General features: G+C 35.4%; 1 protein-coding gene and 1 long non-coding RNA gene across 2 annotated transcripts; one reads left to right on the plus strand and one right to left on the minus strand.

Moving 5' to 3' along the window:
- Positions 1-5868: 5868 nt before the first annotated feature.
- On the minus strand, positions 5869-8485 carry LOC111888438 (uncharacterized). Its single transcript, XR_002849193.2, has 4 exons — positions 7855-8485; positions 7623-7770; positions 7107-7258; positions 5869-6166 (listed from the first exon to the last, which is right to left on the minus strand). It is a non-coding gene; the product is annotated as an uncharacterized LOC111888438 (long non-coding RNA).
- Positions 8486-12366: 3881 nt separating this feature from the next.
- LOC111908987 (uncharacterized) lies at positions 12367-46559 on the plus strand. Its single transcript, XM_052769102.1, has 9 exons — positions 12367-12429; positions 12704-12844; positions 12928-13101; positions 13210-13325; positions 45177-45302; positions 45451-45461; positions 45808-45911; positions 46117-46248; positions 46368-46559. The coding sequence occupies exons 1-9, from the start codon at positions 12367-12369 to the stop codon at positions 46557-46559; spliced, it is 1059 nt and encodes a 352-aa protein (XP_052625062.1).
- The last annotated feature ends 8037 nt before the right edge of the window (positions 46560-54596 follow it).

The following is a 54596-nucleotide window of genomic DNA, read 5'->3' on the forward strand; positions in this document are numbered from 1 at the left end:
ACACATACGGTGCGACCCATCCTTCTTCCTCACAAACAGGATCGGCGCTCCCCAAGGCGAACTGCTCGGCCGAATGAAACCCTTGTCTAGCAGCTCCTGCAGCTGCGTAGACAACTCCTGCATCTCAGGGGGAGCTAGACGGTACGGTGCCTTGGCTATCGGAGCCGCACCAGGAATCAGGTCGATCCTAAACTCAACCTGCCTCTCAGGAGGTATTCCCGGTAAATCCTCGGGAAATACATCCGGGAAGTCTCGCACTACCGGAACATCATCAACTGTCGTCTTTCCCTTCTCTCGGGCATCCAAGACATAAGCTACATAACCAGCACAACCCTGCTGAAAATAGCGTCTCGCTCTCACGGCGGAACAAAAGGTTGGTCCGCGCTGTGACCTCTCGCCCTGAATCACTAACTCTCCCCCACTGGGAGTACGAACCTTCACTAGCTGCAGCTCACAATCAATCACCGCCCCATTGGGACTCAACCAATCCATGCCTACTATAACCTTATTCCCTCGCAGGGGAATAGGAACCAGGTCCACCGAAAACTGCTCGTCGAACAACTGAAGAGAACACCCTCTATGCACTCTGGCGACCCTCACGGTCCTGTCATCTGCTATCTCAACCTCTAGTGGACAATCCAGCTCCCCTGGAGCTCTACTAAATCTCTTGCTAAGCGCAAGCGATACAAACGATCGGGTAGCCCCCGAATCAAATAATACCATAGAAGAAATGTCGTTCACATGACAAAACAAACATGTTTTCATTCAAAGACATGAGTCTTTGAGTCATTCATATCTGAATCATTTAGAGGTTGTCATACAGCCACTAACAAAAAGTAAATAAAAAATGGTTAAAAAGTTCAATCTCACACACAATCATATAATACTAGCTACTATTTAAATATGAAAATTCTATCTTCAAATGTAATTATTGTTTGTATTGCTAAGTGCTCGCTAGTTTTGTTTTGAATAAAATGATTGGAGGTATTTAGAGATTAATGTAATCAAACACATATTTAGCATGGTTTACTTCAATGTTGTTGTAGTCTGTTTTTGTTTAGTGCACTCTTTGAAACTCGATCCACCATTAAGGGAACTTCTTAGGATAGACCCTAAACCATATGTACTAATGTACATGATTTACTCACTCACAAATTTAACTGTATAAATTATTACATATATGAACACTATTAGAAAATAATTTTAATCCAACCTTTTAAAAGCACTTTTTCAAATTAGTTTCCTTTGATAGTAGGCTACCTTTACAACATAAACATTTCATAAAACAATAACAAAATTAGTTGAAAATGGTAACTATGAAAGGTAATTGTCTAAAGTGACAAACTTTTTTTACTTAAAATTTCTTAAATATTATTGAAAACAAATACATTTTTGAGAAATGTTATATTTGTTAAAAGCAAAATACAACAATATTTTTTTAATTATAGAAAGAAAATTTCCTCAACCCATTACGGAGCTCGACTAATCAGCCCTAAGTTGATCGCTTCATTGGATTTGAATAAAGTACAAAAATGGTTAACAGAGAGATTACGATCCTCCAACTCTATATTAAATGGTACAAAGACTTTTTTCGAAGGCACCCACTAATACGTTGAGAGAAAGAGTATAAAGATCAAATAAGGGGTGGAATAACATATATTTGAAGCCACACAATCTTATCATAACATACAAAGTCGTCTTCTTTCTCTTCTTTCTGAGGTGCAATTTAAAACTAGTTGTTTTATACACATCTTTTTTGTAAATTCATGCCAACATATATTTATATTTATATAGGTGTTGTTTTTGTTTTTTAAAAGGTAAAAATCATGTAATTTTTCCACATCTATAGAGGAATATATGGACCAAAGTTTGTAATCTGCACAAAAAAAAAAAAGATTGTTTGTTTTTAAAGTGTGAATGCATCATCACAAAGTCATGTGCCGGTGTTAGCCTCTTGAAATAATGCAATATCCCTTAATTTCATCAAAAATCATGTATGTATGTTAGCCTGTTGAAATAGTGCAACAAATGTTGCTGATGGAGTCGTAAAGCTTATTGTTTCGAGTATATATATATACACATACTAGGCGAATGCCCGTGCGTTGCGCATAAATACCTATATAGTTGAAGTCTTTACAAATATATGTTTTTTTTTTAAATATAGCAATATCGTTGTTGTTAAATTTGATATAATAATTTTTATACTAAATTGATATAATATATTGATTATTTTGAATTATATGATAATATATACATCTGTTATAACCGCATAAACTCAATCATTTGAATGACTTCTATCCGCGAGTTACACATGAATAAAATAAAATATAATATATGGTTTAATGTCATTTATAGTTGTTGTTATTGTTAATTAATTTTTTAAAATTTATTTGCTTAGTGTTTTGATTTCTATCATTATAATTATTTAAAACATCAAACATTGTTTTTATATTTTAAAAGTAACAATATAATCATTTATATAGAGTTATTTTTAACTATTGTTATTGTAAGTTATTTAAAGTACTTATTTGAAAACTTTTAACGATTATAAAAATATCTTCAGGAAATATTTTAGTTAAATTGAGATCACAATTTAGTTTTTGCATTTATCACTATAATTTATCACTTTTAACTATTTACAAAATATTCTTTGGTTTTTTAAGTGGAACTGAAATTTATATTTAAGTTGACATTGTAATGTTATATTTAAATTAACAATTTAAGTATTTTGCCCAAACTGTTCAAAATTTATAGTTTCAAACTGATAATGTTTTACATCCAATAATATATTAAAACTAATAAATTAAGTATACTATGTTAAAAGTTAAAAAACATAACTTTATAAGTAGAAGTAAATATATTATTTTAATATTGAAATTTAGTTTATATATGAATACACTTTTAATATGATATTTATTTAACCTTATTAACCAACTTATAAAAATGCATACAAAGTTTTTTTGAATTTTTTTATCAAAAAATCCTAAAAAACATAAAAATGCATAAAAATAATACCAAGACATCACAAAAAAAAATTTTGAATTTTTTTATCAAAAAACCGCAGCATTTTTTACAATTTCGCTGAAAAAAAAAATAAAAAAATCATTTATTTTTTGTAAAAAAAAAACAATTTTACAAATTTTTTTTCAGCGATTTTGACCTAAAAGCTGCTGTTTTTTTGATAAAAAAAATTCAAAAAAAAGTTTTGTGATCTCTAAGTATTTTTTTTTATGCATTTTAATGATTTTTAGGGTTTTTTGTTTTCCATAGAACGTAAACCTATATATATATATATATATATATATATATATATATATATATATATATATATATATATATATATATATATATATATATATATATATATATATATATATATATATATTGTTTCATTCCATAATAGAATGAAATAAAATATACAATATAACTCTGTGTTTTTGTTGATTCTCTATTATTAATAATAGAAGAAATATTTCAAAATAATTATAACTTCTATTAATTTTTTTTTTCTGGGTTGACTTAATTTTTCAGAAACATATATGATGTGGATTTTTTAATCAAAAGATTGTAAAATAAATCTAAACAAACCTTCACGTGTCAAAAAAATTGAAAAACATTTGTACAAAGTGCAAACAATATAAAAAGATGCGATTCTTAGTTTTGATTTAGAGACCAACATATAAAATAAAAATGGGTTATATTAGTCTTTGATAATTGATGACGGGCTTCATAGTTCAAATAATAACAAACTCTTGTTTCTCGCTAGCTAGTTTCACCATTACCCGTATTTTGCTGTTTTTTTTCTTTTTGCAATGATAATTTTGTTGATGTGGACGGGATTGTGTTTGCTTTTACTTTTTTAGGGTTTCATTAATATTGATTCTAATGATTATGCACACATAAATAAAATATGGAGGCCTAGGAATAAATTTAAGGAATTTAATTTGGTATTGGAAAGCTCTGAAGGAAATGGTAAGCAAATGACCAAAGAAGAAACACCTGAAACCTCATCTCTAGTACAAATTAAATTAACTTTAAAGTCATAATATGCATATAATGTTCAATTTAAAAGAAATCAATCATTGGTAATCAAAAGTCACATCTTGCAACCAAGTACCATGATTGATTTCTTGTTCATTGCCATATATATGTAACTCCAAAGACCTTTTTAATTTGCACTAGACCAGCTATTTAGATACTTCCACATTTGCGCTTTTATTACCATTTCATTCTGACCTTTCCCATACCAAATTAAATTCCCCAAATCCCTCCATCTTTGGCTCATGTATGCAGAATCATAAGAAAAGTAATTAAATCAACATAAAGAAGCCTAAAAGGCGAACAAACCCATAAAACAACAAAATAACAATTACAAAAAGAAAAGGGTGCAAAGATATGGATGGATGTGTGTATACATGAGAGAGAAATATTGGGAGTCGTACATGTTTTTGTATGAAATATCAAACCCCATGTAGTCATCTAAATTAAAGAACATGTTTGGTTTTTATGTCGCTCCAAAAACCTAAAATGAAAAACCTCACCTTTCAAGATTTTTTGGTAGACACAAAAATATATTAATTGTGTTTATATATTATTTGATAGAGAAAATGACAAAATATTGAAGTAATTGGTAGAATAAATGTTTTTTTTATTTAGTTTACAAACTCTAACAAAGAAAACAGATTTGGCGATACAAAATCATTTATGTAGACGTTAGAGATAGAAACGAGTCATCAGTCATGCATGATATGATCAAAGTAATTCGAACTTATATATGAAACTAGTGATCGGCAAATATATAAATCTAAAAGAAATGTTACAAAAACACATATATAGAGTATAAAACCGACTTACAGTAGTACACTGAAGTCCATCAATGAAAATGATGCATCACCTTCTTTCTCCAAAATCCTTTTTAATTAACTAAAAAATCACTCTGCTACCGCTAGATGTGTTGTTGGTTGAATATATAGAGCAAAGCAATGGAATATATATAGATAATAATAAAGGGAATTAATTAAGGGGATATATAGTAAAGGAAACTCTTTTTCCATAAGGATGTAATACAAACATCTAATTAATGTTGATTTTAATTTTATTGAAAAATAATTAGGTTAGAATCTATATATTTTTTCAATCAATATGGAAGTTAATTTATTTTATAAATTATTTGATTATCCACTTTTTTGTGCATATATGTTATTGAGTTACTAAATACTATTAGAAGTTATAATATCACTTCATTTCTTTTAAAGGAATTAAAGAAATTTATATTTCAAAATTTTGCATTTTATTTATTCAATTAATTAGATCAAATCAACTTTTATATTTGTGTATTTCGAAATGAGATTTGTTTTTGCTTGAGAGGGTTAATTAGAACAAAAATTAAAAATACTCAACAGGTAAATTTTTTTGAGCTATTATTCATGGAATGGTGAAATCTTTGAGATTTTGAACATGTATATGTCAACATCATTTTTAAGTTGTTTTGTATAGCAGAGATCTTCTAGCTTTCTCAATTAGTTTTTTCAAGTTTTTAGTTTTTGATTTTATCTAATTTTAGATCTATAAAAGCTAAAAACTATTTTTACAAAATAGTTTTTGTAACACTGTATTTTCGAAAACAATTAACCAGTTATAATTTACGTTATCGATTATTAATTATAAAATTTAGGTAGATCGTAAAATAATATCTAGATATATTTTATAAAATATATTGGATATAACTCGAATTATGACAATACTATATCAAAATAAAGGTAAAAATATATCGATTGTAAATATGCAACTGTATTTTGATTGCACATTATATATTAAAGGTTATGATTGAAAAAGAAAATATTATAAAGTTATTAGTTATTACAAACTAGGGAAGTGTCCCCGCTTTGCGGGGTTAGATTTCAATTCAACCGTTTGTTATGAGATCAAATAAGGAGGCTCAAAATATCAGCACCCCAATACAATTATACAACCACTAATAAGGACACCAGCGCTCAAGCCAGAAATAAAAGTTCAACAACTGAAATTATTCCAAAACAGCAAGAAACTTTCAACGGTAAAATAGATTGGTGAATTGAAAGCACCTACAAAGAATATTTCCTTCTTCTTTATTCTTCCCAGCTGCTTCGACTCTTTCATGAGCATCCATCTCCCATGGACCCTTTTCCTGCCAAATGACCAGGTTACCCTTATATAAATATATGGAATCAACCTTATGGTAAAGTATGAATGATAAGTTGCCTTTTCAAATTGGATCATTACGACTTCAGAAACAAAATTTGAAAATGGATGGTTATTCTAAATGGTCAAAAGAAGAATAGTATTTTAATCACTACATAAAATAGTTAAGTAGTTAAAAACCTAAAATGATAAATAAGAGAGAAAAAGACAAATCATGCTAATCCAGTTATCCACTTCCCAAGATTTTCACAGGTTTTACCTGTGAAAATCAAATTTTACTTGCGAAGAAATTTAAAAAAAAAAATCATGTTTTTTAAAGTTTCGTGTTAGAAATCTTGAAAAACCATTTCCACAGCAAAAGAGCAACAGTTTAGTGGCTAAATTGTTTAAAAAAATAGCACAACAGGTAAACCGATATCAAAACCGCACAACAACAATAAACGGGTTTATTATATACTCAGCAGGGAATATTGGATTAATCACTACAGAAAACAGTTATGAGGCTCAATGGATAAAAAAAAATAATAGTATAGAATAAATCGATAAGAAGAGTAATTCACAATAGGTAGATTGACAAACGGTAAAAGTAAGCTGTGTTTTTTTTCCATTTTGAAATTATATCAAAAAACAAATAGTCCAGAAAATGGTCAAAAAACTATAACGGTTTAATCGTTACAGAAAAAAGAAGTTTCAAGTAACTAAAGCGAAAAAAATAATTGGCTAAACAATCACTGTAGAATGTTGTAATAAGAAAAAGGTTGAAAGTACAATGCTATAATTTGTATATTTTTCACAATACCATGCTTTAGTAACAAAAGCTATAAATGTACTGTGAATTCAGTCACAGAGATGAATGAAAACAAAATGACATAATGCACAAATAAAATAAAAGTACATCGTATTTAATCATTTGAAAGACAACTAACCTTAAAGAGTTGAACAGGGCTGCTACTACCATCCCGCTGGTTCTATAAAAGCTCCCATTGCCAGGACAAAATCCAACATTCAACATGCTAAATAAGCACCCATTCATCATGTCACAGACGCCAGCTCCAATTTCACAGAGCCAATTCATGAACTAAAGAAAGGCAGAAAATATTATAAGTTGACTGATTAGATGTATTTCCACATCACTTGTTAGTTAACAAATTCTTCTTAATATAAAATGGAAAAGAAGAAGTGCAAAAGACTACCTTTAACCTCATCCAAATAATAAATTCACAAACATAAATACCCAGGATAATAAACAAAACGATCAAGTTATCCATATTAATATATGAAAAAAAAATCCTAAATTTGTGAATGGAATTTGATAGAGGGAATAAGAGATACCTGCATTTAACAATGGCACAACCTTTAATTTACCTCATGGCAATAAGAAATTAAAATCAAATGGGAAAACTATACTTTAAGATGGAAATATAATTATGAGCCGTAATGACCTTTAATTATGACACAGCTATAACTTAAGTGACCCTCAGTTGTTGTGCAGGTGATCGAAAAATAGAACATCTTTGGGTGGATCTGATACTTGAAACGGAGGCGGTGGAAGATCCGGCTCACCAGAGACAAACAAATCAATCACAAAATCTGAAAAATAAGCAGCGGGAATCAAAACAGGCGTCAATCGGAAACGTATAGTAAAACAAAAGTAGAATTGAAGAAAAAACGAACCTGTAAAGCGCAATCGGTATCAGTCGAATAAATCGACCTCACCCTCTTCGTCGTCTCTCTCTCTCTCTCTTCGATCGAACCGATCAACCGGTGACCCTTTACGCCGCCACAAAGAAATCCGGTGAAAAAATCGCTCATGCTTACAATCATATCTACGATCTATCAATTACTGGTTTGCGATTTTTCACTGTTTATGGACCTTCGGGTAGACCTGACATGGCATATTTCTTTTTCACCAAAGTAGATTTCTATCTTTCAATCGAAAGTAGATTTCTATCTTTGAAGGGCCTAATCATGGAACTATTGCTAGGGATTTCACCTACATTGATGGGTAAGAATATGAAGGGATAATTTGTTAGACGTCAATGGGAGGCGGAGCAAAGAGAAGCGGTGGGGTGGGAATGCTTGTGAGAAGCAACCGGAGGTTTCTGGAAAGAATGAGAAACTGGAGAAGAAAAGAAGGAAACGATCGGTGGACGAAAGAAATCGAGGCGGTGATGGAAACCCGCCGGTACGGTATTGGATGTTAGAGGCGGTGTAAGACACACGTGGTTGTAGTCGGCGGTTGTATAGATAACATACAAATAAAAATATATGATATGAAAAAGCAAAACAGAAAAAAAAAAAAAAAAAAGAATCTAGCCAATGATGCAACCAATCATAGAGAAGTCCTGTTTATCTGCCCCTTTAGAATTAGTAAGTATATATAATAAAAGAATAATATATATTATTTTGGAATTAAAATGGACACGTAATAATGTAATAATATTAGTCAAAATCAAATGAATATGTTTTTATAAAAGCATATATATATATATATATATATATATATATATATATATATATATATATATATATATATATATATATATATATATATATATATATACACTAGATTATAACCTGTGGAAACCACGGGTTATAAAATTAATTAAACTTTCATAATAAAAATTTATAATTATTAATTAATTATTTCAAATGAATTATTTTAAATAAATTATTAATTAAGAGATATATCAAAATTTTGAATTTATTATAACTTCAAATTTAAAATATAATTAGAAATTGTAAATTTGAATTTTGAAATGAGTTGTCTAATATATCTACATGACACATATATAATATTAATGAGGAGTTGTATTACAATGACACTGGGTAAACGGAGATTAAAACATTCGTTTATTAGAATAATGATATATATATATATATATATATATATATATATATATATATATATATATATATATATATATATATATATATATATATATATATATATATATATATATATATATATGTTCTATTCCATAATAGAATGAAAGAAAATATACAATATAACTTTGTGTTGTTGTTGATTCTCTATTAATGATAATAGCGAAATATTTCAAAATAACAATAACTTCTATTAATTTTTTTTCTGGGTTGACTTAATTTTTCAGAAACAAAAGAAAAAGAACATATATGATGTGGATTTTTTAATCAAAAAATTGCAAAATGAATCTAAACAAACCTTCATGTGTCAAAATTGAAAAACATTTGTGCAAAGTTCAAACAATCCAAAAAATATGATTTTTAGTTTTGATATAGAGACCAACATATAAAATCAAAATGGTTTATATTAGTCTTTGATAATTGATGATGGGCATCATAGTTGAAATAATAACAAGCTCTTGTTTCTCGCTAGCTAGTTTCACTATTACCCGTATTTTGCTGTTTTTTTTTCTTTTTTCAATGGTTCTTTTATTGACGTGTACAGGATTGTGTTCACTTTTTCTTTTGTAGGGTTTCATTAATATTGATCCTAATGATTATGCACACATAAATAAAATATGGAGGCCAAGGAATAAATTTAAGGAATTTAATTTGGTATTGGAAAGCTCTGAAGGAAATGGTAAACAAATGACCAAAGAAGAAACACCTAAAACCTCATCTCTAGCACAAATTAAATCAACTTTAAAGTCACAATATGCATCTAGTGATAAATTTAAAAGAAATCCATCATTGGTAATCAAAAGTCACATCTTGCAACCAAGTACCATGATTGACATCACCATATATATGTGACTCCAAAGACCTTTTTAATTTGCACTAGACCAGATATTTAGATACTTCCTCATTTGCCCTTTTATTACCATTTCATTCAGACCTTTCCCATACCAAGTTAAATTCCTCAAATCCCTACACCTTTGGCTCCTATATGCAGAATCATAAGAAACGTAATTAAATCAACATGAAGAAGCCTAAAAAGCGAACAAACCCATAAAACAACAAAACAACAATTACAAAAAGAAAAGGGTGTAAAGCTATGGATAGATGTGTGTATACATGAGAGAGAAATATTGGGAGTCGTACATGTTTTTGTATGAAGTATCAAACCCCATGTAGTCATTTAAATTATAGAAACCGTTTGGTTTTTGTGTCGCTCCAAGAACCTAAAATGAAAAACCCACTACTAGAAAATAGACCTTTAATGACGCGCTTTTTACGACACGCGCTGATTAATGATACGCAAAAGGACGTGCCCTTAAAATAGTGTCATCTCTTCAAAAAAATTTAGGATTTACGTCACGCATTACTGCGTGCCCTTAATTTAGTGTCTCAAGAAAAAAAATTAAAAACACGGAGGGCGCTTTATCTTAAACACGCGTCGTCTTTACCTGTCGCTTTATAATTTTAATGAAACGCGCTTTTAGTAAACAAGGGGGAAACGAAATCCCCAAAATTTTGAAAACCCGCCTTTTTTTCTATCTTCTATCTATCTTTCATCCTTGCAATCCGCTCTCCTCTCTCTGATACTCTCTCCTCTAGATCTCCCTTCATTCTCTACCTCCCGTCTCTCTGTAAACCCTAAGCCATCGCCACCTCCCTTCTCTCTAGCACGTGCTAGGCCAGGGCTTTAGTAGATACTGGGGAAAATGAAATCCCCAAAATTTTGAAAACCCGCTTCTTTTTTATCCTCCGTTTGTGTGCTTTTCCATGGCGAAGAAAAAAGAACTAAGGTTTGTTTCCCCAATTCAAAATTAACGCTAATTGCTTCTTAAACTGCATGTTATTTTACAGTTTTTTTGGGTGATTTACAGCCGACGAATTCTAACGATTTTCATTTATTGTGCACATGTTTTTGAATTCTAACGATTTTCATTTGTTGTGCAGATGTTGAGCGATTTTATCGACTGTGCGATCCAGGCGTGTATTAGGGTTTCGTTTTTTCCTACCGCTTCCGTGAAATCTCCACTGGGGATCGATCGGCACTTGTTATCTAACAACACACCGACAAACACCACCGAAGATGGCTTCAATTCCTCCGCTTATCGATCCTCTATCTTCTTCCCTACTCTGTTCTACAACCACTTTCGTCCCCGCCACCGCCTTCTTCCACCGTTTGTGTCTAACCTCATCTCCTCCAGTGCTCGCCGCTACGCTTTCTTCTCCTTTCCGCCTTACAGATCCTCGCAGACCATTGCTCATCGTCGCTGCAGCTACCACTTTGATGTCCAATTTCGTTCAGGTACAACTCTTCTCAGTGTAATTTGTGAGTTTAGTTTCAGATAAAGTTCTTTGTAGATCAGTCCGTAATACGTGTTGTTACCCTTTTCGGACATTTGAAAATAGACGTGATCATGAAACAGGAGCTAAATTTGTTGTTACCCTAAGCATCGCCTCGACAGAAATGGAAGAACAAAGTGATTCGCTAAATTTGTTTTTCAGTTCGTATTGATTGCTAATTTTGTCCCAATCCTTCCAATTCGATGTTCCAGATCAGTTTTATATTCGAATTGGTAACTAGTATGGTAAGAATTTTGTCCCAATCCTTCCAATTCGATGTTCTAGATCACCCCTGCTTCTGATTTTTTAGCTTCCTGGTCAGGCCGACTCATAGAATTATTCCCCACAAACCCTTTGACTTCCGAAACATCACCCCCATCCTTGTTCTTTCCCATAACCTTGTTACTTTTCCAACTTTGCCCCTGTTCAATCTTTGAATCATTAGACTTTCCTTTCATTGGCTGAATATTCCCATAATACCACTGCCCATTTTTACCTCCTGTCTTCCCACCTCTATCAAAACTAAATTCCAAATTTTCCTGATTATTCCCATTATACCCCTGATAGCGAATTCCAGCAGAAGCCCCAGAATTTCCAATTTTTGGATAATTCCCTTTTTGCCCCTGCTTGCGGTTTCCAGCAAAAACCCCTGAACCTTCATTTTTCGAGAAATTCCCTTGATGCCCCTGACTCGAAAACTGTTTTTCCCCCCTGTAGCTTCTTTTGAAAAAAAAATTCCATTATTTCCTTTGGTTTTCTTCACCACATCAATGCCTAACTAAATTGGCTATGTTTCTTGTTCTTTTTCTTAACCAAAGTTTATCAACTTTGTGAATATTATTCTGACTTGTTTTGATATTTATTTTTGATATTTTGTTCTTAATGTTGGTTCTAACTTCTATTTTTTTTCTTTTTTTTTTAAACAGTTACAAGGGACCTGAATAGGGGTTTTCTGAATTTGTAGTGATGGCTGCAGACACTGAAGATTTCGAAATGATTTCCCTTATTCCATTCCTTACTAAATATAAGGTATGTTTCTAATATTTTTGTTCCTTCAAAAGAAGAATTGGGGAGAGCATGTGGAGTTAAAAAACCGGTGCTTTCATGTTCGTTGACCAACATTGAAAGAAGTCAACTAAGATCCCAAATCCAGCAACTCAAGGTTTACTTTATTATCTTCTCATAATCCTTAATCTAATTACACACTATCAGATCAATGTTTTTTCTGCAATTTCTTCTTTTACATTGTCTTCTACAAGTTACTGTTTAGCATGATACAACCAAGGATTGTATTATGTTGAAGATTATTCGTGTTCTTCCCCCTGTTGTTCCTAGCCGTCAAGTGAAAGCAAACTCCTCAACATGGGAGGCATCGGGTGAGACATTAAACAACATTGACCATGAAGCAATGGCTGTTGACCCTGCACTTGTATTAACCATCCAGGTTGGCAGTTGTCACTAAAAAGATGATGTTTATTATTGTGGTAAAATGTTTTGGTTTAACTTTACTGAATTATTATTATTCAGGTTATGTTGACTGACTTTGGGGTAGCAAAGCAATTTGATGAAAGCACAAGGTTAAATTCCATGTGTGGGACATTAGAATATATGACACCTGAAATTGTACAAGGAAGGGGCCATGATAAGGCCACTGATTGGTGGAGTGTTGGAATTTTAATGTATGAAATGCTTTCTGGAAAGGTTGGTGTGCTGTTACCCTTAATTACTTTTAATAAATCACTATTAAATTCCCATTACTTTTAGCGTGAGGGTAATAATGTAATTTTGTTCGACATTGTATCTTTGCAGCCTTCGTTTAGAGGTGGAAACAAACAGAAGATTCAGGAGAAAATAGTGAAGGACAAGATAAAGCTTCCAGGATTCTTGTCAAGTGAAGCACATTCGCTTTTGAAAGGGGTAATGTTGTAATTTGTAATACTGTATGCATGTGTTATAGTTGTTGGTTAATATTATATGCATGGGAATACTGCAATTTCTATTTTGAGCTTTTCACCTGATGGAGAGGTACAACCGTTCATGCTATTTTAATACATGATGAAACAGAAACACTAGAAGTTTTTCAATTAATTTTTTTAATATATATATACATACATACATATATATATATATATATATATATATATATATATATATATATATATATATATATATGGCCAGGGGTTGATAGCTTTCTCTTAGCTTGGTTTAATGATAAGATGGTGGTCATTGGGATCCATGTGATCAGAATTTCCCTGGTGCTCCAATATTTTTGCCAGGTAAACCCATCTGGCCAGACCTCTACATTGCCTCCTACAAGGTCTGTTACTTGTTATTATGATTTATGATTCTGAGGGTATTTAGGTCATTTACTTAGAATTTTGCGTTTTCAACTTTACAGCTAGATCACACTTGCTTGGCTAAACGTTATTCTGTATGCTTTCAAACTTGTCTTCTTCCTGAATTCTTTTTCTTTGTAAGTTTAGCCTTATTCTTTTCTTCAATTAAGTGTTGTCTGGAGAGTGTTGTATGAACAACAATAAATCAACATTTTTTTCCTTCTTTTTCTTGTATGAACAATATATAGTCATAGTTTGACTTAATTAGTTGCTTATTTTGTTTATTAGTTGCTTGTTTTCTAGCTTATTATAGTCACTGATTGGTTTCTTGTTATGCTTAAATCTTAACAGCTATCATGGCAACCTTCAACAGTAGTTTTGGACTGGCACCTTCTTGCAAAAGATATCGTGTACGTGTTCTTCTGCTGCTATTGTGGATTCGGGAACATCCTTGCTTACTGGTCGAACTGCATGTATCTCACGTGAAGCTTCTGTTAGAATTATTAATCTTAGAGATTTCAAGTTTTTCATATTTCTTGTATCTAATTAGTTTGTAAATTTCCGTTACAACTTTTATTAATTTGTTTTATCTTTCCACGGAACGATTATTTGTATGACATTATATTTTGTGCAATGGATTGTATTTTTGTATATGATATTTTATTTATTAAGAGACATTAAATGAAAATTTAATTTGAAAATTAATAAATCTATAAATAATATTTTTTTTAAACATATAAAATTATAATACGCAAAATATGTGTCATCTTCATTTATGACATGACCTTTCTTGACAGGGGCTTTTTTGATACGCATTGCGTGTCATTAACACGCGCGTCGTAAGGTTACGACACGCGAATGCGTGTCGTAAATGCGCGTCGTAATTGCGCATCGTAAATGAGCGTCGTAAATGCGCGTCGTCTCTCTTTATGACAGGGCCTTCCTTGACGCGCATTTGCGCGTCGTCTGAGCGTTTTACGACGCGCAATGAACGTCGTAAAAGGCTGTTTTTCTAGTAGTGACCTCACCTTTCAAGATTATTTGGTAGACACAAAAATATATTAATTGTGTCTATATATTATTTGATAGAGAAAATAACAAAATACTGAAGTAATTGGTAGAATAAATGATTTTTTTATTTAATTTACGAACTCTAACAAAGAAAATAGATTTGGGGATACAAAATCAATTATGTAGACGTTATAGATAGAAACGAGCATCAGTCATGCATGATGTGATCAAAGTAATTTGAACTTATATATGAAACTAGTGATTGACAAATATATAAATCTAAAAGAAATGTTACAAAAACACATATATAGAGTATGAAACCGACTTACAGTAGCACACTGAAGTCCATCAATGAAAATGATGCATCACCTTCTTTCTCCAAAATCCTTTTTAATTAACTAAGAATCACTCTTATACTGCTAGATGTGTTGTTGGTTGAATATATAGAGCAAAGTAATGGAATATATATAGATAAAGGGAATTAATTAAGGGGATATATAGTAAAAGAAACTCTTTTTCCATAAGGATGTAATACAAATATCTAATTAATGTTGATTTTAATTTTATTGAAAAACTAGTTAGGTCAGAATTTATATATTTTTTCGATCAATATGGAAGTTAATTTATTTTATAAATTTTCTGGTATAAAAAATTAAAAAAATTTGCTTATCCGTTTTTTTTTTTTGTGCATATATGCTATTGTGTTACTAAATACTATTAGAAGTTATGATATTACTTCATTTCTTTTAAAGGAATTAAAGAAATTTATATTTCAAAATTTTAAATTTTATTTATTCAATTAATTAAATCAAATCAACTTTTATATTTGTGTATTTTGAAATGAGATTTGTTTTTGCATGGTTGAGAGGGTCAATTAGAACAAAAATTAAAAATACTCAAAAGCTAGATTTTTTTTAGCTGCTAGTCATGGAAGTTTGAAATCTTTGAGATTTTGAATATGTATATATCAACTTCATTTTTAAGTTGTTTTGTATAGTAGAGATCTTTTAGCTTTTTCAAATAGTTTTTGTAAGTTTTTAGTTTTTGATTTTTTCTAATTTTAAATTTTTAAAGGCTAAAAATTATTTTTACAGAATAGTTTTTGTAACACCCGTATTTTTGAAAACAATTAACCAATTATATTTTACGTTGTCGCTTATTAATTATAAAATTTAGGTAGACCATAAAACTCGAATTATGACAATACTATATCAAAATAAAGATAAAAATATATCGGTCGTAAAGATGCAATTGTATTTTATTATATATTAAAGGTTATGATCGAAAAAGAAAATATTATAGAGTTATTAGTTATTATAAATAAAAGAATAATATATATTATTTTGGAATTAAAATGGACACGTAATAATGTAATAATATTAGTCAAAATCAATATATATATATATATATATATATATATATATATATATATATATATATATATATATATATATATATATATATATATATATATATATATATATATATATATATATATATATATATATATATATATATATATATAACCCGTGTTCCCATGGGTTTTAAAATTAATTAAACTTCCGTAATAAAAAATTATAATTATTAATCAATTATTTTAAATAAATCATTCTAAATAAATTATTAATTAAGAGATATATCAAAATTTTAAAGTTATTATAACTTCAAATTTAACATATAATTAGAAATTATAAATTTGAATTTTGAAATGAATTGCCTGATATATCTACATAACACATGACATAATATTAATGAAAATTTGTATTAGACTGACACTTGACAAAAGGAGATTAAAATTATTCATTTATTAGAAAATGGATATATATATATATATACACACACACACACACACACACACATACACTAGGCGTAACCTCGTGCGTTGCGCAAGAATGCATTTAAGTGGTTAAAATAATTATAGGAAAAAATAGAAATATGCTGAAATTTACGTTTTTAGTCATGTTTTGGGCATTAACCGAATTATCAAATAACATAAAAATTCATCAACTTATATTCAGATACTATCTAGTATAGTTCATACCTTATAAACTTACTTTTACTTTTATAATATCCAATATATATTATAAGTTTTTATATAACATTAATATAATCTACTTTTCTTATGTCCGATAATATTTTTTTGGATAAAATAAGAAATAAGTTGTTTTGAATGAGCTATTAATAAACAATATTGAACTAATAAACTTTGTATTTCACTATTTGTATTACACAAAAACATTGAAATTAAGAATGAAGTCATACAAAATATATCATTATACATAAATGTCATCAATAGTTTTAAAATAAGTCGATTAGTAAATATGATATTTAATTTTAATTACATATTTTGCAAGGCGTACGTTTGACTTTATGTTGGTGCGCCGAGAATCCTCTTCCTTAATTTGTACCTAAAAAATTAAGGTGAATAGGAATATAAAATAGATATTATTAAGCATTAATATAAATAATTAAAAATGGTATGTGGATCTCCTACCACCGGTTAAAAACAACATATCTCTCTAGTGGTATCGATTCCTAAGTGAAATTGAAGTAGTCATTCTATGCACACCTTGTTTTCTAGTTACATAAACAAATATGAGTAACCAAACATAAAAATGTTATCTTTATGTAGGAAAAATATTTTAGTTAACTAACAAATTAAATAATAGAAGTTTAAGAGTTAGCAGTTTCAAAACATTAATATTTTTATTAATCAATCAATTAAGTAACACATGTTGAAAAATTTACAATCATTATTAAAAAGTATTTGAAATATTAGATTTTAGATGAATTTTAGTTGAAGTGTTTTGACCTCTATTATAATATAATATAGTTATGGGCTTAGACACCAAAAAGGATCATGCTACAATCGGGTCAAGTACATCTCAGTTATATTTATGGGCTTAGACATCAAATCCAACATAATTAAGGCCCAAAGGGCTTACAAGCCCAAAACGAGTCCAAACCCATCTGAGTGTGTACGCCTTGCATACCACCCTTGTACGCACAGCATACTGAGTCCCTGAGTTGTACGCATTGCGTACACTAAATTACGCCCAGCGTACAAACATATTAAGCACCTACTTCCATTAAATGCTTAATACTTGATGTTCTAACGTCCAATATCATATCAGAGTTCATTAAGACGTCCTAGGGCATAAAGTTGGCAACTTTATACCCTTGCATGCTATATGGGACTTTAGAACTTCATTCTTCACATTAGGACTTCATATAAAACTCCACACTCATGCATGGAGTCTAGATACCCTTCAAGCTAGCACCTTTTTTCATCTAGCATGCTCACAAAGCTCAAATCTAACCATTTTAGTCTCTGGAGTTGCTCAAATCTCAAGAGAAGGTCCAAAAACCAACTAAAGGGACAATATGGAAAACCATAACTAGATCTAATGAATAAGATTGCAAGATCAAGACTTTATACCTCCGGAAGCTCTTCAAGGTGATCTAGATGCAAATTCTTGGAACACAATGTCACTCCTAATCTTGCTCACTAACTTCTTCTCAAATAAGCTCCAAAATGGCTACCAACGCACTTCTATGCTCCACAATCACACTCTCAAAGGAAAACTGAGGAAAAGGGACAAAATGAGGCTTACAAGGCGGATTAGTAGCACGCAAAGCAGCAAGAGTGGAGCCGTGGGCTGATCCCCAAACAAGCTGAGGGCACTCGGCCTTTCGATGGCTGGTCTAGTTGCAGTGAAAGCAAACTGCAAACCCTTTGGGGCAATCCTTCCCCATGTGCGGATGTGCCCCTCTTTTCCACATTTGTAGCGAATCCTCGCCCAACAAGATCCCCTGTGACTCTTGTCGCACTTACCACAAGTGCGGCCATTCTGCCCCCAACTCTCGTATCGGCGGGCTTTGCCCACTTCGTCGCCGGTTGCGACTGTACCGATTTCCTGTCTCTCCCCTGCGACTCTCCCTCCTCCTGGCCTCCAACTCAAGGTAGATCTCCCTACGCTTGGCATTGGTCTGAAGCTCAGCCAATGTCCGGTATGACGAGTTCGCCACGAACTCCCGTAAATCCCTCCTCGGTATGCTCAGATATCAGCTCACACATGCCTGCTCGGTAAACACGTGCTCAGGTTAAAACAACGCCCTCTATGGAACATCCTCGAAATCTCAGTCACAGTTTCTGTCTTCTACTTGAGAGATAGAAACTCCTGGGCTAACCGTTCCCTCTCATGGAACATACTCATCTCGGAACAACTACGTAAACCTCTCCCATGTCACTGCAGCATGATCTACAGGGGTAAAGTTGGCTGTCACAAACTTCCACCAGTCCTTCACTCCCAAGCGAAGCTGGTTCAGCGCAAACCGAACTCTCAAATTCTATGGGCATGAACACGTGTAAAAACATCCCTCGATGTTGGAGATCCATCTTATAGCATCAATCGGATCATGTGTCCGATCAAACTCTGGTGGCTTCGTGTTGCTGAACTCCCGGAACAACAACGAGTCACCTCCCTGTGGTCTAGCAACGGAAACAACTGCGGTAGCTGCAACAGCAACCTCAGTAGCAGCGGTGTACCGCTCATCAAATGTCTCGCTCAGGGTGGTCTTAATAGACCCAAACATCTCCGGTATTGCCTCTCGTATATCTGCAACCACCTCCTCATGGATGATCTTGTGGATCTCCTCATCACCAACACTACTGCTCTCGGGGTTGTGGCGTGTGCCCACCATGATGTCTCTGAAACACAACACAAAATCATCAGAGACTCACTTGATCATACTCACACTCGATTCCCGCCCCCTACATGCTCCTTAGTACCCTAAGGATTCTTACTTAGGCTGCATACATATCCGGTGCTTTTAGTAGTACGGGCCCAATACTACCTTCCACACCAACCTGTAGTCACCCTAAGTCCTCCTCCTAGGATTCCAATTCACAAGTACTCTATATCTCATGGATATTAGGCTACTCTCTCAGTAGACTCCTCATATACTCATCTAGATATCTCTCCTAGATTAACCCTCGACGCAGAACTCTTTTTAAGTGATTCCTGCTTGATACCCCTACTCAGCACATACTCAAGGCAACAACATATATCAACAATTCCTAGGCTAAGGCATCACAAATCAGGCAACTCTATCCCTAAATATGAAATACCTAGCCTATCCTCTGGAATGCATCCCTAAAATCTCATAACACAAATAAGTAAGGGTATTTTGGGAAATCACCGTTCGGGCTTTGGCTGATTGTACACACTGCTCCAACTCGTTTTTCTCTTAAAACTCTTGCTTGTTTTAGAAAAATCATTTCTTTTGAAATTTTTTCTCAAATCCTCAGTTTTACTCCAGACACACCCGGAGGTATATCCGAATCCCTCAAACCAAGGCTCTGATACCAACTTGTAACACCGTAAATTTTCAAACAAATTTATCATTTTAAAAATCACGTAATTCTCATAACATAGTTCACCAAAACCCCAAATGACAATGTTTTCAAAAACATATATTGGGAAAATGTTTTAAACACAATCCTGGATCCTCAAAATGTAACTCCGCCTCGTGTGTACAATCAAGCCGGCGTCTTCCCGTGATCCTAAGAAGTACCTAAAACACATAACACAGTAAGTACAAAGCTTAGTGAGTTCCCCAAAATACACACATAACTCATTAGCCTTTCATGGCTATACTCAAATAAGACCCTCCGGTCAATGTGTCTCAGTGGAACCCTCCGGTCCCACAACTCGGGTGGACCCTTCGGTCCTAACTCAATATGCTCAGAATAATACAGAACATAAATCACAAAGACATAATGCAGGATATCAAAATACTCAATATAAACACATAAGACCCTCCGGTCACACACAAAGTTACCACTCTAGGTAAGTATAGTGAGAAGACTCACCTTGTAAGAAATCGGATAACTTTGAACTCAAACCACCGGTCTAGGCTCCACCTAACACTAACAATAATTATCTCTAATTAATAACGGCTCTCAAAGAAGCAAAACTAAACCCTTCTACAAACTCACAGAAGGATAAAAGACCATTTTACCCTTCCATGGCCTTAATAGTCCACAAATTGACCAAACCCTAAAAGTCAACTAAAAGTTAACGGCAGCGCGTACGCTGCGCGTACAAGCCCTCTACATTGGGCGTACTCCTTCTCCATGCATGCATCAGGGATTCTCAACCCTACGTTGCGCGTACTAGGACTACGCTCAATGTACACCCCCTTTTGCTCTTCCTACTCATTTGGTCTTAATCCGTTAAGACCTTATCTCAAATCTTAGATCTGGACTCCCTAAAGGCTCATACTCCATAAAGTCTGTGACTTTAAGCCTTTGCATGGCTGAAAAAGTCACAAATACCAAAACTCTCACTCTCTATTCTCAAGAATGAGCATATCTCATGCATGGGTTGGTTTAAACGTCAAACGTCTCGATTTTTATGACTCTACACCACTAAAAACGCTCAAAGGAGCTGGTAATAAACTTTGGATCTCAATATCTCATAAAGCATCCAACTTTGGGACCAAAACCCTAAAATGAACTAAAATGATGCACAAATCAAAAAGTGGTGAGAAAGCTTTTAGCTTTATACCTCCAACTAAAGCTCCAACCAGAGATAAGCTCAGATCCAAATCCTGGACTCCCACTCCTTCCTCTTCAAAGCTCCTTCTTTACTCCAAAGAAATCACAAGAACACTTAATAGCTCACAAATGGACACACAAGCTCAAGGTACGAGAAATTAGGGTCACACCCTTAATTAGGGTTTTCACTATGGGCCTAGTACACCCAACATACCCTCTGGTACGCCCAACGTAATAGGTGGCTTCCGTGTCAAAAACACGCACATGAGTACGCTGAGCGTACACACGTGTACGCCCCGCGTACTCATTTACCACTTTTTCTCAAATAAAGGGCCAAACATGACAATTACCAAAAGAAAAAGGGTTTATAAGGTATACCTGGTCTTGGGTGCTACAACAACACGGACCAGTACAACCTCAAACCAACACAACATGTCGACATATAACAGATAATAAACATATACACATAATCATGCAGACAAATCACAGGTAGTCCTACAGATCTGCCAGACTAGCATATCAATAACTAGCATAATCAAGCATATCTATTTCATACTCAGCACAGCAGTGAATATCAGGATATCAAACCAATGGGCCGGTCTTGGTGCCTTTGACCCGCGAGTATAGTGAGGACGACTCACCTCACAAACTGGACAAAAGTTGATGAGGTCTCGACTACAAATCTCTACTCTCTAACCAACACCTATTCTAACCAAATGACCAATCTCCATCAAAATCCCAAAATACACTTAAGGTCAAACTTGGTCAAATTTAAAGTTAAACTGGTCAAACCAACTGAATCAACCCAACCGAGTTAACTCAGCCGAATCGACTCAGAGTGAGTACACAGGGCATACTCTGAAGGCATTGACCACCATCGACATGGTTGACCTCCTACGTAGGGTGTACTCCCAGAAGCCTAAAACATACATTAAGAACTTAATGGCTAAAGCTCTTACGTCCATACTTCAGATCCATGCCTAAAATACTCTTAGGAGTTATAAAGTCTCCGACTTTATGACTTAGCATGACTAATAAGTTCTTAAATCAAGGTCTTAATCCATTAAGACTTTCTAAATGTTACACAGAGCAAAACTAACCATTTGGAACCCATTTTATGACTCAAGACCCTTCCAAAGGTCTGAAAGGACGACTTAATGGGTTAAGAACATGCTTTGTTCAACAATCATCATTTTGGGACCAAAAAGGGACTTTAAAGAGCAAAAACCTAGATCTACAAAATGAAGTGGTAAAGATGCAAGCTTTATGCCTTTTGAGGTTGCAAACAAGCTAGGAATCCAAGATCTACAATGCACTACACTCCAAGGTCTTCACACAACCTTCTTTTTCTTCAAAAATCACTCTAAACTCTCTTAAAGGCTCACAATTTGCTCTCTCTTGCTCTAGGGTTGCTTAAGGGTCGAAATCTTTGAAAGAGGTTGGGTAAGAAGAAGGTTAATGTCCATAAAGATGCTTAAATATGAGCCAATACCCTAAACTTAGGGTTTGCATGCCAACTACATACGCCCCGCGTATGAAGTGTACGCCCAACGTACTAAGGCACGCCTTAGTACGCTTAGCGTACACACAGGTACGCATGGGGTACTCAAACTTCCAGATTTTACCAAATTTCCACTATGGCCCTTTCCCACAGTTTTGTACACTTAGGGACCAACCATGCAATATAATTAAATTATAGGGTTTAAATTAGAAGTACCTTATCATCAGGGTGTTACAGAAAACACATATTCACAGCTTAATGACTTACCAAATTTCATTGAGGCATTTCATGAAACACTTTGTGTGCACCACATACATCAGATCAATAATCACCATAAAACATCAGATCTGACCAAATATATAAGATTTTCATCATCTATGAACTCAAGTGATGTTGCTTGTTTATCTGGCCAGGTTTGAAGGTGGTGGTTTGACAGAAATTACAGATCCAGATCTTCATAGGAAAAATAACAACCAATTTTTAGAGGTCTGATATGAAGAACACAAGACAATTTGTGCAACTTGAAGAACATGACACCAGATTTCTTTGGAACTCTATCAAACTCGTCAGACCTCGTAGATCTGGACATCGGTGGTGGCGGAAATTGTAGATCTGGACCGGAGCTTGCAGATCTAGACAACGGTATGGAAGATTTGGTGGCAGATTTAGTGTTTTGGTGACAAAAAGTGTTAGATCTAAAGGTGGAGGTGAAGCGGATGACAGATCAGAAGGTGGAGGTTCTAGATTTGACCACATCTTGAAAGATCTAGACTAGAAACATGATCAGAGATGAGAAAAAACCACTAGAATCATTCAGATCTTGTTAGATCTGAGCAAAAAACACAAAGAATAGCTGTCAGAATTATGTCGTCAGAGATGATAGGCGGTGGTGTAGTGCTAATGTCTTTTTTTGTTGCGTTTCATATATGAAGCAAAAAAAATGTGTAACAACCCAAAAATACGACCCAAAAATTTCATTTTTATAATATAACCAAAACCATAATCTGAGTGTCATATCATAAAAACCATAAGTGATGTATCCCAACCATAATAAAAACAACACTGTGCGGAAACTGTATCATATCCATGTCATATAAAAATCAAAAACTAATCAACTCCCAGGCTAAAAGCTGAAGCTGTGGTGTGTGCGATGCCATCATCCCGAGCTCTTCCCTCTGCTAGCGGAAGTACCTGAAACCAAAACTAAAACTATAAGCACGAAGCTTAGTGAGTTTCCCCCAAACTACCACATACCATACAATACACATAAGCACATACTGGGCCTTGCCCACTGCATCAGACCGAAGTCTGGAACTAGCTGCATCGGACCGAAGTCTGGAACTGGCTGGGACCTTGTCCCCTGCATCGGACCAGAGTCCGGAACTAACTGCATCGGACCGAAGTCCGGAACTAACTGCATCGGACCGAAGTCCGGAACTAACTGCATCGGACCGAAGTCCGGAACTGACTGATCATGGCATAGCATAAAACATAACAACTATTATAAACACATAAACTGCATACTGCATCGGAACAGAGTCCGGAACACATAACACAAACATGCTTGAATCACAAAGACATCAAGCACTCTAGCTACTGCATCAGACCGAAGTCCGGGACTACTGATAATTAAATGGGCCGGCATAGTGACCGTAGACCCGTTCTTACTGAAAAGAAACTCACCTCGTGAACTGGCTGTTGAGTGAATAGCTCTGAGGGCTAACTGCTGCTGCTCCGGTATCTCCCCGGCTGCAAGTCCATAAATACACTCCATCAAATACTAAACACTGCACTGGGTAAAATGACTCTTTTACCCTTGGTCAAAGTCAACTGTCGGTCAAGGTCAACTCTCAGTCAAAGTCAACCCACAGTTGACCTGACTCGCCGAGTTGGGCCGCCAACTCGCCGAGTCCTTATTCTCACTCCTCGACTCTACTCGCTGCTACTCGTCGAGTATGGCATCGACTCGACGAGTACTTTCCTGATCCAAGAATTCAGACAATCTTCATCCGACTCGCCGAGTCCTATGAACAACTCGACGAGTTGTTCTTGAGCTTAAGAAGATTGCCTTGGACTCGCTGAGTTGTATGAACAACTCGCCGAGTCCCTCCATTACTGAGTCTACCCTCAAACTCGCTGAGTCCACTCCACTACTCACTGGTCCCACTCGACACCGCTCAAAAGGAAGAAATCAGGGACTCGCGACTAGACTCGCCGAGTCGTTCTTCCGACTCGCCGAGTCACCGCCATGCAACTATTCTACACTCGATTCTGCTCGAATCCAATACATCCAAATGATAGATCTGAGTCCAATAAGCTGATTTACCATGTAAAGTTTCCAACTTTACGTGTACAAACGCATGAACAAGGGAATAAAGGCTAAAAGATGCTTAAAAGGGGTAGATCTAGGGTTAATATGCAAAATAGCTCCATAAAGGCAATAGATCTGGGCTCTACAACTCCTAAAGGAACAGATCTAAGGTTATCTCGGCCTAAGAGAGCTTCCATATCAACATAAAGCTTTGAGAAAGGCATTAACAAGATCTAGAAAGGGTTTTAAGGCATAAAAGAGAGGGAAAACTGAAGAATACCTCAAAGAGCTCTTGCTTTCCCTTGAATCTCTGTTCTGGAATCCTTCTCCTTGCTCCTTTCTTCTTCTCCTTCTTCAAGCCTTCACAAATGCACACAAGATCACTAAAACAAACACTCAAGATCGAATTAGGGTTTTCTCACAGCTTCAAAGGGTGAAGGAGGCGAGATTGGGGGCTATAAGGTGGCTTAAATAGTGGGCAACCCGGGGATTTAGGGTTTCTCCCAGACGGACAGACTCGCCGAGTCCAGAATATGGACTCGCCGAGTCGCCAGCTAATCACGTGCTCGAAATCCCGACCCTACTCGGCGAGTCAGGCTATGAACTCGCCGAGTCCCTCTTGCAAAACTTCAAAATAAATAACAAGAAATTATCATACCGGAGACGGGTCGTTACAATTCTCCCCCACTTATCTCAGACTTCGTCCTCGAAGTCTGCTACGGCTGAATCTGCAAATATCTTTGGGTAGTGCTCCCTCATCTTCTCCTCCGCCTCCCACGTCCACTCAGACCCCTTCCGGTGCTGCCACTGCACCTTCACTAACTGGATTTCCTTGTTCCTCAAGGTCTTGGTCTTCCGGTCTAGAATCGCGACCGGTCTCTCAATATAATTCAGGCTGCTATCAACCTGAATATCCTCTAGGGGAACGACTGCTGACTCATCCACCAAACACTTCCTCAACTGAGACACATGGAAAGTGTTGTGGATCTGACTAAGCTCCTCAGGAAGATCTAACCGATAAGCAACCCGACCCACCCGGGCCAAAACCCTGAAAGGACCAATAAATCTGGGGCCCAACTTGCCCCTCTTCCGGAACCTGATGACACCCTTCCAAGGTGAGACCTTCAGAAGGACCATATCCCCCACCTGGAACTCCAAGTCCGAACGCCTCCTATCGGCGTAGCTTTTCTGCCGACTCTGAGCAGTCTGCAGTCTACTACGGACTTGCTGGATCAACTCAGTCGTCTTGAGCACCACCTCCGTGCTCCCGATGACCCGCTGACCGACCTCGCCCCAACAAATCGGGGTCCTACACTTCCTCCCATACAGCATCTCAAAGGGAGGTCGATCAATGCTCACATGATAACTGTTGTTATACGAAAATTCCGCCAGCGGAAGATACGTATCCCAACTGCCACCGAAATCAAGAACACATGCCCTAAGCATGTCCTCGAGAGTCTGAATCGTCCTCTCGCTCTGCCCGTCTGTCTGAGGGTGGAAAGCGGTGCTGAAAAGGAGACTAGTACCCATCTCGTCGTGAAACCGCTTCCAGAATCTGGATGTGAAACGGACATCTCGGTCTGACACCACCGATACCGGCACTCCATGACGTGCCACAATCTCTCGTACATAGATATCGGCTAACTTCTCCGCCGATATACTCTCCTGGATCGGGATAAAATGGGCACTCTTCGTCAACCGATCCACTACTACCCATATCGAATCCACTCCTCGTGCGGTCCTGGGAAGCTTGGTGACAAAATCCATGGTGATGTCCTCCCATTTCCACACGGGAATATCTAACGGCTGCATCTTTCCATGAGGCCTCTGGTGCTCCGCCTTGACCTTCCTGCAGGTCAGGCACCTCTCAACATACCAGGCGACATCCTGCTTCATGCAGGGCCACCAATAATCGGGTCGAAGATCTCTATACATCTTCGTCGCCCCTGGGTGGATAGAAAATTGAGACTTATGAGCCTCGTCCATCAACACCTGCCGTACCCCACCCCAGTATGGTACCCACACTCTCCCATAAAGCGTCAGAAATCCCCGACTGTCATAATCAAACGAAGCTACTCGGCCCACTATCCTCTCACACTTTTGCCTCTCCTCCTTGAGGCCATCCACCTGAGCCTCCTTGATCCGCTCCAACAACGGAGTGATCACTGTCATCCTCAAACATAAATCTCTGATAGGGGCCGCCGACACCTTGCGGCTTAGGGCGTCGGCCACCACGTTGGCCTTCCCTGGATGGTAAAGGATCTCATAATCGTAATCCTTTAGCACATCCAACCACCTCCTCTGCCTCATGTTCAGACTCGGCTGATCCATAAGGTACCTCAAACTCTTGTGATCCGTGTAAATAGTACAACGGACCCCATAGAGGTAATGCCTCCAAATCTTGAGGGAAAACACAACTGCCCCCAGCTCCAAATCATGGGTAGGATAATTAGCCTCGTGAGGCTTCAACTGTCTCAAGGCATAAGCTATCACATGGCCTCGCTGCATCAAAACTGCTCCCATACCTGTGATCGAGGCATCACAATAGACTATGAAGTCCTCTACTCCCTCTGGCAAGGTAAGGATCGGAGCCTCGCACAATCTCTGCCTGAGGGTCTCAAATGCTGACTGCTGCTCAGTACCCCAACGAAATACCACTGACTTCCTGGTCAGTCGGGTGAGCGGCACTGCTATCTTGGAGAAATCCTGAATAAATCTCCGATAATACCCTGCCAACCCTAGGAAGCTCCGAATCTCAGATGGAGACTTTGGGACCTCCCACTGCATCACGGCCTCTATCTTGGCCGGATCTACCAAAATACCCTTCTGGTTGACGAGGTGACCAAGGAACTGCACCTCGCGCAACCAGAACTCACATTTGGAGAACTTTGCGAAAAGTCTCTCCCTCCTCAAAACCTCCAGCACCTCCCGCAGGTGCTCCTCGTGCTGCTCCTGCGTCTTGGAATATACCAAGATATCATCTATGAACACTATCACTGACCGATCCAGCATCGGTCTACACACGCGATTCATGAGATCCATGAACGCGGCTGGAGCATTGGTGAGCCCAAATGGCATCACCACAAACTCATAATGACCATACCTGGTCCTGAAAGCAGTCTTCTGTACATCCTCATCTCTAACCCTCATCTGATGATAACCGGAGCGTAGATCGATCTTGGAGAACCAAGACGCTCCCCGAAGCTGGTCAAACAAATCATCTATCCTCGGAAGTGGGTAACGGTTCTTCACCGTTACCTTATTCAACTCCCGATAATCTATACACATACGGTGCGACCCATCCTTCTTCCTCACAAACAGGATCGGCGCTCCCCAAGGCGAACTGCTCGGCCGAATGAAACTCTTGTCTAACAGCTCCTGCAGCTGTATAGACAACTCCTGCATCTCAGGGGGAGCTAGTCGATACGGTGCTTTGGCTATCGGAGCCGCACCAGGAATTAGGTCGATCCTGAACTCGACCTGTCTCTCAGGAGGTATCCCCGGCAAATCCTCGGGAAACACGTCCGGGTAGTCTCGAACAATGGGAACATCATCAACTGTCGCCTTGCCCTTCTCCCGGGCATCCAAAATGTAAGCTACAAAACCGGTGCAACCCTGCTGAACATAGCGCCTCGCCCTTGCGGCGGAACAAAAGGTCGGTCCCCGCTGTGGCATCTCGCCCTGAATCACTAACTCTCCCCCACTGGGAGTGCGGACCCTCACTAGCTGAAGCTCACAATCAATCACTGCCCCATTGGGGCTTAGCCAATCCATGCCCACAATAACCTTATTCCCTTGCAGGGGAATAGGTACCAGGTCCACTGAAAACTGCTCATCAAATAACTGAAGAGAACACCCTCTATGCACTCTGTCGACCCTCACGGTCCTATCATCTGCTATCTCAACCTCTAATGGACAATCCAGCTCCCCTGGAGCTCTACTAAATCTCTTGCTAAGTGCAAGTGATACGAATGATCGGGTAGCCCCCGAATCGAATAATACCAAAGCAGAAATGCCGTTCACAGAGAACAACCCTGAATAAAACATATAATCATAAGCAATACTCAAACGATAATAATAATAAAGAGATGAAGGAAGATACATACCCGTCACCACATCAGGAGTCGCTCGTGCCTCCTCTGCTGTCATCTGAAACGCCCTGCTCTTCGCCACTGGCGTCTCGGCTCGGCCCTGCCGGCCATCTGTAATCCTCAAGGTAGCAGGGGCAGGTGCAACCACCTTCCCTGCTGTAGCTAAACTCAGACACTGGGACTTTTTATGTCCCCTCTGATTGCACTGAAAGCAAATCAGATCTGATGCTGCGACGGCAGTAGCAGGGGCTGTGCAATCCCTACTCAAATGCCCAATCCGACCGCACTTGTAGCAGCCGGAACTCCCTGCCTTGCACGCTCCCTCGTGCAATCTCCCACACTTGCCACATCGACCGTGGCTCTGCTGACTCCTAGATCTGTGATCCGAAACCCTGGGCTTTTTGCCCGAACCGCCTGAACCTGAAACCGCCTCCGGTTTCCTCTTCTTTTCCATCTCGAGATCAATCTCCCTCTCCCGAGCCCTAGCAATCATATCTTCCAGCGTTTTACAGCTGGACCGGCTTACAAACTGACGGATATCGCTCCGCAACATCTCATGATAACGGGCCTTCTTCATTTCCTCATCAGCCACGTACTGAGGAACGAGAAGAGCCCTCTCCCTGAACTTGGCGGTGATCTCCACCACTGTCTCTGGAGTCTGGGTGAGGTCCTGAAACTACCTAGCTAACTGCTGCACCTCAATGACCGGTGCAAACTCCGCCCTGAACCTGGTAGAGAAATCAGCCCAGGTCATGGCGTCCAATGCTGCATCATCCCCAATGGCATGTCCGACCTCCTCCCACCAATCCCGTGCCCTGTCCTTCAGAAGACAGGACGCCAATCTGACCTTGTCCCCCTCGGGACATCTGCTAGTGCGGAAAGCATTGGCCACATCCGCCAACCATCTGGTGCTCGCTATGGGGTCTCGCGCCCCATGATAGTCCGGAGCTCCACATGCCCTGAACTCCCTGAAAGTAAGGGTGCGCGACCCCATCATGGCCGCCACCTCGGCACGGAAGGTGCCCAATCTCTCATCCATCAGCTCTAGAATCCCCTCCTTGATCGAACCGAAGATCACAGGAGTCTGCTCTAAAATGATACGAGTAATCTCTGAAGAAAGAAACTCTCTGGTCTGCTCATCCATGTGCTCGCTCCCCGAGCCTGATCCTGATCCCTCCCCGGCACCACCACTGCCGGCTGCTGTCCTCGGACGCAAAACCACCATTCTGAAACACATCTTAACAATATCAGAAAACTGAAATATCTCAAGGGATCACTGATACTACTACTAGCTTCCTGGCCTTGTCTCGGCCTTCCTTGATTCGAGTATGGATCCTCTGCTTTCAGTAGTACGGGCCCATATTACCTTCCACATCTATCCGTACTTTCCTCAAGAACCGCCTTGACTCCACCAAGTCACTTCTACTACTGCTAATCTCTGCTACTCTCATCCTAGGCTTGCCCTAGGGAAACCTCAAACTCAACTCAACTAGTCCTCAGCTGCTGAAGGTCTCCTTATAATGCTAATTAGCCACCACCTGAACACCATCACATGTGACGAGGATCAGATAATCCTTCAAGTAAAAGACCCGTCCCTATAACGGTTGGACTCAAACAAGAGCTGCGCAATAGGGCCAGTTCCAGCACTCTGGGATTATTCAACCCTGATCACATGTGGTGTGACGTGTTCACCTAATGGCTAACTTCCATCATTCAGAGTCCCACAAAGCACAAAGCAAGCAGCATTCGGATAAGGGAAACATACTCAGGCAAAACTACCCTCATAACGCGAAACTGTACTAGCATACAGTGCTAAGCTCATACTATCAGGTATAACCTAAACATGCTATCCTACTGCTGTCTGGTCAATACTAGCATGCAATACTCATAAAGCTGTAACACATAAAGCAGGCACATAAGGCATCCTCCTAGATCCTTAGTCCTATACTAGCATGCTGTTCTACTGAAGCTGGAACAATTAATAATAATAAAACTCGTATTGGTAATTTGGGAGTACTTACTTGAGCTCGGCTGATCGCATGCACCACACCCTTATCTTGTTTTAAAAAAAATTTCTTTCTTTCTAAGTGCTTTCAAAATTCTTTTAGACAACATTTCCTTTTTAGAAAATCTTTTACTTTCCTTAGTTTGAGTTCAGATACACCCGGAAGTGCATCCGAATCCCTCAAACCAGGGCTCTGATACCAACTTGTAACAACCCAAAAATACGACCCAAAAATTTCATTTTTATAATATAACCAAAACCATAATCTGAGTGTCATATCATAAAAACCATAAGTGATGTATCCCAACCATAATAAAAACAACACTGTGCGGAAACTGTATCATATCCATGTCATATAAAAATCAAAAACTAATCAACTCCCAGGCTAAAAGCTGAAGCTGTGGTGTGTGCAATGCCATCATCCCGAGCTCTTCCCTCTGCTAGCGGAAGTACCTGAAACCAAAACTAAAACTGTAAGCACGAAGCTTAGTGAGTTTCCCCCAAACTACCACATACCATACAATACACATAAGCACATATTGGGCCTTGCCCACTGCATCAGACCGAAGTCTGGAACTAGCTGCATCGGACCGAAGTTTGGAACTGACTGGGACCTTGTCCCCTGCATTGGACCAGAGTCCGGAACTAACTGCATCGGACCGAAGTCCGGAACTGACTGATCATGGCATAGCATAAAACATAACAACTATTATAAACACATAAACTGCATACTGCATCGGAACAGAGTCCGGAACACATAACACAAACATGCTTGAATCACAAAGACATCAAGCACTCTAGCTACTGCATCAGACTGAAGTCCGGGACTACTGATAATTAAACGGGCCGGCATAGCGACCGTAGACCCGTTCCTACTGAAAAGAAACTCACCTCGTGAACTGGCTGCTGAGTGAATAGCTCTGAGGGCTAACTGCTGCTGCTCCGGTATCTCCCCGGCTGCAAGTCCATAAATACACTCCATCAAATACTAAACACTGCACTGGGTAAAATGACTCTTTTACCCTTGGTCAAAGTCAACTGTCGGTCAAGGTCAACTCTCAGTCAAAGTCAACCCACAGTTGACCTGACTCGCCGAGTTGGGCCGCCAACTCGCCGAGTCCTTATTCTCACTCCTCGACTCTACTCGCTGCTACTCGTCGAGTATGGCATCGACTCGACGAGTACTCTCCTGATCCAAGAATTCAGACAATCTTCATCCGACTCGCCGAGTCCTATGAACAACTCGACGAGTTGTTCTTGAGCTTAAGAAGATTGCTTTGGACTCGCCGAGTTGTATGAACAACTCGCCGAGTCCCTCCATTACTGAGTCTACCCTCAAACTCGCTGAGTCCACTCCACTACTCATGGGTCCCACTCGACACCGCTCAAAAGGAAGAAATCAGGGACTCGCGACTAGACTCGCCGAGTCACCGCCATGCAACTATTCTACACTCGATTCTGCTCGAATCCAATACATCCAAATGATAGATCTGAGTCCAATAAGCTGATTTACCACGTAAAGTTTCCAACTTTACGTGTACAAACGCATGAACAAGGGAATAAAGGCTAAAAGATGATTAAAAGGGGTAGATCTAGGGTTAATATGCAAAATAGCTCCATAAAGGCAATAGATCTGGGCTCTACAACTCCTAAAGGAACAGATCTAAGGTTATCTCGGCCTAAGAGAGCTTCCATATCAACATAAAGCTTTGAGAAAGGCATTAACAAGATCTAGAAAGGGTTTTAAGGCATAAAAGAGAGGGAAAACTGAAGAATACCTCAAAGAGCTCTTGCTTTCCCTTGAATCTCTGTTCTGGAATCCTTCTCCTTGCTCCTTTCTTCTTCTCCTTCTTCAAGCCTTCACAAATGCACACAAGATCACTAAAACAAACACTCAAGATCGAATTAGGGTTTTCTCACAGCTTCAGAGGGTGAAGGAGGCGAGATTGGGGGCTATAAGGTGGCTTAAATAGTGGGCAACCCGGGGATTTAGGGTTTTTCCCAGACGGACAGACTCGCCGAGTCCAGAATATGGACTCGCCGAGTCGCCAGCTAATCACGTGCTCGAAATCCCGACCCTACTCGGCGAGTCAGGCTATGAACTCGCCGAGTCCCTCTTGCAAAACTTCAAAATAAATACCAAGAAATTATCATACCGGAGACGGGTCGTTACAAAATGACTGACTCGACATTCTGGCAAAGGTTAAGTGGTCGGCGGCGACGTTGGTGGCGGTGTTGTACAGTCACCGAAGGTAGGTGGTGATGGTGGTGGTTGTAGAAGAATGAAGTCTTTGAAAGTTAAGATCATTTGAAAATTAGAGAGAAATATTGAAAGTATGAGCCTTGTAAGAATGTTCAGATATAATTTTGTATATGGACTGATCTTAAATCTAATTTTAACTATAAGAAAAATGTATGTTGACCAAAATACCCTTAATGAAAAGGGTTCTTAACCTTTAGAGATTCTCATTTAATCTTCTCTCTCTCTCTCTCTCTCTCTCTATATATATATATATATATATATATATATATATATATATATATATATATATATATATATATATTTGAGAAAAAGAAAAGAGATGATAATCATATTGCGTCTTAAGGTAAATAGAATGACAAGTCTTGTAAAAGATAAGTAGGGAAAATGACTCTTGAGGGTAACTAAGTATTGCGTTTGTTCTCATTTGGTCCCTTTCCTTTTTTTGTACTCAATATATCATCGAACTTGTTGTTTGTGTTCACCATAACCCTTTTGACCGGTGATAGCTGGTCAAAGGGTTATGGTGATCACAAACAACAAGTTCGATGGTATATTAAGTACAAAAAAATGAAAGGAACCAAATGAGAACAAACTCAACAGTTGGTTACCCTCATGAGTCATTTTCCCCAAAAAGTTAAATGAAATTAAATTTGCAAATTATTAAAGACTGCAACCTTCTTTGGCCATAACATATATTAAGAGCGTTCCGGAGGGATAACTTCGTTAAAACATGGTATATGCTATGCTTACTGTGGTTAGTTGTCAACACCTCTCTGCAAAAGGATATGACTGTGTATGAGAGGTATATTTATCAGCACAAACGTTTATCTCAAGGTATATTATGGTGACGTGTCTGCAAAAGTTGCATGATATTGTACATATTGATGTTGTATCTTATTCCATGAATTCAATCTTAAAGCTAAGTAAACTCAAAAATCACAGCACTTGCGATTCCACTCGTTTGTAGACTTCTCTAGACTCCATGATACGATAAATCATTTGAGTGGAAATGTAAATATAGTCATAAAATGCACCTTCTTAGTCAAGATTCCCCTAATAAATATTCAAGTGCATTACAAAGTTGTATATGTATAAATAATATTCTTTCGTGGGTTATGTTTTGAAGCGAAGCAAGAATGAATCTCATAAAGTCATTAATATCAATAGGAGATGACATGGGATTTGTTGTAAATGAGTAAAGGGAAAATGAATCAGGAGGGTAACCAACTATTGCATTTGTTCTCATTTGGTCCATTTCCATTTTTTGTACTCAATATATCATCGAACTTGTTGTTTGTATTCACCATAACCCTTTGACCGGCTATCATAGGTCCAAAGTCGGTCAAAAGGGTTATGGTGAACACAAACAACAAGTTCGATGGTATATTAAGTACAAAGAAAAGGAAAAGAATCAAATGAGAACAAACACATCAGTTAGTTACCCTCAAGAGTCATTTTTCCAGATAAGTAAGTATAGTCATACTACGGATTAGATCAAAGAAAGAATAGTACAAAGGTGTCAATATTTTGAGATGACTAAGATTCTTATTATTGTACGAACCATCTAATGTTGATCTAAAATCATAGTATAAATAGGAGTATTCACATTATGTTTAATTCATACCATTCAGCTACAACTTTTAGAAATAATATAAGGAATTTCTAAAGTTGCATTTTCAGATTAAAGAGGTATGATTTTTATATTACGAAGTTTTTACGTTGTTATAATAATAAACCTTAAACATTAGGCAATTTTTATAAATGTATTGATATTATATTTTTAGTCACATCATTTTAACCGTTTAAACTTATTTTAAAATACATTATTACATAACTAAAAGGGAAATCTTCAAAAAAGTCCCAATATTTACGGAAAAGATACACTTTAGTCCCAAGATTTTTTTTTGAGTGAAAAAGTCCAAAAAATCGGCAAAAATTTGCAGTTTGACCCCTTTTTGATCGGTTGAAACCGGTACCAAATTAATTTGGGACTATTTCGTAAACTAATCCAAAATATTGGGACTTTTCTGTAAACAAAAAATATTAGGACTTTCTGTAAACAAAAATATTATGACTTTTCTACAAACAAAACCCTTATTATTATTATTATTATTATTATTAAAAATATAAATAAGAATACTTTTTTTTGAACTTGTTATTATTAATATTGTTACTAATACATATAAATGCATATAAATGAAAAAAATAATAATATTAATGACATTGACTAAGGGTGGAGGTGAAGGAGATGTTGATACTTTTAGCATTGAAATCATGAATGTTTGCTTGTATATTTTTACTTTGTATATGGTCATTTCACATTTGTTGTTATTGTTTTCAATTCAGAATAATAATACTTAACAATTTAAAAGAAGTTGCATATTTGTAAAATTGTTTATAAATAGTTTAAGCTAGAAGTATTTCTCACTTTGTATATAAAAATGTTTAAGGTAGAAGGATTATTTTCCAAATCCAACAGATCCACTACAAACATCTACATAGGTAGCCCATATCAAAATTCGAAAATATTAATTAAAATATCTTGTTTAATAAAAAGTAATAGGACATATTTTTTGGATTAATACTTTTAAATTTGATTAATACTTTTGAATTATTCCTATTATCTATGCAGATGTTTGTAGTGGATTTGTTAGATTTAGAAAGTAATTCTTCTACCTTAAACAATTTTATATACAAAGTGAGAAACCCTACAACCTTAAACTATTAATATGCAACTTTTTTCAAATTGTTAAGTATTAATATTCTGAATTGAAAAAAATAATAACAAATATGAAATGACCATATACAAAGTAAAAATATACAAGCAGACATTCACAATTTCAATACTAAAAGCATCACCATCTCCTCCACCTCCACCCTAAACAATGTCATTAATATTATTTTTTTCATTTAATGCATTTATATGTATTAGTAAGAATATTAATAATAACAAGTTCAAAAAATAGTATTCTTATTTATATTTTTAATAATAATAAGACAAAATTGCAAAAATGATCCTTATGGTATGCATTTTTTGGGGGTTTCAGTCCAAACCTCGACTCTTTTGTATTCATCGTTCTTTTGGCCTAGTTTGTACGCAAAATTGGTCCCCCGACTTAACCGCCGTTCAATTTTTGCTGTTAACCACCTGTCCTCCGCTAGTGACCCATAAGAGATCAACAACTTGGGGAAATCTTTCAGCTTCGAATCTACATAGTGTTCTGGGGAAGAAGCCATTAAAGATTCATTGTGAAGGAATGAAAAAAGAAAGGGCTTTTACGGTGGAGAGAGAGAGAGAGAGAGAGAGAGAGAGAGATCTTTTATTTTTTCATTATTAAAATAAATAAAAAGGTATTACTTTTTAAATATATATATATATATATATATATATATATATATATATAGGTGCAAAAATGGTCCTTTAGAAGTGAAAAGACAAATATACCCTCATGTGAGATGCACATGAGGAGGTTAACAGCAAAAACTTAACGGCAGTTAAGTCAGGGGACCAATTTTGCATACAAACTATGTCAAAAGGACCATGAATCCAAAAAAGTCGAGGTTTGGACTGAAACCCAAAAAATATGCATACCACAGGGACCATTTTTGCAATTTTGTCTAATAATAATAATAATAATAATAATAATAATAATAATAATAAGGGTTTTGTTTGTAGAAAAGTCATAATATTTTTGTTTATAGAAAAGCCCTAATATTTTTTGTTTACAGAAACGTCCCAATATTTTGGATTAGTTTATGAAATAGTCCCAAATTAATTTGGTACCAGTTTCAACCGGTCAAAAAGGGTCAAACTGCAAATTTTTGCCGGTTTTTGGGACTTTTTCGTTCAAAAAAAAAATCTTGGGACTAAAGTGTAACTTTCCCGTAAATATTGGGACTTTTCTGAAGATTTCCCTAACTAAAATATTATTAGTTATATTATAACGTATACTTATTTAATTGATAACTATTTTCTTATTAGACACACAAGATATAAGAAGTAATTTAACTAAAATATTATTATTAGTTATATTATAGCCTACGATTATTAGGTTGGTAACCTTAGATACAATTTTTAACCGTTTAGATCAAGCAATCATTTTGGGAGCTATTGGGAAGTGAGACATACATTTGCTGCTTAAGATGAGTTATCTCACTAAACTATGTATTACAATATATATCCATGTATGTTATAATATGCGATATACTAGAGTAGAGTCAAAAAGTATAGTTTCTATGTGCTTAAATGTTATTGTACTTGAATTATTCCTTATTGTTAAGTGAGGGGTTGATGGCGGAACGACGAAAGGTCGGGAGCCTATAGACTCGTGTTGACGACGAAATGGCAGGCATGTCATAAGTCTAGATACACATTTTCTTGGTGGATCGGCGAAAGGTTGTTAGCCATTGATTGTATGTATGTATATGTATTTTGAAATATGGTATCTTGGGAAAACTCATTAAGCGTTGGTTTACAGTTGTTGAATAACTATTTTTCAGGTTGTTCTTTGATCATGGAAAGGCTCCAGCATGACTTTACTCACATCGAATAAATTAATAATGTTTTTAGACTTCCCGCTAAAACTCTTTTTTATGTTTAATAAATATATGACAATGATCTTTCAACAAAAATGGGATTTTGAGTATGTATATATATATATATATATATATATATATATATATATATATATATATATATATATATATATATATATATATATATGTCAAAGGTGCAAGATCGGAAAATAAATAAATAGGGGTGCATAATAGCAAAACCCATAGAAGGAACAAAAGTGCCAAGCTCAACAAAATCTAGTGACCATTTATGCAAGGGAACTCTTGGAGCATGAAAATGCTCTACAAATTATGAGTGATAAGTTAAGTTATTTTATTATGTTTTATTCTTTGTAAGGTATCTCTCTTTATAAATAGAGAGGGATGATCATTTTATTTGTGTACACCTAAAATGTAGTCTTTTGTTTTAGTTAGAGAGAAACTATCGGTTGGAACTTCTCCCACCGAAGTGTTCTTCAAAGTTTTAACCTCTCTTTCTATTAATATCATCAGATTACTCATCTTAGCGTGCTCTTCATATTTTTGTTATCATCGAATCACAAGATCCTTTTATTTTGCACTTATTCGATCATGTTCAAATGAGTTCCTACAATTAGTATCAAAGTCGTACCTTGAAGATCTAAGTGATTATTTCAAGGTAACGACTCCCGATCGACTACGTTTTTCGATTTTCATACAAGAATTTTTGGGTTCGCAGCCGAAAATTTTTTTATTGATGATTTTTCGACTTTTGAAGTGTTGATTCAAAGCTTTTTCAAGCTTTCAAGAATAAATGTTGCTGCTATCATGTTCAATTTTCTACTGAAATCCGTTTTTACAAAGATTTTATCTTGCTATTGAAGAAAAAGAAGAAGAAAGATCATATTTATTGTCTAGCACACTTGAAGATTCTGCGACAAGCATCATCTTATTCTTTTGAATACATTATATTCACATGAGAAATCACCAAATGTATGATGTTCTTGTTGTTTCTTTGAAGCCAGTTAAAGCTTGGTAGATATCTTGAAGGACTTTAAAAATCATACGTCCTTTTACTCTTTTTTAATGAAAGAATACTCCACCACTTTCTTTACCCATACTTTCCTAACAATTCTCATGTGACAAGCAACCTACACCCATACCTAATCCTTACTTTTTCTCTTTCTCTCTCGTACTTTATGTCACTTCTTCCTCTTCCCAACACCCCACCTTATCCCTACAGGCTATAGAAATCATTTCCATGAATTAACACAAAGTTATACCCTTTCGGTATCAAATTTCATGAAAAAATGACATTTTTCGTTATCAGCCCTCTCATCCTTAATGCTCTGCACCGAAGACCTAAAGTCTGACAGAAGACATTGCCTTACCGAGAAGATAAACAACACTGAAGTCTGTTGTTGGGAGCTTCATTTAGAGGTATAAAGCTCAAAGCTTTCTCACTCTTTTTTTTTTCTGCATCATGTTAGACCATTTTAGGGTTTTGGTCCTAAAGTAGCATGCTTTCTAAGAAAATGAGCTTCAGAGATAATGAGCAACTCCTTTGAGTGTCTTTAAGGGTATAGTTTCAACAAATCGAGACTTGGACGTTTGAATAAACTCATGCATGAGATATGAGCATTTTGGGATAAGAGAATGAGAGTTTTGGGTGTCTGTGACTTTATCAGCCATGCAAAGGCTTAAAGTCATAGACTTTACGGAGTAAGAGTCTCTAGGGAGTCCAGATCTGTGATATGAGCTAACGTCTAAAAGAGTTAATACCAAGAAAGTGAGAAAAGCCATAGTGGACGTACGCCGAGCGTAATCCTAGTACGCCCCGCGTACTGGGTTGGTGTGCCCGATCAGATTTCGTGCATGCTTGTGTACGTTGAGCGTACCAACGGAGGTATTCCCCGTGTAACCTCGTTGTGGGCTTTTTGGGCTAAATCTTATAATGAGCCTTAAGGGTTGGGCCTAGATCTTTGGGCTTGTGTACTAGAGATTTTGAGCAGAGAAATATTATATATATGCCTTGGGCCCTTGTGTTGGACTTGTCACTTGGACTTGAGAGTTGGGCCTCGGGATAGCCCATTCATTATTGGGCCTTGGTGGGCCCAATGAGTTTTAGGTTATTGATGGGCTAGTTATTGGACTACCTTTAGACCTAAAGAGTGAGGATTTGGACTTAGATCTTAATTGGGTAATTTTGGATTTTGGTCCAGTGTTAGAGGTCGGTGCAGCAACAGCATCTATAGGAGTTGTTCATCATCCGAGGTGAGTCTTCTACTTATATTTTACCTAGAGTTGTAACCCTTGTGTGACCGAAGGGTCTTATGTTCTTATATTGAGTATTGGGATATCCTACATTATGTCTTTGTGATTTATGTTGTGTATTATTCTGAGCTTACTGAGTTAGGACCGGAGGGTCCACCCGAGTTTTGGGACCGGAGGGTCCCACTGAGATGAAAGTAACTATGCACTTATTTGTTAAATTGACAATTTGAAATTTGGGCAGTGCTTCGCTTCTAGTAACTGTCTTTTCCTTTGACGAAACCTAATATTATTATCACTAAGTTTTAGTCTAATATTTATTACAACTAATTATTAGTCTAGATTTATAATTAACTTAAAGTCTACTTTCATGATCTATCAATTAAGGAACAACCAGGCATGATCATATCAGAGGTAGAGTCTGTTTGGTATACGAAGTATACTGTTTGAAAATCCCACTTTAAACACCTCACTAAATCACAGCCTAGACATCATCCCCGTAAGTAGATCAATCAGTATAATGACTTGGAATCACTAATAAATCTCGTTCATGGGTTCATAATAACGATAATGAACTTAAACATAAGTTATACTTAAAGTATGGTAATCATAACTCAATTACGAGGGGGTTTAGCGAGGAATCGGGCTCTGCACGGGCAGAACTTCTGAGCTGAAAGCTCTTCTTATCGGGACCTTCTGGCGCTCCGGGACTCGCTACTAACACCTACGAGGTGTTAGGGAAAAGAATAGATGCTTTGGGGGTGTTTGGGAGAGAGTTGGTTGAAGAGATGCGAGAAAAAGAGTGAAAAAACGCCTTCTATTTATAGGTTGTCGCTACCCCCCCCCCCCCCCCCCCCCCTTTTTTTTAATACCGCAATCTTTTTTAGCCAATTTTTTTAGCCTTTTTTTAATCAACACTCATTTTTTTTTAAATCTCATTTTTTTTAATACTCATTTTTTACACCTATTTTTTTCAGCCAATTTTTTTTCTTTCTATTTCATCCCAGTTTTTTAACACTCGTTTATTTTATTTTTTCACCAATTATTTTTTAATATTTTTATGCTAGCTTTTTTTTTCTCTTGCTAAAAACCAAACCCTAATAATTTTTTTCACTAATTTTTATTTTAAACACCAATTTGTTTTTATTTTTTAAAACCAATTATTTTTATTAATACCAATTTTTACCACTGCAACCCATGATCGAAAACACTTTTGTGAAAAAACAATTTTTACAAGGCTCGATTTATTGTCTTCGCAAAAGAGATTATTAGGAGATTTATTCGTGCTTCGATCGTCACGATGGATTACTTCTTGTTGATTATATTGGAAGAATTTTATTATTCTTTCTATGAAGATTGCCATTTAATCAAGGTCCGTCGACCAGCATTCCTTAGATCAGTGTCTTAGAACCAATGATCATCCATATCGCAGTCGGACATCATATTCCTCTTCGCAATGATTGCACCGCAGTTGCTTCTGATCAACAAAATTGTTTCGCAATCTTCGCTCTACGAGACTTTTTATGACTTTGTAGCTCTTGATCTTCGGTTGACGAGCCATGGGTCTTGAGCAAGTGGACTTTGTTTATTGAAGACGGATTCAGGAGTTTCGGCACCGCAGTTTGGGTACATTAGCATTTTTCAGCAGAGCAGAGATTTTTCACACAAAGTTCTTATTGTTACTTCAGTACGTGTTCAGACAGTTTTCGACGATAGAATTGACATGCTACTTATGACCTTGCAATCTACAAGAGAAAGAGCCTTTTACGACGCGCAAATCACGACACTCATTAATTTATGTTACGCAAAAAAGAGTAACATTAAAAAATTGTCATCTCTTCAAAAAATTTAAGGATTTATGTCACGCATTATCGCGTGCCATTAAATTAGTGTCTCATTTAAAAAAATAAAAAACACGGAGGGCACTTTATGTAAGATGTACGTCCTCTGTCAATGTCGTTTTATATTTTTTTAAGAAACGCGTGTCTCCGAGGGAAAATGAAATCCCTAGATATTTTAAACCCCATCCTTCTTCTCCCTCGTCTCCACCCCGTCCTTCACCCACATCCACCGCCTCCAATCATCGTTGCCTCCTCTAGCCTCAGACTGCGCGTACTGTTCATCTTATAACAAAATTGTAAGGGATCTAGGGTTTTTTCAAAAGGATGCTCTCTGTGAAGCTCGTTGCATCTACTCACTTCTGCTCACCTCTTACCTCCAGAGACCTCCGCTCAACTCTTCTGATTGGCGACCTCGAGCTCATCTCACCTCACCGAGACTGTGACTGATCAATTTTACAAGCCTTCGTTTAACAGCCAACCATTTACGACTCCTCACGCTCACAAGAATATGATTTAGGGATCGTTACATTATGCCTATGCCAAACTTACAAGGAGATTAAGGTTTTGCGACTTATCCCTGTCGCCATCTACAAACTAGTGAAGCCCTATATAGGTCTGATTCAAGCATCATTTAAGGTATAGGTAACCTTTCTTCCACCACAAATCAACGTGCAAGTTGTCTTCGTTGTTCCTCCCATCAGGTATGTTGATGGTCGCTCATTCCCGACCATTTTGTATTCTCTCTCTCTCTCTCTCTCAATATTTCTTCTCCATTCTCCATTTTCTGTTGATGATGTTTCTCTGTTGAGAAAACTTCAATTGATTCCATAAATTAGAGGTCCACTGGAAGTCGATCTTATTTCCAAGAGATATGATGACAGGTTTCAAGAAAAAAGATGGGACGAAACAACCAACATCTGATGTTGAAAGGTTGTTTTTAGTTTTTGATGTTGCATTAGAGAAGAATTTGCTATCTCTAATATGCAATTGTATCATTTTACTCCCATGAAATAGACAACATTTCTCTATTAAAAACTAGTGTAACCTTTTAATTTCAAGTTCTGTTCTTCTTAACAGTCTCCCAACAGATATTACAAATGTTAGTATGGGAACATCAAGGAAAGATGTTGCAATAATTCTTCTTAACAGTCTCCCAACATATATTATTGGTTGATCAACTGAAAAAAGGAACTGGCATAGTAATCCTTCTTCCCCCACAACTGTCAAAACTAAACACAAGAGGCCAGCTTCACCTCACCTCACCTACTAATTTTTTATTTGTTTTACTATGTAAGAAAACCATATATGTTTTTTTTGTGAAAATTAATTCCAGGTGAAAATAGGAAATGGTATGTTGTGTTAGAAAATGACAAACATACCCCTGGTCACAGCAGTCTGATATCATTATTTCCATTCTCACCTTCACTCCAATGCCCATTATTAGAAGAAATCAATGAGCTCCTTGCCAGCTGTTGCTGCTGGAAGTTGGTCTGATAATTAGATGAAAGATGATTGTTGCTAGGGGTGTCAATTTATGACACGGCACGACAAAAATACACGACACAAAACGAAATTGGGATGAAATCAAAATTCGAATTCGTTTTCGTGTCGTGTTCGTGTCAAGTATAAAAAACACGATGTCATGTCGTGTCGTGTTCGTGTTTACAAATCCATACGAAATTGACACGATTGAGCATGTGTTTGTCGTGTTTTTCGTGTTTGTCGTTTTTATCGTGTTATATATGATTAAATACGAATTAAATAAAATAACAGTTATGTAATATTATCTTTGTCGTGTCGTGTCGTGTTGTCGTTTTTTAATTGGTTCGTTTTCGTGTTAGTGAAAAAAAACACGACATCGTGTCGGGTCGTGTTCGTGTTACAAAAAATATTGTCGTGTCGTGTCGTGTCAGACAAAAACACGACATGACGGCCCGATTTGACAGGCCTAATTGTTGCCAACCATCCTTGAAGGGTTTGCAGCATAAAGTTTCTCTTGGTCATGCCATACACTGTTATATAGACTATAGTTCATGGTTCTGCATAAAGTGAAAACTTTTGCTTCTAGGTCATCCAAATGTACAATGTGATTTTTCATAACATCAGGTACAAATGTACAATGTGATTTTTCATAACATCAGTGAAAACCTTAATCAGGTGAATGTGTGTTTCATAACATCAGGTACAAATGTACAATGTGATTTTTTTATTCAATTACAGGGTAATCTTATTCCGAAAGGCCATAAAGTTCTTATCTTTTCCTAGAGTTGCATAATGCTTGATATTATTCAGGTTTGTTTCAATGCCTTGTGCTATATCTAAGAAGTAGCATGCTCACTGATACAAACAAGCCCATTCATAAGCCCATTTGTGTGTATTCCCGTAGAAAGAAGGCCCAACCAACTGGTTTGCTGCATTTAATGGGAAACCCACGTGACCCATATGCCCCTGTATAGTTGGAATTTGTGGATTAATGAATGAGCTATTTTGGTGTAGCAGTTACCTATTCAATTTAATTTCCTACTTTTATCACTCACATAGGTTGCATCATCTATGTCTTTCATCCATTTCCTCAAGTGTGATGTCAGTTATTCAAATATTTTTTAAATGGCATTTGGCCATTCACCAGACAACACTTAATTAGAAAAGAAAACAAATAGTTCCTAACTTCTTATTAGAAACTCTATAAATCCCATAAGCATGCTATATATCAAATCCAATGATATTATTGTTTCTTGATAATTATTTCAGTACTGATAATCAAAGTGTTGATAGAGCATATCATATTGGACAGAAAAAATGATGGCATACTTAGAGAAATGGAAGTAAAAAATAAACGAGGGCATAATTTAAAAAAAAGTTTGGACTTGAGTCAAAAAGAAACATGCATATATAGCTAACCAGATAAAGTCCTGTCCCCACTAAGTCCATTAAGTAAAAAAGAAACTAATTCTAATTAGTTACTTATGATCATCTCATTATTAGATAAACATGATACCTGGCTTTCAGTCAATGTTAAATTAACCATTTTATTGATATTTGTTATCTTAGGGATTCATCTCTTGAAGCTCACATAAAGTTTTTAGAATCTCTTTGTATTGCTGGTATTAGTCACCATAGTTTGATGTTCTCCAAAATTGCTCCAGTGCCAGTCATGCAAGATTTTGAACTGAGAAGGTGAGACCCCTAACAGCTTTCAAGGGCATTTTGGGGCTTCCAGATTCAAGGGCATTAAGGGATTTTCTAATATGTGCCCTAGGGCACATATAAGAAAATGTAATTGTGGAAACTATTTGTATTTGAACTAACCTTATTAATTCTCTAGACTTCCTGCTGGTAAGGATGAATTTATCAGCGCTCAAATATTGTGACATAATTAGTTACTCTAATCACATGGATATCTTCGTTCTGACGATGAAATTAATAGATACATGGATTTGGGAACTTTTGACCTAATTGATACTTGATAGGACTTAGGAGTATCAACTATTATATGCTAAAGATTATACATTTATGAGTATTTTTTTTCATGGCTAAAGCTAACTAAATTGGCTATGTTTCTTGTTCTTTTTCTTAACCAAAGTTTATCAACTTCGTGAATATTATTCTGACTTGTTTTGATATTTATTTTTGATATTTTGTTCTTAATGTTGGTTCTAACTTCTAATTTTTTTTTAAACAGTTACAAGGGACTTGAATAGGGGTTTTTCTGAATTTGTAGTGATGGCTACAGACACTGAAGATTTTGAAATGATTTCCCATATTCCATTCCTTGCTGAATATAAGGTATGTTTCTAATATTTTTGTATTTGTATTTTTACACTTAACAATGCTGATAAAAGTTATAAAAACCAATAATGTACTAAAAATATACTAAGGAAGAGTACAAGTCAAGTAGGTAGCCATTAAGGGGCTAAGTTGATAAATAAATCATAAATCAATGAGTTTGATGTTACTTTTTTATATATAAATTATAAACATATAATTGCAGAATGTAGCATATGTTTTTGTTCCTTCAAAAGAAGAATTGGGGAGACCATGTGGAGTTAAAAACCCAGTGCTTTCATGTTCGTTGACCAGCATTGAAAGAAGTCAACTAAGATCCCAAATACAGCAACTCAAGGTTTACTTTATTATCTTCTCATAATCTTTAATCTAATTACACACTATCAGATCAATGTTTTTTCTGCAATTGCTTCTTTTGCATTGTCTTCTACAAGTTACCGTTGTGCTACTATTTAGCATGATACAACCAAGGATTGTATTATGTTGAGGATTATTCGTGTTCTTCCTCCTGTTGTTCCTAGCAGTCAAGTGAAAGCAAACTCCTCAACATGGGAGGCATCGGGTGAGACGTTAAACAACATTGACCACGAAGCAATGGCTGTTGACCCTGCACTTGTATTAACCATCCAGGTTGGCAGTTGTCATTAAAATGATGATGTTTATTATTGTGGTAAAATGTTTTGGTTTAATTTTATTGAATTATTATTATTCAGGTTATGTTGACTGACTTTGGGGTAGCAAAGCAATTTGATGAAAGCACAAGGTCAAATTCCATGTGTGGGACATTAGAATATATGTCACCTGAAATTGTACAAGGGAGGGGCCATGATAAGGCCGCTGATTGGTGAAGTGTTGGAATTTTAATGTATGAAATGCTTACTGGAAAGGTTGGTGTGCTGTCACCCTTAATTACTTTTAATAAATTGCTATTAAATTCCCCTTACTTTTAGCGTGAGGGTAATAATGTAATTTTGTTCGACATTGTGTCTTTGCAGCCTCCGTTTAGAGGTGGAAACAGACAAAAGATTCAGGAGAAAATAGTGAAGGACAAGATAAAGCTTCCAGGATTCTTGTCAAGTGAAGCACATTCGCTTTTGAAAGGGGTAATGTTGTAATTTGTAATACTGTATGCATGTGTTATAGTTGTTGGTTAATATTATATGCATGGGAATACTGCAATTTCTGTTTTGAGCTTTTCACCTGATGGAGAGGTACAACCGTTCATGCTATTTTAATACATGATGAAACAGAAACACTAGAAGTTTTTCAATTAATTTTTTTAATATATATATATATATATATATATATATATATATATGGCCAGGGGTTGATAGCTTTCTCTTAGCTTGGTTTAATGATAAGATGGTGGTCATTGGGATCCATGTGATCAGAATTTCCCTGGTGCTCCAACATTTTTGCCAGGTAAACCCAAGGGCTATTTGGTCATTAAAAAAAATGTTAAATTTTTATGGTGTCTAATCTGTTATTAAATTTGCAGTTGTGCAATTTGCGGGGCAGCCTGGTGGGCTTGGAGTTCCTGCTGTTGGCATGGCGTTCCCTGGCTATGTTACTCAGCCCAATGGAATGGGGAATTCAAAAATGGCATGGTACTTTAAATATATATATATATAAATAAATAAATATTTAAGATAATAATAGTTAGGTGAGTAAATAGTTAAAATTGTGAAATTTTGTTGTAGGCTACCTGTTTTGGCTGGTGCTGCTGGGGCTTTTAGCTGCTTCACCTTATATCACAATGGATGGTGCTTATCATGCTACGCCATCTGGCCAGACCTCTGCATTGCCTCCTACAAGGTCTGTTACTTGTTATTATGATTTACGATTCTGAGGGTATTTAGGTCATTTACTCAGAATTTTGTGTTTTCAAGTTTACAGGTAGATCACACTTGCTTGGCTAAACGTTATTCTGTATGCTTTCAAACTTGTCTTCTTCCCGAATTCTTTTTCTTTGTAAGTTTAGCCTTATTCTTTTCTTCAATTAAGTGTTGTCTGTAGAGTGTTGTATGAACAACAATAAATCAACATTTTTTTCCTTCTTTTTCTTGTATGAACAATACATAGTCATAGTTTGACTTAATTAGTTGCTTATTTTGTTTATTAGTTGCTTGTTTTCTAGCTTATTATAGTCACTTATTGGTTTCTTGTTATGCTTAAATCTTAACAGCTATCATGGCAACCTTCAACAATAGTTTTGGACCGGCACCTTCTTGCAAAAGATATCGTGTACATGTTCTTATGTTGCTATTGTGTATTTGGGAACATCCTTGCTTACTGGTCCAACTGTATATATTTCACGTGAAGCTTCTGTTAGAATTATTAATCTTAGAGATTTCAAGTTTTTCATATTTCTTGTATCTAATTAGTTTGTAAATTTCCGTTACAACTTTTATTGATTTGTTTATCTTTCCATGGAATGATTATTTGTATGACATTATATTTTGTGCAATGGATTGTATTTTTGTATATGATATTTTATTTATTAAGAGGCATTAAATGCAAATTTAATTTAAAAATTAGTAAATATATAAATAATATATTTTTTTAAACATATAAAATTACAATACGCAAAAATGTGTGTCATCTTCATTTATGACATGGCCTTTCTTGACAGGGGCTTTCTTGATACGCATTGCGTGTCCTTAACACGCGCGTCGTAAGGTTACAACACACGAATGCGTGTCATCTTCCTTTATGACAGCGCCTTCCTTGATACACATTGCGTGTCGTAAACGCACGCCGTAATTGTGCGTCGTAACTGAGCGTCGTAAAAGCGTGTCGTCTATAGACGACGCGCAAAAGTGCGTCATCTCTCTTTATGACAGGGCCTTTCTTGACGCGCATTTGCGCGTCGTCTGAGCCTTTTACGACGCGCAATGAGCGTCGTAAAATGCTGTTTTTATAGTAGTGAATATACTTTTTGTCTTGTGTTTTATCGAGACACTTCATACATATAGGGAGAGTGTGCGAAGCTCTTGGTATCCGACACTCACCATCCTGATTGATTTATTTATTTTTGATATCCAAGCATTGGTTATCAAAAATAGGGAGACAATATTATGAGCATCTGGATTATTGGTTATGTTTTTCAGAGTGTGGATTTTGAAGATATCTGGGAAAAGGAGATCATTTAGTATTTGGCGTGCTAATTGATCTTGACTTATCATCTAACTTGTTTAGTCAAACCAACGCCATGATGATAGTTCTGATTGAAGTTTGAAGTCCGATCCTTGCCTGCGGATCACTGCGTCTTCTATTCCTGGATCCAGATATGTTTGTTATTCCAGCTCTACCATATGATTTTTTCATGTTTTTAGCTGGTTATTCTTTTGAAGAATTTTGGGTATATTATAATTCGAGAACTAGAGATGTTTCAGACTTTTGAAGCCGAAGTATGAGTTGATTCTGGGACGTTCAGTTGAAGAGTTATTGGTACACTTTTGAAGTTGATCAGCTTGGTTTATTGATCACAGCTATAGATTGGAATCTCACTCTTCAACACTGGAGTTGCTTGATCCTTGGTTCTTAGAAGACTTTGACTATATAGTTTTCAGACAACAGTGCCTTTAAAGGTCCAATTGGGAGCTCGGATTCTTAGCAGAGTATCTCAAGTATTTTCTGTTTCTTTTTTCATTTAGGCTACATATGTTAATTAGGAGGAGGAGTAGGAGGAGGGCATTCACGTCTTTTTCCCATACAAAAAGTTGCAATTGTTGTCCCATTAACATCGGTCTAAGTCTTAGTTCAATGTACGCCAAACATAATATCATGTCATGTCCTGTCAATTATAGGACAAATAATGCTAAAATATTGAATTTAATTTTAAAATAAAGGTTTCATAATAATGATTTGTTTCTCTTTCTTCCAAAATGTTTCAGTTGGTGGCAACTTTCTTGAATTGTTGGTGTAACATAGTTGTTGTATATATGGTGTAGGAGAGAGAATGGAGTGTTGTTATTGAATCTGATGAACATAGTGACGGGGGTTTCATATTTTTGTCCAAGGAAAAGGAAACAACATGTCTTAATTATTTTAGGTCATTGTATTTGATTTAATTAATAAAAATATTATTTAGAATCATGTGTTATGAGTTTAACTTGTGATGAGATGTAGGAAGTTATCTCATGTCTTTTTAATAAGTTACCCTTTTATTTTATTCTGATGTAATTTCATGCGGATGGTGAGAGTACAAAGGAAGAAAACCAAAAAAATAAATAAATAAATAAATAATAACTACTATATTTTGTTCCTAAAAGTGACAAACGCACCCCCATAACAACCTGATGCTTTTAAAGTTTTAGGAAACCAAGAATGTCAATTGCTTATGAAACACGATTGTCCAAAATAGTTGTTCCTTTTATTAAATCTTCTACATTTGATAAACCAGTTTAACTAATCTTTTTTATGAAATATAACCAAAATATCAAATCCCCAACTTCCTACTCCAATTTATATTAAAGTACACAAGGAATACAAAGGACCAAATTCCATATTTTATTAAATATAAACTCATGTTTTATAAAAAAAAATTGTACTTTACCTTTTTTTAACCCCAATAGGACCATAATACCCTTTAAAATTTCATACATTTGTATATTATAATATCTTATTTTTTCATTGTATCTTGAAACATTTTACCAATAATAATCAAACATTTTTAATAAAGTTATATATGCAAAGTGCAAACATCCAATTTCGGTAAAAAGCGTAAGTACATTGTTATTATAGGTTAAAGCTTTCAAATATAAGTTATGTTATTGTAGCCCATACATGTGATTGTTACAAACTGACCGACAAATCTAGAGTGAAGTTCACTCAAAACTCTGAAAATTTTCAAAAATAGTCATTGTTTTGAGACATTTGATCGGTTTAAATCTCTCTTTCTCTCTCTCTCAACTTATCACTTTTTTTAGGTTTGCTAAATTTTTTTTATTTGGAGATACCTACAACACTACTTCAAAAAAAATTTATGAATATCACAATACCACTAACAATTTCACATTATATGAAGAACGATTTCATATTAAGTATTTGTTTAATTTAGAAAAAAAATGTTTTAATGCTTATAAAAGAAAAATAAATTTCATAAGTATAAACTTATTTTTGCAGTTAGCCTGTTGCAAAAATATGATTGTGTGTAAAAGTTAAAAAATAATTGTGCTAAAAGCTTTCCTCATTTTGACTGATTGTTATTTTCTTTAAATCTTTCCTCATTTTACTAATTTTGTTACAATTTCACATAAAAAAAAGTTTAATTATTAATTTTAGATTATAGGAAGGTGCATTCTACGTGAGCATACCAGAAATATGAGTCATTTATAGTTAACTAGTTTATAACTTATGAGAACCACGATTACAAAATTAATTAAATTTTCATAGGAAAAACTCAAAATTATTAATCAATTACTTTAAATAAATTATTAATTAATGACAAAACTGCACAAATGGTCACTGTGATTAGCTGAAAATTACCATTTTGGTCCAAAAAGGTTTGGACTAGCACCAGAGGTCCAAACTTTTCATTTTGTTACGAGTTTGGTCCAGTTTTCTATAAACTTTTACATAATGACTATTTTACCCTTGGTACTTTCTTTTTCTATTTTTTTTATTTATTTAAAAGTTTTTTCTGATTAAAAGAAAATTAAAAAAGAATATATATATATATATATATATATATATATATATATATATATATATATATATATATATATATATATATATATATATATATATATCCTTATACTAATAAAAGAGTAGTCTTTTGCCATGTGTCATCATATTAGACATCTTAATTAATGTTTTGCCACTTGTCAATTTATTAGTTCTCCATTTTAAGTTTATTACACCTCCTCATTAATGTGATGCTATTTGTTAATGTATTTATTCTCTATTTTAAATTTAAATTTGAATTTTATATTATTATTTTCATTAATTCACAAATAAAAAATGCCTAATATATATTAAAATTTAATTTTACATATTTATTTGAATCAACGATTATAATTTCACATAACTAATAAAAATATCTTTTAAATTAATAATTTATTTAAAATAACTGATTAATAATTTTGAGTTTTTTACTATAAAAGTTTAATTAATTTTATAACCGTGGTTCCCACGAGTTATAAACTAGTGTATATATATATATATATATATATATATATATATATATATATATATATATATATATATATATATATATATATATATGGAAAAGTGAATATACCCTTAAGGGTATATAAGCTTAGGTACCCAAACCCACCATAATACAATGTTTTGTTTGATATATTCATTATAATTTTCTTAAACATCAACCCCTAACTTGATTTAATTTTAACATTTCCAAAATTTCACCATTATCTTCCTCTTACATCACATCTTTTTATCGAATACTACTAGGCTATATATATTATAGTTAAAAGTGAAAATTATGTAAGAGGACAATAAATGTAAAATTTATAAAAATCTTCGAAGCAAATCAAGTTAGAAGTTGAGTTATAAGAACATTGAACAATTACAATGTATATATATGATACAAAACGACGTAATATAGTGAGTTTGGGTACCTAAGCTTATATACCCTTAAGGGTATATTCACTTTTCCTATATATTATTTTATTGGTACTTTCTTTTTCTTCTGGTTTTTACATAAACAGTCATGGAGGGCAGTTTTGACATTGGCGTATCAAAGTTTGTGTGTTGTTTGGGGGGTGATTTTCTAATTGAAGTTGATTTAAGCTTTTTAATCTCCCTTTCTCTCCTTCTCCCTCTCATTTTCTTCTTCTGGATTTTACAGAAACATCATTCTTAATTTGGGGATCTTTCTAGGTCTTGATCTAGATCACTCTATGCTTTTCTAATTGAAGTGTGTATTGGGTGGATTATGTGTATTGTTTAAGTTGTAGATGAAATGAAAAGTGACAAGGAAGAAGAGAATGGGGGTGTTTGAGGGTGATTTTCTTCTCACATGTCCCGTAAGAGAGAGAGAGTGAGAGAGAGAGAGAGATTTTTATTTTCTATTTTTTCAGTTATAAAAATTATATAAATTAAATAGAAAAGGAAATTTTTCTTTTTTCTTTTTTTCTTTTAATCTAAAAAAATCTTTAAATAATAAAAAAAATGAAAAAGAAAAAAGTAAGGGCAAAATCGTCATTAAGAAGAAGTTAATAGTAAATTGGACCAAACTCGCAAAAAAAATGAAAAGTTTGGACCTCTGGTGTTAGCCCAAACCTTTTTGGACCAAAGTGATAATTTTGACAAAGCACAGGGACCATTTGTGCATTTTGTCTTAATTAAGATATTCTTTTTAGTTATATAAATTTATAATCGTTGATTTAAATAAATATCTTATAATTTGTATTAACTTTATTTTAATTTTTATTCTAAGGTAACTAATTTAATCTAATTAGAGTGGGAAAAATTTAAATTTTGAAATTTATAATGGAGAATCAATAGGTTTGTTAAATTGCATGACATTAATTATGAGGCATAATAGGGTGAAACGTGTCAAAAGAAGACTAAGGGTGTGTTTGAAACCCATTTGACTGGGTCGAGTCAGACAATTGGGCTTACTCGGTCAGACAATTTTTGTTTGATTTGTGGCTTTCTCGGTAAGATAGCTGGCTCAAGTTGCTTACCCAATCAGATTAATACACATTGCTGACTGAAAATAAGACAATTTTACCCTTAAAAGTGCAGTGCACAAAAAAAAAAAAAAAAAAAAAAAAAAAAAAGAAAAAAAAAAAAGAAAGAGAGAGAGAGAGAGAGAAAGTAGGCCACAAGGATTGAACTAACGACCTTACATTCAAAGACCCATATCTTTTCCACTATGCTAGAAGGCTATTTTTGTTATATTTGCTCAAATGGTTTATATAATGTGTAGTGGTTATTATTATTATTTTTATTATTATTGTTGTTATTATTATCTTCATCTTTATTATTATTATTATTATATCTATTATTATTATTATTATTAAATTGCATAAAAACGAATAGCGTGTCAGCATCAGAGTAAAATGGTCATTTTACATCAGTCAGCACGTTCATTCAGACGTACAATCAAATAACATGATTTCTTACTCAGCCAGAATTTCTTACTCATACAGATATTTCTTAGTCAGCACTTTCTCAGTTAGCAACTATCAAACGGGGCCTAAAGTTATTTTTTTATTAGAATAGAGAGAAGAGATTTAGAGGCTAATTTATCTATAGGCTTGTATTTCTCTTGATATAAATGGAAATATGTTTCTTTAATGAATAGTAATCGGTTCTCATTTTTTAACAGGTCGTGATTTGGATCAACCAACAAATAGTTTCATTTCCTTTTACTTTTATGCTAAAATAATTAATAATTATTATCATATATTTCTTATTTGGCTTTTGAAAGGTGGCCTCGAGATATAGAAGCAATTGACGGTTTTAGTGTTTAGGTTATAACACAGGTTTAAAGTTTATGGTATAATGAACAAAAAATAAGTTTGTATGTATTTGTATAATTGGAACAAATGAATGATATAAATACAAAAAATAATGAATTTAATAGTACAATGCTATAATTGGAACAAATGAAGTACGGTGTTATACAAGAAAATAAAATCGATCTATTGTTGTAGAGTTTTGCAAATTCCTCCCACCTGTCAAAGTTATATATATATATATATATATATA

This window comes from Lactuca sativa, chromosome 2 (genome assembly GCF_002870075.4).
Source record: "Lactuca sativa cultivar Salinas chromosome 2, Lsat_Salinas_v11, whole genome shotgun sequence".
In the NCBI taxonomy this organism is placed as follows: Eukaryota; Viridiplantae; Streptophyta; class Magnoliopsida; order Asterales; family Asteraceae; genus Lactuca; species Lactuca sativa.

Coding starts and splice junctions, on each gene's coding strand:
- LOC111908987 (XM_052769102.1), top strand. CDS start 12,367: ATGGCTGCAGACACTGAAGATTTCGAAATGATTTCCCTTATTCCATTC. Junction 12,845..12,927: donor CACTTGTATTAACCATCCAG/GTTGGCAGTTGT, acceptor ATTATTATTCAG/GTTATGTTGACTGACTTTGG. Junction 46,249..46,367: donor CCCAAATACAGCAACTCAAG/GTTTACTTTATT, acceptor GCTACTATTTAG/CATGATACAACCAAGGATTG.